We start from the raw sequence: 72,089 nt of genomic DNA, 5'->3' as shown, positions 1-72,089 counted from the left end.
GGCAGTGTCAGAATTGGCGGATGACTCATGTATTCTTTGATTTTGTTGAAAGGTTCTTGCTGAGCTTTCCCGCATTTGAAGCCTTCCTTGTTGAGTCGAAGCTGAGGTGAGAAGGCTTGCGTTTTTCCGCTGAGGTTTGAGATGAATATCCTCAAGAAATTGATCTTGCCTAGCAGTGAGTGCAATTCCTTCTTAGTTGATGGCGCTTTCGTTTCCATTATGGCCTTGGTCTTATTCTGGTTTATTTCGATTCCTTTTGTGTGGACCACAAAGCCTAAGAAGCCTCCCCCTTGCACACAAAAAGCAAATTTGAGAGGGTTCATTTTTAGACCATGTCATCTCATCCTTTCAAAAGACAGTCGAATATGGTCTATATGGCTCTTCCCTGAAACAGACATAACAACAATAACATCAATGTAAATTTTCATAAAAGTCTCTATGAAATCATGGAAGATCGAATTCATTGCTCTTTGGTATGTTGCCCTAGCATTCTTTAGACCAAAAGGCATCACTACCCATTCATAGGTGCCTAAGGCTCTAGGTCATCGAAACGCTGTTTTATGGACATCCTCTTCAGCAATGAATATCTGATTATATCCAGAATATCCATCAAGCATGCTAAGATACTCATGGTCCGCGGCAGAATCGACAAACATCTCCACCACAAGTATTGAATATTCATCCTTTGTGGTTGTCATATTTAAGTCTCTAAAATCTATCCAAACCCTCAAAGTAACATTTTTCTTAATGACAGGTACAATATTTGCCAACCATTCGACGTACCTGGCCGTACGAATGAATTTACAACGAAGAAGCCTTTTGACCTCCTCTTTGACCTTTTAGAGAATTTCAGGTGCAAATCGCCTTATATTCTGCTTGATGGGATTATTCCCATGCTTTATTGGGAACCTCATTTAAACCAGATCTCTGCTCAAACCAGGCATCCCATCGTAATCCATGCGAAACAATCCTTAAACTCCCTCAACAGTTGGATCACTTCGACTTTGAGTTAATGGCTGATATTGGCGCTGATGCAAGTTGGCCTTTTTGTCAACCCCTCTCCTAAGTCGATTTCTTCAAGTGGATCTTGAGCTAGCATCTTGATGTTTGTTGCCAGCGGATGCTTCTCAAATCCCAAAGGCTCGTCATCATAGATGGCGTCGATCCTCTGACCTTGATCTTCATCATGAACCTTATCAGGTGGTTTTGGATCAAAGTCCTTACCAAGACCTCTTTGGTAAAGTTCCTTGTTGGCTTCGAAAACCATGTGTTTGTCTTCAGCCTCTAAGGTTTCCTGTTGTTTGTTTTCAGCTATGTAACCCGAAATTCTTTTTAGTGGTTCAAACTCATTCATCATCACCAAATTCGCTTCTCCAACCTGTTGGGTCAACTCTTGACGTTCCTATGTACCCAAAATCATCTTCTCCCACCACCTCACAATCCCATTGAAAGCCATTGGTGTGGTGTAGATCTAAAAAGCATTATGCATTATCATCTGAAGTGAATGCAAAGCTGACCGGATCACACAGAGCAATATTAGCCAAGTGTTTATCAAACGAGCGTCTGTCGACATGATTGATTGGAGTCTTGAAGTATCCCTGGTCCGCTTCTACGTTCTCCACAATACCGTTTAGCCGCCAGATGGTGATTCTTTGTGCATGGAGGTTGGTATAACTCCTACTCCATGTATCCATTCACGTCCAAGTAGCAAGTTATAGTTGACCTTTGTCTCCACAATCATGAATATCATTGATCTGGTGACAGTTCCCACTGTTTCATCGACCTGGATTACCCTGAGGATAGTAGCCACCTTTCTTTCATAGTTGGGAAGTACCATGTTATAGGGCTTGGCATCTGTGTCATATTTACCTATTCTCCCCAAGATGTGATGCTACATCAGGTTCACCCTTGTGCCGCAATCTACCAAAATCTTATTAATTGGGACGTCTTCGACCTTCCCAGTAATAAAAAGAGGCTTGAGATGACTCTTCATAGCCTCATCTGGTCGCTCGAAGAAAGCATTTTGTTCCTCCATGCAACCATTGTTCATTACGTAATAGAACGCTGGTTTATGAGCGGCCATTTTCATTTCTATAATATTGTCAGTATCCTCGACCTCATTTATCTTATCAAATTCTCTAGGGAGCACTGATACCACATTAACTCTGATATCCAGCGAAGCCTCTGACCTATATTCGAAATCATCTATGAGCATTTCATCTTCCGCTATCGCTCGATCATATTTTTCTTTGGCCATCTTTTCTTGAGTGGCAAGCTTCCTCTCGACAAGTCTTAAATCATCTTTCTCCTTCTTTATGGCTGGTACGTTGGTGCTGGATTCAACATTTTCTTTTGCCCCAATCTCCCTTTGCACCTTTCTCATTCTTTGTTCCCTTCTCCATTGGGACCTTGTCATGGGATTCTTCCCCTTGTAGTTCTCAGAGATGTATGTTTCTTTTTTGGAAGCCTGAAATTCTTTACGGTAGGTCAACGACGAACCTCTGTCTACTTCAAAGTTCTGCCATTTCCGCTGGCCATGCTTTCTATTGTCGGTTGGATTCACCCATTTTCTGTTGGAAGCCTCTGCAGTGGGTTTGAAGGAGATAGGTTTGGCAACAAGACCCTTTGTCTTGTACCATCAAGCTTCACCAGAGTTCTGCTCGGGTCGAGATACCTCCTTGGGTCGAAATCTCTTCTAGGCTTAAAAACCCATTGGTCCTGTGGGATTCCCTGATCCCATCTATCTTTTGCCTTCCTAACTCCCTCAAGATCGTGTGCCTCTTTTTTGTCGATCACGGCACTGCATCGAGGGTATAACATGACTTCTGATTTTTTCCTCTAGCACCTATGGAAGAAGTCTGTTAGAGTCTCCTCTTCTTTTGGGAAGGCCAGTTTGTTGTATTCTTCTTGTCGACGCTCGTCGTTGACTTCCATGGGGGTTTCCTGTGAGATCTCAATAATGTTGACCTCCATGTTGACATCTTCAGTGATGCCCATATTATGGAATTTCATTTGAAGGCCTTTAACAGTCTTATCCATTTGTATGAAACTCTTAACAGTCTCTTTGGTCACCATCATCAAATTGGAATCTTTAGTGACTCCAGGGTCGAAATCGCCAGTGGCTCCGTTGGCGAAGCTTTCAGCAGCCTCCTGAGCAAAAATCTTGAGGAACTCCTAGTCGAGGTACTCAGAGACCCTGACCATGACAACCTTGTTAACAAAGTCCTCAGTAACTCCGACCATGTTGATGGTGTTGTTGAAGTCATCAGTAACTTCAACCATATTTATATCATATGGCTCTGTGTAGTGAGCGTCAACTATTTACAGAGGGTTACAGTCAATCTTCATTTGGCTCTTGGGTTTCTCTCCGAATTTGAGTATTCCCTCCTGAATAGCATTTTGGACAAGATCCATGAGAATAATACAATGAGACGTTTTATGACCCAGAAAATTATGGTACTTACCTAAACCTCTTTTCTTTCCTTTTTCTAAAGGAGGCATTTTAGCACCAGGAGGCACTATCATTTGGCCATCCTTAGCTAACAAATTGAAAATTTCATCACATATTGTAACTTCGAACGTGTATGTTATCTTAGGAAATTTATCATTCTTTTCCGGTTCAATAGGGTTTTTTTCCATTCGAAGGGGCTAAGACCTTACAGGAATAGAGAGAGCCTTGTTTTAGTTTAGCAAGGTCGATCTTTCTTTCGTCGAAGCTCGAAGGTTCATCATATGGTCCTTTGTTATCTTCATTAAATTCGACATAGGCTACTCTCTTATTCCTATTTGCTCTAGCTTTTTCTTCCTTCAAACGCTCTAGTTGTCGAACCCTATCAACTAGTTGGGCCATATCCCTCAAGTATTAGGTGTCCAATTTCTTTCTAATGGAATAATCAAGGCCTCTAGCGACCATTTCGACCAACTCGTGTTCTGGAACTTGCGTAAAACATCTGGGTTTTAATAAACGGAATTTATCCAGATAGTCATCAATTGGCTCAGTAAACTTTCGCTTGATATTGGCCAACTCTTTTAAACTAATCTTCGTCTACCCCAGGTAAAATTTCTCATGGATCATTCTTTCCAACTGATTCCAAGTGTGAATCGAATTCTGTGGCAAGGTTGTAAACCACGTGAAGGCATTATTTGTGAGAGAACTTGGAAAGTACTTTATCCTAAGGTTTTCGTTGTTTGAAATTTCTCTTGCCTCTATTAAATACCTAGCCACATGTTCGACAGTGGATTCAGTAGTATCCCTAGAAAACTTAGTGAATTTAGGGACCTTCCATCTTGGGGGTATGTCCGACTGAAGGATATACTCTGAGAGTGGTGACGTATAGTTTGGCCTTCGAAGGCCAAAGTTTACTCCGCTTCGAGCCATGATTATTTCGACCATGGCTGCCAGATTATTATCTGCTGCCATATCATTGTGTCACATTTGTTGTATGACGTTATCAGCATTTTGAGAACATGCTTCGATGCCTTGGACAATTCTTGCATGCCACTAATGTCCCAATGTTACGAAAAAAACTTTTAAGTTTCTCCCAGCTGCCTTGTGACGTCAGAGTCATCATTGCTCTTTTCCTAACAACGTCTTTTCAGCCCATACCCAAATCTATTTAATCATCATGTTTCCTAGACCCTAGGAGATCATGGGATTATGCATTAATTACCACCTATTCAACTCATAATCCAGGAAAGAAACGTGTCCCACTAACTTGTCAACCAAAAATGTTGATTTGAATCGTTTTTCTTTCCCAAACGCTTATAAAAGACACATCTCATACCAATTCCATTTTTTACGCTTTCTGAAATCTTCAAACACTATAACTTTTTATCTTCTCAAATAACCTTCAAGCAAACCCAAATTTTCTCCTTTCCTTCAAAACTTAACAACAAAGGTAACCTCAAGCAAAACCTCCAAGGACATAAGTGAATTCACCAAGATGTCTGTCAAATTAAAAACCCCCAAGAATATTTCAGAACCACCTCATATCGCTACATTACCTGGTCCAGTAACGGTGGGCAACCAACAGTATATCCCAAAACCAAAAATTGAAGAACAACGCAGAATTTCCGCCTCTCAGGTACTTATTCCCATTTCTGTTTCTGGTAAAAAAACATGCGTTATTTGGACCTCTTCCTGATTTAGATACAAATTTTAGTAAGCTTAAGTAATAATTCCCTACTTATCACAAAATAGACAAAACCAACCACTGCTGAACCAACCACTACTGAAGAACCCAAAATAGACGAAACCATAAATTTAAGATTTATGAACAACGACTTTAGGGTTTTTCGTGCCACTCCCTCATTTAAAGACCCAACCAATTACATAGAATGGCTAAACAAAATAGAGTAAGTCAAAGCTCAAACTTGGAAAGATATAGGGATTTATGACCTGATAATGCTGTCGAAAGTAGGCTTAGAGTATAGTTCATCTGCAATATGATCATTGTGAAGCTGTTATTTTGAACTTGTGACTTGTGAAATCCATCTGCTACATGGGTTAATCTTGAAGAAGATCATGGAATGGATAAGCTTGGATATGGCTATCTTTATTTGATGTCTTTGCTCTTCAAAATAATATAATTGTGCATGTGTGTGTTGCTTGATCCTAAAAGTCCAAGGGAATTTTGGGTTTCTATTGACATTCTTGTTTATTGGATTGCTACCCATTTGGTCAGATCTTTTCAACTCCTAACTTTTAAAATTTGTGCATAGGATTAGTCCCTTCGTCTTTTCCCCATTTCTTTAATTTCAAAATCTTCTTTGATTGAAATTATTTTTTTCTAAGACTTTGACCACTTTGCAAAAAGATAGAAACTTTGGCCTTATGCCATTGCATTTTCCAACTTCTTTTCTTAAATCAAACTTGTAAATAAACTTAACTATAATTGACTTAAACTTTCAAAAAGCAAAAAAAGAACTAGCTCTTCCAAACCATTTTTAGGCCTTTGTGCCTTTCAAACTTAATTTTTATTAAAAGCAATGCATCCATTTTGAAATTTGTATCACGAACTACGAGATTTTGATCCCTCATTTTTATGTTGGTATGTAGACACAAGACTGAAGGTCTTGCAAAACACAAAAATATAATTAATTAATTCTTTTCTCATCCCCCATTCTATTTGTTTGTAAACATTATTTTGTACCAAATACATATGCACACAAAAAGGGCTCCCTAGGAGTACCTAGGACACTTTGGGTGCTAACACCTTCCCTCTATGTAACCAACCCCCTTACATGTAATCTCTGACATTTTATTAGTTTTGATTTGAAAACTTCTTACTTTTGGGTTTTGTTCGTACTTTTCCCCTTTTACCTTGGAAACAATAAAAGCGCGGTGGCGACTCTTATTATTTGATCTCTAGCTTATGCATAGCTTGATGACCATGAATTTACCACTACAACCGTGACATTGCCTCTTGGGAGCTTTTAAAGTTTGATGACACTTACATGGTTAAGGAGCTAGATTTTGGTCTGGAGTTTGTCGAAAAGGCGCGAAAATTAGAGGCAGAGCTCGCAACTCTTCGGTAAAAAAGATCCCTATGTGAGAAACGTCTGGAGCTTTAGAATGCAAAATATGTCCATATGAAAACTCATCTCCCTTTTTAGCTTTAGTCTCTTTTTCATTTATCTCTTTATGAAATTTGGTTTCAATTGTACTGATTATTAAGCTTTTGGGCCTTTGTAATGAACTTAAGCCATGTTGGTAACATTTTTATTACCATGTTGGCTTTGACCAATTTGCATGCAATTATTCGTTTATTATTTTTATCTCTTGGAGCACTGACTTATATCTTTTAAAATATTTTCCATTCACTCTTAAGATTCTTTTATCTTTAGTAAGCTCATCAATCTCATAAGCACCGTTAGAGAATACTTGCAAAATTTGAAAAGGACCTTCCCATTAGGGGACCATTTCCCTAAGACCCTATCCTTTCGATCCATTGGAAGGATCACTTTCCCAACCAAGTCTTCAGGTGAAAATGTCTTAACTTTAACCTTCTTATTGTAAGATTTCTCTACTTTATTCTTCTGCCTTTTCAATAATTCCAAGGCATTGAGTCTCTCCTCATCTAGATCAACTAACTAATTTAGCATCATGTTCCAATATGATTCTGATGGAATTTCATGATGCCTATGAATTCTTATTGATTGTAGGTAAATCTCGATTGGTAAAACTGCATCATGACCAAAGGTCAGTCAAAATGGGGTCGAATTAGTGGCCTCCATGGGGGAGGTTCGACACGTCCACAAAACCTTATCTAAAGCCTTGTGCCAATTTTTGGTCCTTTTCCCTTATGTTTCTTAATCAAACTAATTACCACCTTATTTGCTGCTTCAACCTGGCCATTAGCCCGAGCATAATATGGTGTAGAAGTTAATAATTTAAAACCCATTTCCTTAGCAAATTCTTGAATTTTTTGACCAGTAAATACTGATCCTTGATCTGTTGTGGTGGTCTCTGGGATTCCAATTCTATAAATAATGTGTCTTTAGATAAATTCGATTACATCTTCTTGGTGTACATTTGGCAAGGGTATAACTTCAATCTATTTTGTAAAGTAATCAATGCCAACCAAAATATACCTCTGACTTTTAGACGATGGTGGTTGAATTTCCCCAACCAAATCTAAAGCCCAACCTCTAAAATGCCAAGGTTTTACTATAGAATGCAGTTCGCTTGCAGGGACATGTTGTATGCCTGCATGTAGCTGACACTCTTGGAACCCTTTGGCAAATTCAATGCAGTCTTTTAACATGGTAAGCCAGTACATCCCTTGGCGAAATAATAACCATTTCATCTTATGGCCAACCTGATGTGCCCCACATGCCCCACTATGGACAGTCGAAAGGGCTAGATATGCCTCTGATTCACTAACACATTTGAGTAAAACTCCATCAGGAGTATTTTTTAAAAATTCAATACCCAAAAGAACATAACTTAAAGCTCTGTACATGGTTTTCCGTTCGGTAGAAGCCATCGGATTCTGTAAATACTCCACTGTTGGTTTTCTCCAATCCTCGTCTGTCAGGCTATCTACTGCCAACATTTTGAAGCTCTCTTTGTCGGCATATCCCAACTTTGTTGTTTCCAAGCTTGATGGGGCTAATATGTTCTACACAACTCTTCCTCTAACTTCGATTACTTTTTGCAATTTCTCTTTCGAATTTCTATACGCAGATGCAATTTGAGCCAAGTCGTTAGCCATTTGATTTTCCAATTTAGGTATGTGTGGAATACTAGCCATCTCGAATCTTCTTAATAATCAATTGGTTATTATGAAGTACATGATGAGATTCTCTTTAACACATTTGTACTCTTTTGTGATCTTTTTTATAACTAACTCCGAGTCACCCATTATTTAGACTCGAGTTACCCCCAATTCCAATAATATCTTAAGTCTGGCTATTAAAGCTTCATATTCAACCTCATTGTTCGAGCAAAGGCCTTCCATTTTACACTTGACTTTTGTTGGAATTTTATTAGGAGAAATAATTAGAACTCATATGCCTGTCCCATTTTGTGACTAGACCCATCGAAGTATAACTTCCAGGGCTCTAATTCGAGATAATTCAATGTGTTGTCAGTTATAAAGTGGTCGAATATAAAATCTGCTATCACTTGTCCCTGAACAACTTTTAATGGCATGTAAGTTAGGGAATATTCAGTTAAAGCTAGTGCCCATTTTCCAATCCAACTGTGCAAATTTGGCTTAGACAACATATGTTTAATAACATCAAAATGAGATGAAACATCAACATCAACATGTTTTATATAATGCTTCAACTTCATACATGAAAAATACAAGTATACACACAAATTTTCAACTATGATATACCTAGTTTCTGCATCATTTAAGAAGTCACTGAGTAGTAAATGGCTCTTTCGACACTATTCCTCCTTAGCCAACGTGCTCCCTAAAGTCTTGTCGGATGCAAATATGTACAACCTCATACTCTTATTCCTGCAAGGCAGTGTCAGAATTGGCGGATGACTCATGTATTCTTTGATTTTGTTGAAAGGTTCTTGCTGAGCTTTCCCGCATTTGAAGCCTTCCTTGTTGAGTCGAAGCTGAGGTGAGAAGGCTTGCGTTTTTCCGCTGAGGTTTGAGATGAATATCCTCAAGAAATTGATCTTGCCTAGCAGTGAGTGCAATTCCTTCTTAGTTGATGGCGCTTTCGTTTCCATTATGGCCTTGGTCTTATTCTGGTTTATTTCGATTCCTTTTGTGTGGACCACAAAGCCTAAGAAGCCTCCCCCTTGCACACAAAAAGCAAATTTGAGAGGGTTCATTTTTAGACCATGTCATCTCATCCTTTCAAAAGACAGTCGAATATGGTCTATATGGCTCTTCCCTGAAACAGACATAACAACAATAACATCAATGTAAATTTTCATAAAAGTCTCTATGAAATCATGGAAGATCGAATTCATTGCTCTTTGGTATGTTGCCCTAGCATTCTTTAGACCAAAAGGCATCACTACCCATTCATAGGTGCCTAAGGCTCTAGGTCATCGAAACGCTGTTTTATGGACATCCTCTTCAGCAATGAATATCTGATTATATCCAGAATATCCATCAAGCATGCTAAGATACTCATGGTCCGCGGCAGAATCGACAAACATCTCCACCACAAGTATTGAATATTCATCCTTTGTGGTTGTCATATTTAAGTCTCTAAAATCTATCCAAACCCTCAAAGTAACATTTTTCTTAATGACAGGTACAATATTTGCCAACCATTCGACGTACCTGGCCGTACGAATGAATTTACAACGAAGAAGCCTTTTGACCTCCTCTTTGACCTTTTAGAGAATTTCAGGTGCAAATCGCCTTATATTCTGCTTGATGGGATTATTCCCATGCTTTATTGGGAACCTCATTTAAACCAGATCTCTGCTCAAACCAGGCATCCCATCGTAATCCATGCGAAACAATCCTTAAACTCCCTCAACAGTTGGATCACTTCGACTTTGAGTTAATGGCTGATATTGGCGCTGATGCAAGTTGGCCTTTTTGTCAACCCCTCTCCTAAGTCGATTTCTTCAAGTGGATCTTGAGCTAGCATCTTGATGTTTGTTGCCAGCGGATGCTTCTCAAATCCCAAAGGCTCGTCATCATAGATGGCGTCGATCCTCTGACCTTGATCTTCATCATGAACCTTATCAGGTGGTTCTGGATCAAAGTCCTTACCAAGACCTCTTTGGTAAAGTTCCTTGTTGGCTTCGAAAACCATGTGTTTGTCTTCAGCCTCTAAGGTTTCCTGTTGTTTGTTTTCAGCTATGTAACCCGAAATTCTTTTTAGTGGTTCAAACTCATTCATCATCACCAAATTCGCTTCTCCAACCTGTTGGGTCAACTCTTGACGTTCCTATGTACCCAAAATCATCTTCTCCCACCACCTCACAATCCCATTGAAAGCCATTGGTGTGGTGTAGATCTAAAAAGCATTATGCATTATCATCTGAAGTGAATGCAAAGCTGACCGGATCACACAGAGCAATATTAGCCAAGTGTTTATCAAACGAGCGTCTGTCGACATGATTGATTGGAGTCTTGAAGTATCCCTGGTCCGCTTCTACGTTCTCCACAATACCGTTTAGCCGCCAGATGGTGATTCTTTGTGCATGGAGGTTGGTATAACTCCTACTCCATGTATCCATTCACGTCCAAGTAGCAAGTTATAGTTGACCTTTGTCTCCACAATCATGAATATCATTGATCTGGTGACAGTTCCCACTGTTTCATCGACCTGGATTACCCTGAGGATAGTAGCCACCTTTCTTTCATAGTTGGGAAGTACCATGTTATAGGGCTTGGCATCTGTGTCATATTTACCTATTCTCCCCAAGATGTGATGCTACATCAGGTTCACCCTTGTGCCGCAATCTACCAAAATCTTATTAATTGGGACGTCTTCGACCTTCCCAGTAATAAAAAGAGGCTTGAGATGACTCTTCATAGCCTCATCTGGTCGCTCGAAGAAAGCATTTTGTTCCTCCATGCAACCATTGTTCATTACGTAATAGAACGCTGGTTTATGAGCGGCCATTTTCATTTCTATAATATTGTCAGTATCCTCGACCTCATTTATCTTATCAAATTCTCTAGGGAGCACTGATACCACATTAACTCTGATATCCAGCGAAGCCTCTGACCTATATTCGAAATCATCTATGAGCATTTCATCTTCCGCTATCGCTCGATCATATTTTTCTTTGGCCGTCTTTTCTTGAGTGGCAAGCTTCCTCTCGACAAGTCTTAAATCATCTTTCTCCTTCTTTATGGCCGGTACGTTGGTGCTGGATTCAACATTTTCTTTTGCCCCAATCTCCCTTTGCACCTTTCTCATTCTTTGTTCCCTTCTCCATTGGGACCTTGTCATGGGATTCTTCCCCTTGTAGTTCTCAGAGATGTATGTTTCTTTTTTGGAAGCCTGGAATTCTTTACGGTAGGTCAACGACGAACCTCTGTCTACTTCAAAGTTCTGCCATTTCCGCTGGTCATGCTTTCTATTGTCGGTTGGATTCACCCATTTTCTGTTGGAAGCCTCTGCAGTGGGTTTGAAGGAGATAGGTTTGGCAACAAGACCCTTTGTCTTGTACCATCAAGCTTCACCAGAGTTCTGCTCGGGTCGAGATACCTCCTTGGGTCGAAATCTCTTCTAGGCTTAAAAACCCATTGGTCCTGTGGGATTCCCTGATCCCATCTATCTTTTGCCTTCCTAACTCCCTCAAGATCGTGTGCCTCTTTTTTGTCGATCACGGCACTGCATCGAGGGTATAACATGACTTCTGATTTTTTCCTCTAGCACCTATGGAAGAAGTCTGTTAGAGTCTCCTCTTCTTTTGGGAAGGCCAGTTTGTTGTATTCTTCTTGTCGACGCTCGTCGTTGACTTCCATGGGGGTTTCCTGCGAGATCTCAATAATGTTGACCTCCATGTTGACATCTTCAGTGATGCCCATATTATGGAATTTCATTTGAAGGCCTTTAACAGTCTTATCCATTTGCATGAAACTCTTAACAGTCTCTTTGGTCACCATCATCAAATTGGAATCTTTAGTGACTCCAGGGTCGAAATCGCCAGTGGCTCCGTTGGCGAAGCTTTCAGCAGCCTCCTGAGCAAAAATCTTGAGGAACTCCTAGTCGAGGTACTCAGAGACCCTGACCATGACAACCTTGTTAACAAAGTCCTCAGTAACTCCGACCATGTTGATGGTGTTGTTGAAGTCATCAGTAACTTCAACCATATTTATATCATATGGCTCTGTGTAGTGAGCGTCAACTATTTACAGAGGGTTACAGTCAATCTTCATTTGGCTCTTGGGTTTCTCTCCGAATTTGAGTATTCCCTCCTGAATAGCATTTTGGACAAGATCCATGAGAATAATACAATGAGACGTTTTATGACCCAGAAAATTATGGTACTTACCTAAACCTCTTTTCTTTCCTTTTTCTAAAGGAGGCATTTTAGCACCAGGAGGCACTATCATTTGGCCATCCTTAGCTAACAAATTGAAAATTTCATCACATATTGTAACTTCGAACGTGTATGTTATCTTAGGAAATTTATCATTCTTTTCCGGTTCAATAGGGTTTTTTTCCATTCGAAGGGGCTAAGACCTTACAGGAATAGAGAGAGCCTTGTTTTAGTTCAGCAAGGTCGATCTTTCTTTCGTCGAAGCTCGAAGGTTCATCATATGGTCCTTTGTTATCTTCATTAAATTCGACATAGGCTACTCTCTTATTCCTATTTGCTCTAGCTTTTTCTTCCTTCAAACGCTCTAGTTGTCGAACCCTATCAACTAGTTGGGCCATATCCCTCAAGTATTAGGTGTCCAATTTCTTTCTAATGGAATAATCAAGGCCTCTAGCGACCATTTCGACCAACTCGTGTTCTGGAACTTGCGTAAAACATCTGGGTTTTAATAAACGGAATTTATCCAGATAGTCATCAATTGGCTCAGTAAACTTTCGCTTGATATTGGCCAACTCTTTTAAACTAATCTTCGTCTACCCCAGGTAAAATTTCTCATGGATCATTCTTTCCAACTGATTCCAAGTGTGAATCGAATTCTGTGGCAAGGTTGTAAACCACGTGAAGGCATTATTTGTGAGAGAACTTGGAAAGTACTTTATCCTAAGGTTTTCGTTGTTTGAAATTTCTCTTGCCTCTATTAAATACCTAGCCACATGTTCGACAGTGGATTCAGTAGTATCCCTAGAAAACTTAGTGAATTTAGGGACCTTCCATCTTGGGGGTATGTCCGACTGAAGGATATACTCTGAGAGTGGTGACGTATAGTTTGGCCTTCGAAGGCCAAAGTTTACTCCGCTTCGAGCCATGATTATTTCGACCATGGCTGCCAGATTATTATCTGCTGCCATATCATTGTGTCACATTTGTTGTATGACGTTATCAGCATTTTGAGAACATGCTTCGATGCCTTGGACAATTCTTGCATGCCACTAATGTCCCAATGTTACGAAAAAAACTTTTAAGTTTCTCCCAGCTGCCTTGTGACGTCAGAGTCATCATTACTCTTTTCCTAACAACGTCTTTTCAGCCCATACCCAAATCTATTTAATCATCATGTTTCCTAGACCCTAGGAGATCATGGGATTATGCATTAATTACCACCTATTCAACTCATAATCCAGGAAAGAAACGTGTCCCACTAACTTGTCAACCAAAAATGTTGATTTGAATCGTTTTTCTTTCCCAAACGCTTATAAAAGACACACCTCATACCAATTCCATTTTTTACGCTTTCTGAAATCTTCAAACACTATAACTTTTTATCTTCTCAAATAACCTTCAAGCAAACCCAAATTTTCTCCTTTCCTTCAAAACTTAACAACAAAGGTAACCTCAAGCAAAACCTCCAAGGACATAAGTGAATTCACCAAGATGTCTGTCAAATTAAAAACCCCCAAGAATATTTCAGAACCACCTCATATCGCTACATTACCTGGTCCAGTAACGGTGGGCAACCAACAGTATATCCCAAAACCAAAAATTGAAGAACAACGCAGAATTTCCGCCTCTCAGGTACTTATTCCCATTTCTGTTTCTGGTAAAAAAAACATGCGTTATTTGGACCTCTTCCTGATTTAGATACAAATTTTAGTAAGCTTAAGTAATAATTCCCTACTTATCACAAAATAGACAAAACCAACCACTGCTGAACCAACCACTACTGAAGAACCCAAAATAGACGAAACCATAAATTTAAGATTTATGAACAACGACTTTAGGGTTTTTCGTGCCACTCCCTCATTTAAAGACCCAACCAATTACATAGAATGGCTAAACAAAATAGAGTAAGTCAAAGCTCAAACTTGGAAAGATATAGGGATTTATGACCTGATAATGCTGTCGAAAGTAGGCTTAGAGTATAGTTCATCTATGTTAGTCTCTTCGTTGTACTTTTGGGATAACACACATTACACCTTCCACCTTCCACCTTCCATGTTGTATGATCACACCAACTCTCTTCGACCTAGCCACTATCACAGGGCTAAAACCTACTGGAAACACATACGACCCCGATATTGATTCTGAGGACACTATAGCCTTTTCCACCTCCAGGGCAGCATATTTGACCGATATCGCACACTACCATGACAAGGATATCGACACTATTTCTGATTTGGAACACATTGCCTTCTTAGCTTTATGGTTATCCCACTCCATTTTCTGCTCGAAATCCCTACAGGTCTCCAAGAAGTACCTTACTCTAGAGAACCAACTGCATGCTGGACGTGACGTTTTTTTAGGCGAAATGATCCTAGCAAGTCTTTATGAATCACTGAGTGATGGAGTCACTCAACTAAAGGACTTTGGAGGAAAAGGAAACCTCCTTCTCTCTGGTCCCTTCTGGCTACTACAACTCTAGATCAATGCCACTTTCGAGGCAAGTCTTCACAATAAAGGCGTCATTGTTGATGAAGCTGAAGAAGTGAAGAATAGAGGGGTCGAAGGAATTCGATTGGACCAACTAACCCCCAACGACAAAGGGCAAGATCTTAGACCAACCTTCATGAGATATGTCATAATGTTCGCCAAGCGCCATGTACTCACGTCGAGCATGGCCCCCTTCGAAGTCAGGAAGTGTGGTCCAAAATGGTTCACAGGGCCCTTTCCATCTCCTTCCAAAAAAAGAGAGACATAATCTCTTCTGATTTAGGAGGCATTTTTTACTCCAAAAAACTTAACCCTTCGATTAAACCCTTCAAAGATCCAAGTCACTTTGATAGCAATAGCTCAGAGCGAAAGTGACAACTCCATCCCCGAGGTCGAAGGGCACAAGGTAAAAACACACCTTAATTTGCCTTTATTAGTTGACTTATTGTCTTCTACCACTTATCTTTCAATTTTTGGTTTCAGGATGGTGCAGGTACTACCGTGCAAACAACAACTGCAATTTCTTCCATGCCAATTTCCATAGCAGATGTCCTCAACAACTTTGGCAAACCTACCTATCGACCATCATCATAGAAAATCTTCATGAGTGAAATCAATTAACCCATTCTTGGTGAGCTTGAGACTTTACCACCCAAAACAACTACCTAACATTCACATACCAGCGATTCTGACCACAAAGCTAATTCAGGCGAAGAAGACCAAGCTGGAGTGAACAATGATACTATGGTGGTGGATGAAGAAGTTCAGGCTGGAGATAACCCTAAAGATGGTTCGCCTAACGTCGAAGGCATAATCCATGCCAACCAAGAGGGTAACGATGGTGAAGATGCGACAATGGGGGAGGAAGACGAAGGCAACCAGACCCCACCCAACACTGGACATGATGGAAGTGATGGTGATGATGATGGAGACTCCAAAGAAGAGGACAACAATGGTGAGGGGAACCAGGACACAGTCGAAAGACAGACTCAGAGTCAAACTCTTGCCACTCCAACAGTTTTGGCTATTCCTGAAGGCAAAGTTTCGACAGGAAGCACTAGGGGTTTTTCTTCAGAAGAACTAACAACTCTAAAACGAAACCAACCTCTTGAATACCTAAAAGCTATACTAAGCATAAGGGAAATATCATCTGAGAAAAGCCTTAGCACTACTACGAGATCTGATGACCAACCTTCGAGTACACCTGCGGATGAAGTGCTCTCGAAAATCAAGGAAAAGGTCTTCAAGGGTGATTTGTTCTTGCTCCTACTGGCTGATCCTTCTGTCCCTCTAACATTGAAGGCTCTACTCAACCAAGTGAATCTATTAGAATATTCTCCTGAAGTTTCCAACATCATCCTGGAGTTAGGCATTATGATCGACCAAACTGTCGAAGATCATAAGCTACTACCCCAGATAACCAAGGAGATCGAACAAAGGGATGGTTCTGGAGCAGTTGCTTGGGATGCTTACACTAAGACTACAAACAATGCCATGAAACTGGAACAAATGAAATAGAAGAACCAAGAGGAGGTCGAAGGCCACGATCATGATATTGCTTCATGAAGAAAACAGATAAGGGAACTGCAAGCCAAAATCTCTGAATTCGAAAAGCGTAAAAACGAACTTCTGAAGTTTGATGATGCTTTGATGGATAAAGAGATAGAGTTTGGTATGGAGTTCGTCGAAAAAGCATGCAAAATTGAGTCAGAGCTCATAATTCTCCGGTCGAAATGGTCTTTACGTGAGAAATGCATGGAACTTCTCAAGACAAAATACCTCCACATAAAGGCTAATCTTCCCTTTTAGTTTTAATCTCCTTTTGCATTTGCCTATTGATAATTTTTTCCTGTAATGAATATTATCCCTTCGGGCCTTTGAAGCGAATTTAAACCATTTTGGCACCTTTTACTATATTGGCTTTGTTTAACTTGCATGCAACTACTCGTTTATTATTTTTATTTCTTGGAGTGCTTGCTTATATTTTTTCAAATATTTTACATTTACTCTCAAGATTCTTTTGTCTTATCTAAGTTCCTCAATCTCATAGGCACCATTAGAGAATACTTGCAAGTTTTGAAAAGGGCCTTCCCATTTGGGAGACCACTTCCCAAGGGCCATATCCTTTCGATCCATTAGAAGGACAACTTTTCAGACCAAGTCTTCAGGCGAAAATGTCTTAATTTTAATCTTCTTATTATAAGAGTTCTCTACTCTCTTCTTCTGCCTTTTTAATAATTCCAAGGAATTTAACCTCTCTTCATCTAGATCGAATAACTCATCCAGCATCAAGTTCCAATATGATTCTGATGGAATTTCATGATGCCTCTGAATTCTTGTGTATTGTAGATAAATTTCTACTAGTAAAACTGCATCATGACCAAAGGTTAGTCAAAAAGGGGTCGAATTAGTGGTTTCCTTGGGAGAGGTCCGACATGCCCATAAAATCTGATATAAATTGTTGTGCCAATTTCTAGGTTTCTTCCCCACATGCTTCTTAATCAAGCCAACAATCACCTTATTAGCTACTTCGACTCGACCATTAACCTGAGCATAATATGGCTTAGACGATAACAATTTGAAACCCATTTCCTTAAAACTCTTGCATCTTTTGACCATTAAATACTTATCCTTGATCTGTTGTGACATTCTCTGGGATTCCAAATCTATAAATGATGTGTTTCTGGATAAATTCAATCACATCTTCTTGGCCCTGATCAGTGCATTTTGATGCACGTTCTTCCATGTTTGTACTTAAGCATTTCTTTAGTTTGCTTTGATTATTTTTATGTTTTAATGTGTTTTCATAATTTATGTTATTTTTGCACTTATTTAATTTTCGTATTTAATTTTCAGCATTAACAGCTTTCGCGAGAAAAATCATATCTTGAGCTAGGAGTATCGGATTGAGACGTGCTACCAGTCGATGGAAAGCTAAGAAAATGATCTACAACTTTTATTCGAGAGTTGAATCAGACTGTAGCAGGTCCAGGAAATTCGTTGAAGTTGCAGCATTAGTTTTATTTAAATTTTGGGTCATTAGTTTTGGGCTTGGGTTATGTTTTCGATCCAGTTGGGTTGTAAACCAAATTCCTTGTTTTCCATATACCTAGAAGCCGCATAACATTAGGATGACGACTATTCACGAAAGACTGGAAAGCTTTGGCAAGAATTCTCATGAAGAACTAATCGATCCAAACAATTTGCTGTATTCGGGTTCCGATACCTTGAGATTTTAGTAATTCTTATTCAGGTTTTTTATTCCTTTCATTATTAGTATATGTATTTTGTTTGCTTAATCCGATTTACATATGCTATATTGATTTAATCCGATTGATTGTGTGATCATAACTATAGTCACGATTTCGTTTGCTTAATTCGTTATCGAGTCCGTTTAATTCATGTTTGCTTAATTCATGAAATTTAATCCCGTTTGCTTAATTCGAATAATAGGAACATACAACTTATACTATCAATTGCGCTTATCAGTTGATATTATAATTTAATAGGAATAGTTAATCTGCGGTTGGAATTACGATAGTCGATGATAGGCAAAGACCGAATCAGTAAATTGTTGCTACAACTTATTTCAATAATCACTTATTTTAATCTATTTTTTTAAGTGAATCCTAAACCAACCAAAACCCCATTAATCGTTACTATCATTGGTTAATTCATTCAAGAATCCTTGTGAGAACGATAATCCGAGTCAATTTGTCGTTGTATTACGTTTTTCCAAAATTACTCGTTTTGATCCGCGCGCGACAGCGGATCAGGCCCACATTTGGAAAAGGTATAACTTTGATCCATTTTGTAAAATAATCAATCCCAACCAAGATATAACTCTGATTCTTAGATGATGATGGTCAAATTTTCCCAATCAAATCCAAAGCCCGACCTCTAAAAGTCCAAGAATTGACTATAGAGTGCAATTCGCTCGCAGGGACATGATGTATGCCTGCATGTACTTGACACTCTTGGCATCCTTTGATGAATTTGGTGCAGTGTTTTAGCATGGTGGGCCAATACATCCCTTGGAGAAATAATAACCCTTTCATCTTATGGACAACTTGGTGTGCCCCACATGCTCCACTATGGACAATCGAAAGTGCTAAATATGCATATGACTCACTAAGACATTTAAGCAAAACTCCCTCAAAAGTCTTTTTAAACAATTCCATCCCCAAAAGAAAATAACTTAAAGCTCGATAGCTGATTTTTCGATCGGCATATTCCATTGGATTCTGTAAATATTCCACTGTTGGTTTCCTCCAATCTCCGTTTGTCAGGTTATCTATTGCCAATATTTCAAAGTTTTCTTTATCAGCGTATCCCATCTTTGTCTTTTCCAAGTCTGATGGGGCTAATTTGGTCAACACAACTCTTCCTCTGACTTCGATGACTTATTACAAATTTTCTTTTGAAATTGTATACCCGGATGCAATTTGAGCCAAGTCATTAGCCACTTGATTTTCGAATCGAGGTATGTATCGAATATTAGCCATATCGAATCTTTTTAGCAATCGACCGACTATTATAAAGTACATAATGAGATTCTCTTTAACACACATGTACTCTTTTGTGATCTATTTTATAACTAACTCTGAGTCACCCATTATTTCGACTAGAGTTGCCCCAATTCCAACAATATATCAAGTCCGGATATGAGAGCTTCATATTCACCCTCATTATTCGAGCAGAGGCCCTCCACTTTGTACTTGTTTTTTGGAATTTTATTAGGAGAAATAATTAGAACTCCTATACCTATTCCATCTTTGTGACTAGACCCATCGAAGTACAACTTCTAGGGTTCTAATTCGAGATAGTCCAGTGCATTCTCAGCTATGGAGTGGTCGACTATAAAGTCTTCTACCACTTATCCATTAACAGCTTTTAATGGCATATACGTTAAGGAATATTCAGTTATAGTGCCTTTTTTCCAATACGACTGTGCAAAATTGGTTAAGACAACATATGTTTAATGACATCGAAGTGAGATGAAACATAAACATCAACAGGTTTTAAATAATGCTTCAACTTCTTACAAGAAAAATAGAAGCATAAACATAATTTTTTAACTATGCTATACCTGGTTTCGGCTTCATTTAAGACCCTACTAAGGTAGTAAATGTCTCTTTTGACGCCATTATCATCCTCTTGAGCCAACATGCTCCCTAAAGTGTTATCAGATGCAGATATGTACAATCTCATACTCCTACTCCAATAAGGTGGTGTCAGAATTGGTGGATGACTCAGGTATTCCTTAATTTTGTCGAACGCTTCTTACTGAGCCTTCCCCCATTCGAATACTTCCTTGTTGATTTGAAGCAAAGGTGAAAAGGCTTATGTTTTTCCACTAAGGTTTGAGATGAATCTCCTCAGGAAATTGTTCTTGCCCAACAGTAATTGCAATTCCTTCTTCATTGATGGAGCTTTCGCCTCCATTATGGCCTCAGTCTTATTTTGGTTTATTTCGATTCCCTTTTTATGGACCACAAAGCCTAAGAAGTCCCATGCCTGCACATAAAAAGCGCATTTGAGAGAAATCATTTTTAGACCATGTTTTCTCATCCTTTCGAAAGACAGTCGAAGATGGTCTATATGCCTCTTCCCTAAAACAGACTTAATAATAATATCATCTATGTAAATTTGCATAAAAGTCTCTATGAAATCATGGAAGATCGAATTCATTGAACTTTGGTATGTTGCCCCAACATTCTTCAAACCAAAAGGCATCACCACCCACTCATATGTGCCTAAGGCTCCTGGACATCAAAATGATGTTTTGGGCACATCCTCGTCCATAATGAATATCTGATTATATTCATAATATCCATCGAGCATGCTAAGATACTCATGACATGCGGCATAATCGACTAGCATCTCTGCCACAGGCATTGGATAATCATCCTTTGGGGCTGCAGTATTTAAGTCCCTAAAATCTATGTACACCCTCAAAGTACCATTCTTCTTAATGATAGTCACAATATTGGCTAACCATTCGACATACCTGGCTGTATGGATTAAGTTACAGCGAATAAGCCTTTCGACCTCCTCTTTGATCTTCGAGAGAATTGCAGGTGTAAATCACCTTGGGTTCTGTTTGATAGGCTTTTTTACAGGCTTGATTGGCAGTTTCAATTCGACTAGACCTCTGCTCAAACTAGGCATCTGATCATAATCCCACACGAAATAGTCCTTGAACTCGTTTAGCAATAGGATCATTTCGACTTTGAGTTGAGGGCTGATATTGGCGCTAATGTAAGTTGGCCTTTTTGTCAAACCTTCTCCCAAGTCTATTTCCTCAAGTGGATCTTGAGCCAACATCTTAATATTTGTTGCCAGCGGATCCTTCTCAAATCCCAAAGCCTCTTCATCATAGATGGCATCGAGCCTCTGGCCTTGATCTTCATCCTGAACTTTATCAGGTGGCTTTAGATCGAAGTCCTTTCCAGGACCTATTTGATGGAACTCCTTGTTGGCTTTGACATCCATGTTTTTGACTTCGGCCTCCAAGGCCAATTGTTGTTTGCTTTCGGCTATGTAAGTCGAAATCCTTTTAAGAGCTTCGAACTCAGTCATCAGTATTGAATTCGCTTCCCCAACCTGTGGGGTTGACTCCTTAAGCTCCTAGATATCCAAAGTTGTCTTCACCCAACACATCTCTATCCCAGTGAAAGCCATTGTTGGGGTGTAAATATAGGGAACAATAGGCATCCTCGTTTGGAGTAAATGCAAAATTGGCCAGATCACACAGAGAGATATTGGCTAAATATTTGTCGAACTGGCGTCTATCAAAAAGGTTGATAGAAGTCTTGAAGTAACCTTTTGCTTCTATGTTCTCCACAATACCATTTGGATGCCATATGATGATTCGTTGGTGCATGGAAGATGGCACAACCCCAACCCCATGTATCAATTCTCTTTCAAGTAATAAGTTATAGTTGGCCTTTGTCTCCATAATTATAAACATTGTTGATCTAGTGACATTTCCTACAGTTAACTCAATCTAGATTACACCAAGAGAGGAACCCACCTTTCCTTCATAATTGGAAAGCACCATGTTGTGGGGTTTGGCATCTGTATCGTATTTGCCAATTTTTCTCAGCATATGATGCATCATCAAATTCACTGTTGCGCCGCAATCCACTAAGATTTTATTAATTGGGACATCTTCGATCTTCCCAGTAATAAAGAGAGGTTTAATATGACTCTTCATATCCTTATCGGGTCTCTCAAAGAAGGCATTTTTCTCCTCCACGCAACCATTGTTCATCACATAATAGCATATTGGCCTGTGAGCAGCCATTTCTCTTTCTGTATTATTGTCCGTGTCTTCAACCTCTGTTGTTTGGTCAAACTCCCTGTGCATCATTGATACCAAACAACCTAAGATATCCTATGAAGCTTCTGACCCAGAGTCGAAGTCATCCGTCATCATTTCGTTTTATGCAGCCATTCGATCATACTTCTCTTTGGCCGCCTCTGGTGTAGTATTAAAGTTTCCTTTGTCAAGGCTTAAGTCCTCCTTCTTTCTTGCATATACATTGGTGTTGGATTCATCTTTTTCCTTTTCCCCAGCCTCCCTATGTGCTTTCCTCCTTCTCTGTTCCCTTCTCCACCGGGACCTTGTCATAGGATTTTTTCCTTTGTAGTTTTCAGAGATGTGGGATGTTTTTCTGTCAGCCTGGAACTACTTATTGTATGTTAATGACGGACCTCTATCTACCTTAAAGTTCTGCCATTTTCCCCGACTGTGATTTTTGCCATCGTCTGGCTTCACCCATTTTCCATTTGAAGCCTCAGCATTGGGTTTGAAGGAGATGGGTTTAGCAGCATGACCCTTTCGTTTTGTTTCATCGAGCTTCACCATAGGCCTAATTGGATCATAATACCATCTTGGGTCGAAAGCCCTTATGGGATGTAAAGCATGTTGATCTTTAGGGGCTCTCTTGTTAAACACAACGCTGTATCAGGAGCACATCATAACCTCTTATTGTTTCTTCTGGCACCTCCGGAGGAAATCAGTCAGAGTTTCGTCTTCTTTGGGGAAGGTTACTTTATTGTACTCTTCTTGTCGACACTCGTTGTCAACTTCCATGGAGATTTCTTGGGAGATTTCGACCATATTAACCTCCATGTCGGCATCTTCAGTGATGTCAAAATTCTGGAATTTAAATTGAAGGCCCTCAATGGCATTATCTATTTGCACGAAACCATCAGCAGTTTCTTTGGTTACTATCATCAGGTTGGAATCTTCAGTGATTCCGGTGTCGAAACCATCAGTGTTTCCATTGGTGGCATTTCCAACAGCTTCCTGAACGAAGTTCTTGAAGAATCCCTGATCAAGGTGCTTATAGACCCTAACCATGACAAGTTCGTTGACGAGGTCCTCAGTAACTTCGGTCATGTCAAAATCATTAGTGACTACGACCACGCTTACTTCCTCTGGTTTTGTGTAGTGGGCATCATCCATTTGTAGAGGATTGGAGTTGATCTTCATCTAGCTCCTAGGTTTGTCTCCAAACTTGAGTCTCCCTTCTTGGATAACATTCTGAATAATATCCCTAAAAATAAATCATTGAGATATTTTATGACCCAGAAAATTAGGGTACTTGCAAAACCCTCTTTTCCTTCTTTGTTCTAAAGGAGGCACTTTAGCACCAGGAGACACTATCATTTGACCATCTTTAACTAACAAATCGAAGATTTTGTCACATTTTGTAACATCTAAAGTGTAAGTTTTCTTATGAAATTTATCATTCTTTTCTAGTTCAATAGGGTTTTTTCCATTCGACGGGGCCAAGACCTTACAAGCATAAGGTGGCCCTTGTTTCAACTCAGCAAGGTCGATTTCATTTTCGTCAAAGTCTAAAGGCCCATTATAGGACCCTTCATCATCATTACTGAATTCTACGTAGGCTACTCTTTTATTCTTATTTTCTCTAGCCTTTTCTTCCTTCAAGCGTTCTAATTGTCGAACCCTATCAGCTAGTTGGGCCATATCTCTCAAATATTGGGTGTCTAACTTTTTCCTGATAGAATAGTCAAGGCCCCCAGCAGTTGTTTCGAACAATTCATGCTCTGGTACCTGTGTAAAACACCTAGCTTTGAGTAATCAAAATTTATTTAGATAGTCATCAATTGGCTCAGTGAACTTTCGTTTAATACTGGGCAATTCCTTCAGACTTATCTTTGTTTGCCCCATGTAAAACTGCTCATGAAACATTCTTTCTAATTGATTCAAAGTATGAATTGAATTTTGTGGCAAGGTGGTAAACCACGTGAAGGCATTCTTTGTGAGAGAACTTGGGAAATATTTTATCCTAAGGTTTTCGTTGTTCGAAATGTCTCTTGCCTCTAATAAATATCTAGCCACATGTTCGACAGTGGATTCAGTAGTATCCCCATAAAACTTAGTGAATTTGGGGATTTTTGTTCTAGGGGGTGTTTTTGTCTGTAGGATATAATCCTACAAAGGTGATGTATAATTTGGCTTTCGAAGGCCAAATTTTACCCCATTTCAAACGATAATCCTTTTCACCACGGCTGCCAGATTGTTATCTGCTGCCAAATCATCATGTTGAATCTGATGTGTGACATTATCAGTAATTAGATTTCTATTTACCATTACTATCCTTGGCTCTCTCTCCCTGGGGATTTGTGGTTCAGCCTTAGGGGTTTCTACTCCTACTCCTTGATTTACCATCTCTGGTGGCGGTTGATTTTGTGGAATTTGGTTAACAGTAGGGTCTTCTTCAAAGATTACCCCCTGGGTTTCCCTTATCCAATCCCTCGGAGGGTGTCGATGAGGCTGTGGTACCCCAAAAGGTCAGACATTTGCGCCATCTACGATGTCATTTGCTAATTCGGTTGTGCCGTATTTTGAATCAAAGGATTCAATACGGTGGTCAATGTCTGGGTAAGCATTTGGACCATATCATGGTTACTTTCGTCCATTTGTTGTCTCCACACTACTACAAAATTATTGGTAAGGCTGGGTATTTTTGTTTGGTATCCCAAGCCTAAAGATTGGTTATTTCGACCCAAGTTAACCCCAAATCCCGACCCTTGTAATGGGGAGGTTATGTTAACCACTGGTTCTGAAAATGTCGAAGCAGCGTTATATAAACCTACCATCACTGAAGTTTGCATTCCATATGATTGTTCTCGACCACCAAAGGGTATAGAGAAACCAGGGGGTATTGAAGGCATATTTAGAGCATTCCCAATCGGTTGGGGGTGTTAGGAAGCCCCTAGTCCCAATGTAAGTCAAAATAGGTTAAATATGGGAAATCGAATGTGTGGGCATCGAACTGGCAACAAATGGTACCGGTTCAGACACGTGCATTATGGTCGTGTTCACCCCTATCAAAGAAGAAGGGGATGGTACATTATTGGTTGGTGGATTTTGAGAATTTTGGTTATTTGGCGCATTTAAATTCGCCATTATCCTAGTGGATCTTCTCCTTGGTTTGCGTTCGTCGGTTGTGCCTACTTTACCACTTCTTAATAACATACAACGAATTCTTTCAAAAGGGAGAAGATGACTGAACAACCAGAACTAAAAAATGAAGAAATTTTCACTTTTCAAACTCGTTACCACTGTCCCACTGGGCGTGCCAATTTATTTACCGTGAAAATTGCTAAATAACCGTTGATCTTCCAAATTACTAAATTTGGTTACTTACAGGATCAATCAGATTGATCCTAGAACATGTGCTAATTATTTGTTAAAGTGAATTCTAATGAACATAAACACTTCAACAATGTTTATAATAGTAATTCGTGAAAATACTCGAAAAAGGAGACGAACAACATAGAGTAAAGAGAATGTTGTAAAAACGAAGATAAATGGCAACGAAGATAAATCCATTAAATAAAGAGATATTTCTGGAAATAAAAGATGAATTGAATTACTTCAAAGTAAATGACAATGGTGTAAATAAAACGTACATTTCTCAATTTACTATTTCTCTACACACAGATACTTGGTAAATTTTACAGATTTTGTACACACTTTGAACACACACGATCATAGCACTAAGACCTTTTATTTATACTAATCGAAATAACCGCTTCTAACAGCCTTTCTACAATATCGAGACAAATGGTGCTTTGCATAGATGCAACTATCCATTATGCTCCACGTGTATCTTCAGCAATTTAGATAAGAACAAAAGTTACCACCTTCATTTAAATTTGAATTCTTCGTTGAAAACTTCTTCAAACACTAAAAATATGTCTAAGTCCTTGCAACATCTTAACCCTCTCATCAAGGCATATTTGACTAGAACTCCCAATATCTGATCTAGTCGAAACATATTCACATGGAACTCCATTTCTTAATTCAAATATGGGCGTCGAAATTAGGAGCTAACAGACATATATTACCCGACAAACAGTTTATAACTGAAATTCAACAAACTAAGGGGAACATCATTTTCATCTTCAGTAAACACAATATCATGTTTTTGATCAACCAAAACCCCAGAAATCACATAAGGCAAACCAATATGCAATTCTATGGCATAATGACTTACTTTCTCCATTTCTTGCAAGGTATGATTCTTGCTTTCGACAATCCCAATTGGTTTTAAAGAGATGGGAGTATAAAACTCGTGAGCAATCCCTTTAGTAGTGCAGAAAAAATGTAAGTTAGAATTCTCAAACTCTCTTCCATGTTGGCTTCGAGTGTGGATGATATTTCCAATGTCTTCTTCTTTATCACATTGTAAATGATGGTAAAGAGCATAAAAATTAGTGTAGGTATGAGGCTTCTTACAGATAAACTCAATTCTGATGTAGTCATCATAGTAGACATAAACATATGTCTTTTCTCCAAGATTCTCATCTTGCATGATTCCCATAAGATCCATGTGAAGTAATTCACACTACTACTGATAACACATATAACAACAGCTGGGAGAAATATTCTACTACAGACGGTGAACCATGGTAAGGTAGATTATGGTTGTACCTGCCCTATTTACAACCACGTGATACTAGCCGTGGTAAAATGACAATAATGTGTAACATACCACTACTTAGTAAAAGGTTGAGGTCAGATGTTCGATTTCAAGTGCCTACATTTTTTTCTTCAGATTTCACACATTGCACTACGGTTCTAGAAACCAACTGTAGCGAAAGACTTAGTGTACAACATATCATTACATTCCTTGATTACAACTTGTGGTGATATGTTTACTTGAGTTTATTATAACTTATGTGGAATGGTAATTTCACCAACTGCTCACTAAACATATAACCTTTTGATCTAATTTAGAAAATTATAATATGATATATGAAAATATATTAAAAGAAAAACTTACATTAATAAATGTTATACAAGCTTTCTACAACCCATTATTCGCACTTCACTCTTTAATTGTTAGAACTTGTTTCAGTGCTTCTAGTTCTTCAACTTCCCCTTCCTTCACCTCTAGTTCATTTTGCAAAATATTATTTATTTTGCAAACTAAATTAGAGGTGAAGGAGGGGGTAGTTGAAAAACTAGAATCGTTGTAATAAGTTCTAACGGTTAAAGAGAGAAATACAAATAATGGGGTGAAGAAATCTCGTATAACATTGATTAGTGTAATTTGTTTTCTAATATACTTTAATATCTCATATTATAATTTTCCAATTCAATATGAAAGGTTATATACTCGATAAGGGGTTGGAAAAACACTCAAACCATATCTGATATAATAAACTCATCTTCTATAACATGTTAACTGAATGTAATGAAGATGCAAATTAGAAGGCATATCATTAAATAAACCTTACCGACAACATACAATATAAAATATAAAATATGTTGTACTTGAGACTTCACACAAAAGAGGGGGGAGAATTATGTGGTTTGGAAAATCTTGATTTGGAAAATATTTAGGAAATAAAATCAGAGTTTAAAATCATTTCAAATTATTAACAGTGGAAAAATAATTGTAAAAAATAAATAGGAGAAAAGTAAAAAGTTAAGCGAAAGATATGAACACCACAATGTATAGAAGTTCGTCCAAAGAATAAAATTACCTACTCATCTCCCCAATAAATTGATCTTCATAACATCCAATAAATGTTGAGAGCTTTTAGTAGGAAAGACTCATGAATCCCCTTATACACGGAGATGATGGTTGACCTCCGACCAAATAATACAAGACTTTGAAATATTACAGTTTGAGTCTTATCTTATAAATAGTGAATCCAGGCGGTTAGTCCTTTCTCCACAAATAAGGATCTTGCAATAGTTAGTCTCCAAGTTCCTTAAAGCGTGCAAGCTTTTACATGGGATGAACCCTTAAACCTTAACCATTGGTTTTACACGTGATAACCATTAACTTGTGAGATTTTAAAATCGAGCTAATCTCAAACCTATGAATCTTTTCATAGCGGACTAAGCTTTAACCTATCTTGGTTTTAATACCGGACTAACCAAGAACCTATGAGAATTTATAACGGGAAAGTCCCAAGGAGAATGATATTAAGGGTCAGGTGCGCATGTCCTCCTTGCTTGATTCCTTTCCCTTTTTGGACCTAGGACTCTCATAAACATCTTGCCCTTGAGAGTTGGATTTATATGGCCTCTTGGAGGCATCACCCCTGACATTCATTTTTAGGTGGCCCTCTTGGAGGAGGCTATCTATCTCCTTATTAAGTTGATAGGAGTCCTTAGTGTGGTTCCCCTTGACCTTGTGGATCTTGCACCACCTACTGGTGTTGGGACCATGACATGATACTTGGGTGTTGATTATTGTGGAATGTCGTGCATATGGAGGACTTCACCCCATATCTGCTCATGAAGAACGTTCAAGGGCGTGAAGTTTTATGAGGGTTTTCCTCTTTGTTTCAATAGGTCTTTGATAGGCGAGGTATAATAGTTTTACATGACGAACGCAAACCATTATTGCTACAAACTAATGGATATGTTTCTACACCATGTCCTGATAACTGATGACTGAAAGTCGTGGCAAGCTTACATAATACTTCAAAGATGCATCTCTGAAGGTACCAGATAGAAGCCTACATTTCAAGTAATCAAAAACACCAATAATAGAGGTCTCTACTCCTATTAAACTTGTCTAACAAGGGAAACTCGAAGTACTTTTGAACAATTACCTACAACTCCACCATCTATTCTTAATGAACAACTTTTACATTTATTGCAAAATATATATAGTCCATTTCGAAGACAAAAAATAGAAACTCACTAGATGTATGAGAACACATATTTCTCCATGACCTAGCATCCCAAAAACTGGCTCCCTACTTTGAGGCCTTTTGAAAACAATATCACTTGCAAAAGTAACTCCATCATCACCTCTGATTCATGATCCTTCACCTAGTACTCTTAATGATGGATCTATACCTTCCTCACATTCTAACGGTTCTTGAAAAGGAGGGCTAGAGAAGCATAAGAAACAACTTTTCCCAAGGAACAAGCCTCCTCAAGATTCAACATGGTTACAACCTTCGAAGATGGATGGGGTATTTCTGAATGCTCTCATCATCTAGGGCATCATTTTATAAGACTAATGTCTTGTTCGCAAGAAGAAACAAACCCCTATGTATCTCCACGCACAGAATTCTGAGGAGCAATATAACGAGCAGAAATGGCTTTTGGAAGAAAATAATAAAATTCATTAAGAAGTTCAGGATGGCCTTGCAATAGTGCAGTGTGAACCATCCCAAATAGTCAATATAATGGAGATGGACAATCTTAAGGCCGGTCTTAAAGCTCCAGTTCAATCCTAGTTTAAAATGTGACAACAATGACTAGGAGAAAATTGTTCCGGGTCTCTTAAGTTCCCAACAAGACCGACCTAACTTCGAAGGCCCAATCTAAAGCACCATCGTTGAAGGGGAGTATACAAGTGGAGTCTTGATGGAAGGCCCTAGATCTGATATGAGTTACTCGTCCATTAGACGGTCTCCCGCAAGCAGATATATTTTTAACCGCTCATCATATATTAACTTGTCACACGTCGTAATAAATATTCATCCATTCTCACTCTTACAAGTTACATCTCTGTGATTTCCCTTACATGGATTTTTGAGTGCTAATCGTACACGTTCATCCCACTCTACCATATCTGAGGCTCAAACCACATCATCAAAGAAATTTCTTTCTACATTATCATGGATAGTTCATTCCGCTAACTAACAATATCTTTTATTAATATTATAAACTCCACTTGTAAGATGAATAATAAATTAAACATATTACAAATAATGTATAATTTAATAGTAGTAGGATTGAAATAGTTATTATCATAAGTGAAAGATAAACTCTGATCCTTACAAATATATCTAAAGCTAAATGACACGCGATATATAGATAGATAAAAACCAAAATATTGCCATAACGGCACACTGATTTTCAATTTAGCCTCGTTAATAACTTAATTAACGCGCTCAAACAGTAAATATTTACGCTGACTAAGATTTCAGCATGCATAAATATATATTTATCGCATCCTTTTTGTTCTTTATCAGTACCTTCTTCCTATTCTTCTTCACGTCGTCCAAGAAAACAAGAAGAAAAGTGTTCTCTCTAACTTGGCCATTTCTCAAGCATTTATCATCTTTGAGAATAAACTTTATGTATTGATTTACATAGATTGATTCGGATTTTCACTTTCAATTCTCTATTATTTTTCAGGATCTTGCTGCTTTGTGTTGACCTGAAGTGTTGTAGACACGGTTCTTGAAACGAGTATACAGTTAGTTCTGTTATTCTTTTCTTTCTTGGATTTTGATTATCTTGTGCTGTTAATATGCTCAATTTTTCTAATAAATTTCTCTTAAGGTTTTGGCCAGGGCAATCAGAGATGATAAGCAGAGAGACTTTGGAAGTGTATACGAAATATGCCATAGAGTTTCTGCTAGATGTAAAGGGTAGATTAGGTGAAGATAAGTTTGATGAGTTTGTAAAATTCTTAGTGGGTTATGTTGCAAAAAGGTTTGATCATGCGGTTCGCCTATTTTATTTCTTTTTTATATTGTGAGAGGGATTCAGATTGCTGATTACTGGTTTCTATGCATTTGGTTCATTTGTAGCATTGAGGTTACCGATTTCATAGAAAAAGTGAAGGAAATATTTGAAGGTGATACAGATTTGTTATTGAGATTTAACATTTTCATACCAAGAGAATATGAAATTAAGCTTCCATTGGAGGGTGAACAATCTCAACCAAAGAAGCCTGTCACAATGGAAGATGCCATAAGATTTTTGCGTAAGATAAAGGTATGAGTCTTGTTGATTTGATGGAATTCTTGATAAATATTTGTTTTTAACCTAAGATTAATTTTTTGCAGGCTCAATTAGAAGGAGTTGATAATCATAGTTACAAATCATTTATGAGCATATTAACTATGTATCATAACAAACAGAAGTCTTTCACTATGGTCTGCCAAGAGGTATATTTACTCTATTTAATTATGCATGTGAATTACTATAGTATTCAAAAATCTCTTTATTTAGATGCTTGATTTGTCATAATTGAACTTCCACAGGTTATTACACTATTGCAAGGTCATCCTGGACTTCTTAATGAATTTTATGATTTTCTTCCAAAAGCCGCTTCTGATCATTATATTGGTGCTCGGAATTGTGCGCGTGGAGATATATAGGAGATCTACAATACTAGATATGCGGCAAGTTTTGGTTTGCAGAGTTTGGAGAATTTAATAAAATGTATGGAATGGATTTGGTATGGAGATAATTCGAAGTTATAGCAAAAAATCTAATGGTTTGAGTTTGTAATGTTTGAAAAACAATTCAATAAATTTTGTCGCTGAATATTTTGGATTACAAACAGGGATTTAGTGCATAATGATAACTAATTCTGTATTTAAGGAGAGATTTGATCGAAGGTCCAACCTTCTGGAAGAAAGGTCTTTGTGGCGTGTTTCAATACGTTAGCCACACTCTCTCCTCTTTGAAGTCATCTAGTGGCTTTTTATCGTACCTTTATTTTGGCAACTATTTCTCAATATGTTGCCACACACCAATAGTTTCTTTTTGGATATGTTAATATCAACTTTTCCAAACTTGGAGGAGAGTGTATGCTTCTTTAAACAATTGGTCATCTGTATTCTCGGTCATCATAAGAGAAAAATGACTGAGATGGAGAGGCTCTCGTTCATGTTTACCGGTTGAGTTTTGTGTTTTAAGTTACGAGCTCTTTTTAGTAAGGTGGTGGAAGTAGATTCATATGTGCATTCTAGATCATAGTTTGAAGGTTTCTCTGCATGGTATGGATGCTAACAACGTGTGCCTAGTTTCTAATGTGGTGTTTCTTTCTAAATATTAGAATATCTCTATAATTAGTATAATTATTAGGATATCTCTATAATTGATATATATCATAATTGTATATTATTAGCTTCTAAATATAGACAATGTCATACTTGTATATAATGAGTATTCTTATCAATGAAAAGGCAGAGATTAAATTACTTACATGATATCAGTTTTGTCACGATCCTAACTTAAACCCTTCTCACCGCCGCTAATCATCCGTTTTTACCATGAAAGAAACAAACTCTCATTCCCAAATTTCTGATGACACTTCATCAGCCTCTCAAACCAACCCTCCTCAGGCGGAGAAACCCAAATTCCACTCCGCCTTCGCGATCAACAACGTAAAAAACATAATCCCGATGACGTTGGAAAATGATTCTAATCTCTACCTCTCATGGTCTGCCCTCTTCAAGGTGCGAGCACATGTTCACAATGTACTTGATCACATCATCTCGTCATCGGATGCACAAGCTATACAAGCATCAGCAAATCTTAAGGCTAACGATTCTGAACTTTGGAATCGGCTTGATATGGTGGTACTGCAATGGATGTACGCAACCGTCTCGCAGGATATTCTTCAATCAATCCTCTCCGTCGATGACATTGACGAAGAATGCTGGAAGTACATCGCCGCTATGTTTCATGATTACAAGCATTCACGTGTTGTATAATTAGAAAATCAATTCAGCAACACAAACTGGAAGATTTTCCATTGGCAAAAGCGTACTACAACCGCCTCAAAACTCTATCTGATCAACTCGCCAACGTCGACTCTCTGGTCACTAACACCCGACTGGTGCTTAAAATGATATATGGTCTCACTGATGCATACGTTGGGTTTGTCACCTATATACATCAACACGGCCCTCTCCCCACCTTCACCAAAGATAGTGTGATCACTCTCCATTCATATACAAGAAAGACTCTCATCTAGCCTACCTTTTATTGTATGTAGATGATATCATCCTCACCACCTCCTCTGATGCTTTGCGGTAATCCATCATCTCTCTCCTCAACTCTGAGTTTTCTATGAAAGACTTAGAACATATCAACTACTTCCTGGGTATTGTCGTCACTCGCCATAAGTATGGTCTATTCCTCACGCAGAAGAAATATGTCGAAGACATCCTCTCATGAGCTGGCATGTCTTCATGCAAAACTTGTCCAACTCTAGTTGATACAAAACCCAAGATGAGTGTCGCACATAGTGTTTCGTATGAGGATCCGTCTATCTACCGTAGTCTTGCAGGTGCCCTTCAGTATCTTACCTTCACACAACCTGATATCTCACATGCGGTTCAAAAAGTCTGTCTCTTTATGCAAAGTATGATGGACACCCACATGCATGCTCTCCGCAGGATATTACGCTACATTCAGGGCATAAAACACTACGGTTTACATCTCTCTCCCTAATCTACTACTTCATTACTATCTTACATATATTCAGATTGGGGCAGATGTCCTAACACTAGATGTTCCACTTCCGGCTACTGCGTGTGTCTTGGAGACAATCTACTTTCTTGGTCATCTAAACGACAACCCACACTCTCACGCTCTAGTGCTGAAGCAGAATATCGTGGAGTTGCCAATGTGGTATCTGAATCCTGCTTATTACGAAACCTTCTGCTTGAGTTACAATGGCCTATTCATAAAGCCACCATGGTGTACCCTGACAATGTTAGTGCCATCTACCTCTCAGGTAACCCTGTTCAGCATCAACGAATGAAAGACATTGAGATGGACATTCATTTCGTTCGTGAAAAGGTCGCTCGGGGTCAAGTCAGGATTCTCCATATCCCCTTGAAACATCAAATCCCAGATATTTTTACCAAAGGACTTCCTCTCATACTTTTTCAAGACTTCAAAGACAACCTCAATGTCCGTCCACTTCCCGCTTCAACTACGGGGGAGTATTAGAATATCTTTATAATTAGTATAATTATTAGGATATCTCTATAATTGGTATACATCATAATTGTACATTATTAGCCTCCAAATATAGACACTGCCATACTTGTATATAATAAGTATTCTTATCAATGAAAAGGCATGGATTAAATTACTTACACTAAGGTCAAAGCACCAGGTCTACCAAAACACAAGGGTTTAAGTTGTCCAAGAAGTCATGTCATTATGTATTGTAGGAAGATGGCATCCTACATTGATAATGATGAGCTTCTCATTCATTGCTGCCAAGACAGCTTATCTAGGGCATCCTTGAATTGGTATATGAGCTTAGAACGCAATAAAATTAGATCTTGGAAGGACTTGTCTGAAGACTTTCTCAAGCAATACAAGTATAACCTAGACTTGGCTCCCACCAGGTTACAACTACAAAATCAAGTCTTCAAGCGCAACGAAACATTCAAGAATACGCTAAGAGATGGCTTTTAGAGTTAGACCTGCAATGACGGAGGCTGGATTGGTTAATATCTTCATGAGCACACTCTAAGGTTTGTACTATGAGAAGATGATTCGTAGCTCGTCTTCCAACATTGCCTACATAGTAACCATTGGAGAACATATTGAGAATGAGATGAAAACATGAAAGATTTCTAGTGTTGATAGTCAGACACTGGCCAAGAAATCCCAGGGTTTTGCTAAGAAGAAAGAGGTTGAGGCAAGTGTTGTGATAGAAAATGTCTACCCTCAAGTTCAGGCACCTATGGCTCATGTTCCATACTAGTCATATCCATACATCGCCACTGCTCAATTTCAGTAACCTTCATACCAGCCTCAGTATCAACAGCCTCCACAAGCTCCAGTTTTACAGAATCAACGACCTCCGCAAGATAACCGAAACCAGAGTCAAGGTCAAGGCAGACATTGTCATATGAAGCGTCCTCAGCGTGACCAGATCCCTGTATCATATACCCAGTTGCTACCGTATCTTGTTCAGCAAGAGGAAATTGTGCCAAAAGAAATACCACCAGCTGTTTATCCCTATGGTCCAAAGTATAATCCTAACACTTCTTGTGCGTTTCATGTCGCCTATATAGGGCACTTAGCCAAAGATTGTGGGTTGTTTAAGACCAAAGTACAAGAGTTTATTGATCAGAAGGTCTTGTAATTCTCTAAGGCAGCGCCCAATGTCATAACCAATTCGTTGCCAGATCACTGTGTACAAATAGTGAATGCAATTAGTGGTGAAGATTTCTCAGATTCAGTTGTTTCTTCAGAGGAGTATAAAGACTAGCAACATCATAATTGATTCAATCGTGTCTCATTTGTAATATTTTCTTGTTTGTTATATGTTGTTCATTTGTAAAATTTGTCTGGTTTTCAGATGATAATAATACTGAAATAAACGTGCATGTTTTGCTTAAATTCATTCGTTTTCACTCATATTTTATTTATCAGTATCAAACTATTTGTCAAATAAAATCAAAAGAAAATGATGTAATTAAAAATACGCAAGATCATTGTCTGTATGCTTTTGAATAAGATTGTGTTGATGATGTAAGGCATTGTTTAAATTCCTAAACAACAGAGATATAAGGAAGTTAATCCCTAGTCAACCCCTTAAGGCTCTAAAGTAGGAATTTCTTTCTTTAACACATAAAGCTCTCATGTTTAACCAGGGGCAGGGTATTCTTCAGTTAGCTCAACCTTGCGTTCAAATTTCAAAAAGGAGAATATCCCATCAAGTGACCAATCGTACCATATCCCTCTCAAGAGGATGGAATCACAAATTCAAAATGGTTATCTCTTACCTATAAAAAAGTGTGAGATAGTCATAAACCTTATGACAAATCAAGAAAGCATATGTCACAGGATTTGCTCCAGTTTGAGATCCTCATCTGATGATAATACTCTAACTTATGCCTGGGGAAGTTAGTGCAGATATCCAGTATATTGGGGCCGAGGCAGACTACGCAGGTACAAGCTCTTTCCATGTTTCATACATAATCCAGATACATGACAACAATTGTTCAGCTTGAAGTAGGTTTCGGAGAATCACGTCTAGATGAGCTTATCCTAGCCCAAAATTCCCACCTCTCTCTATATTAGCATCTGGCTTAACCATTGCATGAATCGTCATCATATATTAATCATGTCGCTTCACTCATGCATATCATTCATATAGCATAGCATGAAGTCGTGTGTGAAAATCAGAGGAACCAAAGTCCAATATTTTATTGTCATCTTCAAGTCCCAAACTTGCCTGGTACCTTCTAAAACCAGCCGATTTGACACTTCTTCCAAAATCCAACTTGCTTGGAATCTTTTAAAGCCCAGTTTGATTGGTACCTTTCTTCCAACCTTTGTGGTTGTTGAATCTTTTCCCATCCTTTGTGGTTGATGAACCTTTTTTCAATCTTCAGGGTTGATTTTTTCCAACCTTTAGGGTTGACGATCGTTGTTTCCAATTTTTGTGGTTGCTGAATCTTTTTCCAACCTCCAGGGTTAATGAACCTCTTTTTTACCTTCAGGGTTGGTAACCTCCTTCTTCCAGCCCTTTGGTTGATGATCTTTGTTTCCAATCTTCGTGGTTGTTGAATCTTTTTCCGACCTTCGTGGTGGATGAACCTTTTTCAATCTACATGATTGATAGACTTTTACCAACCTTCAAGGTTGATGACATTTCTTTTTCAAGCCTTAGTGGTTAACTGTATTTATAGTTTTTGAACTGATGATTCATTTTTGAAACCCCTTTGTTTGCAAGGGTATTCCAAAACATTCATGTTAAAGCTTATGGGCTCCCTGTTATTATATCATAAGGTAGCATACATGACTTCATGTTTCATAAAATGATAAAAGATACAATTTAGCATGGATATCATGACCCTCATTTGCCATTAACATCCCTACAATTTAGCATACATGGCATACATGACTTCATGTTTCATATACACTTACCTTATATTCGTACTCAGCAGGAAAATTTTCGGATACTTCAGTATTTAATACACTCACACCTTAAATATCTGAAAAGCTCTCACAATTCAACCATCCAGGTCTATGTAGACTAAATAGGGGTAGTTGTCGTACCCCAAAATTTTCCCTCCCTTTTTCACTTTTCATTTGACCCATGACTTAAGATTCATCTACATTCATATGCATCATGCATTCAGATTAATACAATCTCATAGATTCAAAGCTTGTGGTTAATTAAAACTAGAGTTTTTCCTAAGCGTCGGAGTTTGGCTCATCATGTGAGGGGAGACCCTAATGACATGCTCTTTTAGACTTTGATTCAAGAAAACCACATCATGACACTCCTCAGGGCATTCAAACCCCAATTCCTTGATGATATTGTTATGGGACCTTGGGGATACTCTTTAGGCCTTGCATTGGCTACCTAAACCCTAATGAAAGGCTCATGCATTGAAGATTTGCTTGTGAAGCATCTTGATTGATTCAAAGACCTTGATTGAAGGGTATGCCTTATGGAAACCCTAATCAGGGGAGATGTGATCCTAATTCCATTTGTGTGACCTCCTAACCTTAATTTCATCTAATTCTCCTTCATGCCATTGGTGTATGTTTCTCTTGCTTGGTCAGGGTTCATTCAATAACCTTTTGTGCATGACCATTCATGTTGGTCTCTTGGTTTTGATCCCATTGATTTCATGTTCCCACATGTGAATTTTTTGTTTGTCTATGTCTATTGGTTTGAGGTCTTGGTCCCACCATCTTTATCAGCTTCCATCCTTGGTCTTTCACCTAGGTCATCCTCATACCTAGTGCCTAGGCCCATTTCATATGGTCATCCTCATGACTAGCCCAAGTTCATATGTTTGGGTTTATTTCATCTTGTCAATGCAAATTCATGCCATTGTCATTGCTTAGTGATTGGTCATAGCACATTTTGTGCCATTCCTCCATGTTTCGTTCAAACGTTCTTGTGTGATTATTTCATGTCTCATTTGTGGGGTCTTTGGTTTACTTTTGTCCAAAGTCATGGTCATAGTTAATTCAGGTATCAGGTTCATGTATAAGATCATTCAAAAACAATCAATTTCATTCAAAATATCAACCTCCATTCATTACAAATCATTACAAGTGCCCCTTACATGAAAATTTACAAAAAAGATGACATGTTGACCAAATGTTGACTTGCGTCAACTTTGACCAAAGTCAACACACCTATTTGTTTCATCCCAAACCCTAGTCCCTCTTTCCTTTCTTCCATAATCCATCCTAGGTTCACTTATGAGTCATATTGAAACCATAACCCTATTGTAAACTTCTTGACCATGTTCATTGTAAGCCTTTTTAAGCCATGTTAAGCCAATACAATCATATTTTCACGTCACATAACCAAATCCATAAACCATACACTTCCAAAACATGAAAAATCCAAATTGCTTTCATTTCAACAATAAACCGTTACACAGTCTTGTTCTACCTGTCCATAAAATCACAATATACAAGTGTTTCATAATGCATTGCCAATTGACCATCCCATACATAAACCACAACACTTGGGCTCTTGGGCTCCAACCGTACATTAGTTATTAAACATTTAATTTACAATTTCAAGCAAATTTACAGTTACAACAAATTCATATACACAATTACAATCCACACTCCACAAATCAGTCCAATGCACTTTCCAAATACTCCTTTAGCTCATAACCTAGAAACTCAATCGTAACATGTCCAGGAAATTCACAAAATACATAGTAGAACGCGATAGATCCATCTGCAGAAGTTTCCAAACATAGTCCAACCTGCATGGATTTGCTTTTAACAGAAAAAACTCAATTATTTGAGTCCAACCTGCAAATTGCATAGCATAATGAAAAGTCTCATGTACCAATTAAGTTAACAGAACCATGACATCAAAAAAACCTGCAACCAATCCAACCTGCATACTTCTTCAGCATAACACACAAACAGAATTCCAATAAACACCCTGCAAAAAAATCATTAAATCAATTAACTCCATTCAACTTCATAATCGATTTCAATCATTGATTTCACTAACTTCACTCTTCAACAAATTAACTCTAAAATTCAATTAGCAGTTAACAACATAGGATGGATCCAAGTGAACTAACATAACATTCAATCGAACTCTACAATTGTTAAACTAACCATAAACTAACACATTCGAATCAACTCTAACAGATTTTTTGGACTGCTAACTAACATCCTAATTGCAAGGAAATTTCGCTTGCATTTGAGATGCAATTGAATTGCATTTCTAATAGAACTGGAGAGAAGAGAATCTATAAATTGCAATCATCAATCTTCAAGCAAAGACCAATCACAAATTGCTCTCTCCAACCTCACTGTGTTTTCAGATCTCTCTAACATTCACTCACCAAATTCTCAGATTCACTCTCTTCAATTCTAAGATTCTTTGCTCAGACTCTCACAGTTTCCCTTCAATTCAAGTCGTAGCAGTTGCGCGAAGAAGAAGAAAAATGAAATTGAAGAGGAGCAAAGAAAGAATTCAATACCTATAATTGCCAGAAAGCCACCACGCCGGAGAAAGAAAGAATGCTAAGATTATTTTAATTGATTTTGTTTTTTTAACTTCTGATTTTTATATGTTGTATAATTTGATATTATTAATATTAGGTTAATTAGGATAGCTTAATTTTTTTTTATCATGTGATATAATTAGATGTAATTAGGATTAATTAGATTTAATTAATTCTAATTAAATTTTTTATGTTAGAAATTAATTTCATATTGATCAGTTTTTGGATATTGACCTTATTACCCCTAGGGTTTAGAAATATCTTACTATGCATGCTCCCTTAATTTAGGACTTGTATAGAATCATTTGATATAGTTTGACTGGTTAATACATTAGGTTATGTATGTAATTCAACTGTTGATTTTCAATCCCACTGATTAGTGTTGATCAAATGTCATTTTTTTCAACCACATCCTTTGTATTGTGCTATAATCCCCCAGTCTATTCAAGTGATCCAAAGACCATTGATCACTTGATACAGAAAGCCTGTTGTGCTTAAGCTGTATTGGATATGCCGAGTCCCAGGAGCTCATGACCTTAAGGTTCAAATCCAAGATCAAGAATTCAAAGTCAATATCAATCAAGCATAACTAGCAAAGTGGATTACTTCTCAAGCACTGCAACGGTATCAACGCTCGATGATCGTGATTCAGAGTGATTGGCACGAGCCTTAAGAAGTAGATAAGGAATAAGATTGGAGAATTCCATTAATTCATTCTGAATATCTTTGGTACGAGACACTTGACCCAGTTGCTCATCGTATTCATCTCTATTCATAGAATTTAGCATAATTTAGATTATGTGATTGTCAAGTCTTCTTCTACGATAAATACCACTACATCAATAAGATCAACACACAGGATCTCCTGTCAGTAACTTGTTAATTTTGATTCGAGTTGCACGCTATGAGCCTTAAGAAAGAAAGAATGAATGAGAGTGGAGAATTCCATTAACTCATTCTGGATATCCTTGGGTACGGGGACGCTTGATTTAGTTGCTCAAGGTATTCACCTTTATTCATAGACTTTAGTGCAATTTGAATCATACAATTGACAAGTCTTCTTCTTCAAGCATCAAATCGTTCAATACTTCAACAGTGAAACACCATTGCACAACAATCATTTCTCCCTAAGTGGATCATTAATCGCACTCTCTTTGACATTCATATATCCTTTGGATCAATTCACTTGTGATAAAATCTTGAAATCTTAATCAATCCATTCAATCATTGTTTGCCTTATCAATCCTCTTCTACTTTGACAAACCTTTATTCATTGTGAGCCTTATCAGACCTCTTATGCTTAGGCCCACTCTACTCAATCATTGTTTGCCTTGTTAGTCCTCTTGTGCTTTGGAAAACCCTTATTTATTGTTTGCCTTGTAATTCCTCTCGTGTGTGGGCCAATCATTTCGTAATCATTGATCGTCTTATAAGATCTCTTGTGCTTAGACAAATCTCTTGCCTTGTAAATCCTCTCGTGTGTAGGCCAATCATTTCTTATCCATTTCTCTCCCTTAGAAGAATATTTTGCCTTGTAAGTCCTCTCATGTGTAGGCCAATCATATATGATTTATCCTTGTGGTTGATTACCATCATTAGTTAATGCCACTTCCTTGCTTTTTAAAGCAATTTTCCTTGCCTTTGGGCAATCCTATCACCCATCCTCCCTTGTTTTCAGCCGTAATAGGATGAACTACGATTGCTCTAATTTTCTCATTGCACGATGAGAACACGTAGGTACGAGGGTTCGAATCCTTCGCGAGCATACTTATTTATTCTTTTTGCCTTAGGGTGTTCCTCCATGCACCTCCATGATGCATCCTTATTCTACCTCCATTCATTCCATGTGATATACCTATTATCTTTAAGCCAAATAAACTATCTCTTTGAGCTCCATCTTGTGTCACCTTGTGAACCAAGAGTTGTTTAGCTCATAAGCGAACACTTAATTCCCTTTGTTTTCGGCTATACCATATAGTGGCAGACGCTTCAGACAAGTCCACATATCGGTCAACACCACTTTTACTCTTGAGTTCATATTTCATCCCGTTTTGGAGTTCAAATCATAATCTTTTGGTTCAGACCATACCTTTATCACAATTCTTTTCACCTCCCACCATTAGTTCTATGAACTATGGAGCTTTGAATTCCTCATTGCACAATGAGGATACGTAGGCATAAAGGTCCTAATCCTCACCGAGCACTTTATTTATTTCCTTTCCTTTTCCCTCATTCTTCTGTGAGTAATCTTTTGATATAAGATCTATTCGAGCAAGAACAATCAAAACGGTTCAAATGGAGTACCATGGATGTAAGGGGTGTTAATACCTTCCCCTTACATAACTGACTTCCTTACCCAACATGTCTCTTTCCCTCAGGTTTTATCGATGTTTTCACTTTCCTTCGGGAATAAATAAAATTTTATGGCGACTCTGTTGTATGTTCGAGCGTGCGATACGTTCGGGTATATTTCCGCTAGCTTCACCAATATTTCATGGCACACCCACAATGAAAGGTTTTCATTTAAGAACTCTAGATCAATTAGGTGATTTTCCCGGTTCAACCCAACTTCAATGCCACCAACTAAAAAAGAACAACCATAAGTATAAGCACACAATTGAGACTTTATATAACATTTTACTTCGTTGTTGGCAGTGTCATAACTGATAGCCTGTCAATGTTCCTTTACTTACGTTGGGGATTTTCATTTCTATTTGACGACACTTATATCAATTGGATTCATCAGAGAAAAAAACTGATAAAATCAAAGCCCCTAGTGAGCAAGGCTGTCCATAAACCCCATCTTTGGAAAAAATGTTTTCTCTCAAGTTTGTCATCATAGTTCCCCCGATAAGTATATGTATTAAAAAGAGGCCCATGGTTGTTAACTTGAAAAGTCACACATTTTATAACGCATAAAGTTTGAGTCGCTTGAACAACTTTAAATTCATTCTCACAAAGGAGTGAATGTGTGAAGAATAGGATGGCGAAATTGTAAGGTTGGATATAAAAGAGAATAACACACGAATCCTTGAAACTTCACAAATGTGAAGGGTAAAAAGAGATCACATTTACTTTTTGGCCTTCATATATCGATTACAAACGTCCACATAATCAACTATTCAGAATCTCAAAACGAGATTCATCACCACTAATGTTCGTGATAAAACCTTGATTCACAATGACACTCGAGTATCCTAAAAAGGACTCCTCAACCATTATATCTAAGGCTACGTAAAAGGTTTATGCTGTGAAATATTTTAGTTACAAGACAAGTATTTGATGCGCATGTTCTCGAAGACAATCATTTCCACTTAATGAGCTCCCTGGTCATCTCCTTTAGTATGAACCAGCCCAAGTAGTCAATATAATGAAGATGTACAATTTTAAGGCCGGTCTTGAAACTCCAGCTCAATCATAGTTTAAAATGTGACAGCATTGACTAGGAGAAAACTGTTCAAGGTCTTTTTAGCGTCCAACAAGACCAATCTAACTTTGGAGGCCCAATCAAAAGCACCATCGTTGAAGGGCAACAACAAACAAGTGGAGTCCTGATGGAAGACCTTAAATCTAATATGAGTTACTCGTCAATCAGATGGTCTCCTACAACACACGTCAGATAAACAAATATATTTTTAACCGCTCACCATATATTAAATTAACACACGCCATAATTAATATTCATCCATTCTCACTCTTACAAATCCCATCTCTGTGATTTTTCTTACTTAGACTTTTGAATGATAATCTTGTAGGTTTATCCACTCTATCATATCAGAGGCTCAATCCACAATCTCAAAAAAAAAAATCTTTCTACATTATCACCGATCACCGATCGTTATTCCGCTACGTAACAATATCTTTTATTAATATTATAAACTCCCCTTGTAAGATGAAAAATAAATTAAACAGATGATAAATAATGTAAAAATTAATAGTAGTAGGATTGTCTTTTCTTGATATATGTAAAGTAAGTTATACATAGTGGTGTAGAGGCCATAAAAAAAAGGCGAAGGAGAGAGCATATCAAACTAAAACGCCCTTTCTTTAGTCTGATGAATAGTTATTATCATAGGTGACAGATAAAAACCAAAATATTGCCAAAACGACACACTGATTTTCCATTTAGCCTCGTTAATAATTTAATTAACGCGCTCAAACAGTAAATATTTACGCTGACTAAGATTTCAGCATGCTTAAATATATATATTTATCGCATCCTTTTTGTTCTTTATCAGTACCTTCTTTCTATTCTTCTTCACGTCGTCATCCAAGAAAATCAAGAAGAAAAGTGTTCTCTCTAACTTGGTCATTTCTCCAGCATTTACGAAGATTGATTCGGATTTTCACTTTCAATTCTCTCTTATTTTTCAGGATCTTGCTGCTTTGTGCTGACCTGAAGTATTGTTGACGTGGTTCTTGAAACGAGTATACAGTTAGTTCTGATATTCTTTTCTTTCTTGGATTTTGATTATCTTGTGCTGTTAATATGCTCAATTTTTCTAATAAATTTCTCCTAAGGTTTTGGCCAGGGCAATCAGAGACGATAAACAGAGACATTATGGAAGAGTGTACCAAAAAGGCCATAGAGTTTCTCGATGATGTAATGGGTAGATTAGGTGAAGATAAGTATGATGAGTTTGAAATGTTCTTAATGGATTATGATGCAAAAAGGTTTGATCATGCCTATTTTATTTCTTTTTTATATTGTGAGAGGGATTCAGATTGCTGATTACTGGTTTCTATGCATTTGGTTCATTTGTAGGATTGAGATTACGGATTTCATAGAAAACGTGAAGGAAATATTTGAAGGTGATACATATTTGTTATTGAAATTTAACATTTTCATACCAACTGAATATGAAATTAAGCTTCCATTGGAGGGTGAACGATCTCAACCAAAGAAGCATGTCACAATGGAAGATGCCACAAGATTTTTGAATAAGATAAAGGTATGAGTCTTGTTGATTTTATGGAACTCGTGATAAATATTTGTTTTTAACGTAAAATTAATTTTTTGCAGGCTCAATTAGAACGAGTTGATAATCCTACTTACAAATCATTTATGAGCATATTAACTATGTATCATAACAAACAGAAGTCTTTCACTATGGTCTGCCAAGAGGTATATTTGTTCTATTTAATTATGCATGTTAACTACTATAGTATTCAAAAATCTCTTTATTTAGATGCTTGATTTGTCATAATTGAACTTCCACAGGTTATTACACTATTGCAAGGCCATCCCGAACTTCTTAATGAATTTTATGAGTTTCTTCCAAAAGCCGTTTCTGATCATTATATTGGTGCTCGGAATTGTGCGCGTGGAGATAAATAGGAGATCTACAATACTAGATATGCGGCAAGTTTTTGTTTGCGGAGTTTGGAGAATTTAGTAAAATATAAGGAATGGATTTGGTAGGGAGATAATTCAAACTTATAGAAAAAATCTAGTGGTTTGAGTTTGTAAAGTTTGAAAAACAATTCAATAAATTTCTTCCCTGAATATTTTTGATGCATTTAGTCGAATAAATTTTTTGATGATGGTGATGATAGAGGTTTGGTTAGGGTGAGTTTCTTGAAGAGGATGAAAATGAGTTACCGGCATTTGAGAACCATTTTAATGGCGAAAAAATTGTATTTTTGATGGAAAGGATGAAGCACCACAACGTGCATGATGAGGCAATAGTAATATTTGTTGATCTATGTGAAACCCAGGAATTACACAAAGATTTGAAATGTAGCTAGAAATGGCATTACTCTGACAGAAGAAGAAAGGATCAGTGTCCCCTGACAGATACAATATGAAGCATTCCAATTCGATGAATGCAGACAACAACACATAGAGGATATCACAAGATCTATCATGAAAAAAATAGTCAATGGGAATATTGAAACAACCTAGAGCCCCACCATAACAACCAACCTAGGAGACTCAAATGATAATAAATTAATCTCCAAGGAGACACCGTATGTACATATAAAGCAGCATTTAAGTTGTTTTAAGTAAAGTCTTTTACCAATATATGTAAAGGCTTAGTCTACCATGTAATATTTTCAATTTTAGAAAATAAATGAATTTTTCCATGAATTCTTATTTATTATGCAAAGAGAGGTATGAATAAAACAAAAGGGCGATGTCATAGACATGATGAGTGTACGAATAAAAGCAATCAACCCTAAGGCGAAAGCTGTTGGAAAAAACCAGAAATGGAGTGGTGAAAAACAGTGTGTTTGGGAAAGATGAAGATGATAATGTGAATAGAGAGAGATAGAGAAATAGAGAAAGATTGAGAGAATTGAATCATATGGCATTAACCTTTCAACTATGACATACAATGTCTATTTATAAGGTACAAATTGGAACCACAAACAGGCCCAAGAATAACAGAAAAACAGAATTGCAAAAACAGCTTATTTCCAAAACAACTTATCCAATAAGCTGTTTTCACTGCAGTGCTTTTTAAAGCTTCTATCAAGCATTTGAATTATTAAGGACTTCCAATAAAAACCCCACAAATAAGATCACTCAAAAAAGAAAATTGGCAGCCCGAGCTCACCTGCCTCTTGGTAAGGCGGACTCCTCATAAACGTTGAATAAATTGCAAAAGACGGCCTAACAACAACTAAAAAATTATAAGAAAGCTACTTTGGAAGCCACAATGTTCAACCACGATAAGCAAGCCAGGAAATAATGTCTGCTATCTAGGTAAATTTAAAAATAGTCTGATTATAGAGAAAATGCAACGAATCTTCAACCAACCAGAAGTATCCTTATCAAGAAATAACACATCCATATCTATTATCTCCTTCTAAAGGTTAACTTGCTTCGTCGATATTCGTACCTCAGGGTAGAAAAATTCCACTTGCTTTAGGGAATTCTTAAAAACCATTTGAATAATAACTAAAGTCCACGACCTTTGCGTACTCTTTAGTCAAATGTGTTGAGAATGTATCAAGTGTGAGCAATTGTCCCATATTGATTGAAAATATGGAGACTTGAGCATTTATAAGTGAGAGAACTCACCCACCTATCACCTTAAGGTTTTGAGTCAATATGTGATGTGTCTCTAAAAAAGGTGTTGCTCCAAACAAAAGAAGTACCACAATCTTCAATGCTCCCTAGTGAAAAACTCCCCCAACAAATGGTATCATGAGCCTTTCGTTCGAGAAATGGTGTGAGTAGTGTGGGTAATAGTCTCACATTGGTTGGAAATATGGAGACTTGAGCATTTATAGGTTAGAGAATCCACTCACCTATTACCTTAAGGTTTTGAGTGAATGTTGTTTCTCCAAGAAGAAGAAGTTCCACAATCTTCAATGCTCCATAGTAAAAAACTTCCCCAACAAAATGAAAATTCTTAGACTTCATCTAGTGAAGATCATATTGAGCTTTCTTCAAACCTTCTTGGGCTTCATATCTAAGGACTTATCCATATCTCCTAACATTTCGTGAGAAGAATCTAAATCTTTGTTCATGTTGGTAAGAGAAATGTATGTGTCGAACAATGCCTTGTAGATCGACGTCGCTAGGGTATTATCTCTTGTTTCCCTATTGTGAATGCCTTCAATGTCTCATCTAACAAGCGAGGATACCCAATGATCCTACCTTGTCCCATATTTCCCTATAAAGCTTAGTCGGTTACATATGATCACTCCAAAGTAAGTTCCTCTAAAAAACAAGGGCATCAAGACGTTTGTGAAGCCTTTCTTTCCCCTTTTAAACTCATTTGGGAACCAATATGTCACAGTTACCTACAACTCCATTGTCTCTTCTTTTTGAACAACTCTGGCCTTTATCGCAAAGTACGTAGAGTCCTCTTAGAAGAAAAAAAATTGAAACTCCCTAGATTTATGAGAAAACAAATTTGTCGATGACCTAACCTCTCAAAAACTGGATCCCGACTTCGACACCTTTTGAAAGTATGATCAGATGCAAAAGAAACTCCATCAACACATCTCATTCACAAACTTTCACCTATTACTCTTAACGATGGCCCCTAAAACCGTTCTAGATAAGGAAGGGCTAGAAAAGTAGAAGCAATCATGGATATTTCAACAAGGAAAAGCACTTCTAGTTTCCGCTTCAAGAGTCCCGACATCAGTTCATTAAAGGTCCTCTGTTCAAGGATATTTATGAACGCTATCATCATCTAGGGAATCATTTTAGAGCAACATGTCATGTGTGCATGAAGAAAGACAAGTCAAAACATTGAGAATATCTAATTTGGAATAATAAAGGCGAGTGAGAGGAAGTCCTTGAAGGTGAGAAAAATACAAGAATATGGGTTAAATTGTGTTGGCTTTTCTCATACTTTTTAAACTCCTGCTTCTAATTGATCTTGATCAGAGTATGAACCTTCAGTTCCGAGTCTCACTAATATGGAAAACACCTTTCATGACGGTTGGAAAAGGGATACAACATTGTTCGACCAACCGTTGTGAGATAAGGTGTGATTTTATGTATGATTTATTCCACCATTGTTGTGCAATAGTGATGATAAGTCAAGTAGCGCACAACCTATCACAACAATTACTTTAAACAACCGTTGTTGTATATCTCAATCTATCAGAAAAGTTACTTTAAACAATCAATATTGTATGTCTTTTAATAAAATAAAATAAATGCAGCACTAGAATAACAAAAACAAGAACAACAAGAACTACAACAAAAACAACAAGAACAAGAGCAACAGCAAAAACAACAACAATAAAAGAAGAAGAAGAAGAAGAAGAAGAAGAAGAACAACAACAATAATAATAACAACAAAAACAATAACAACAACAACAACAATAACAATAATAATAATAATAATAATAATAATAATAATAATAATAATAATAATAAGAAGAAGAACAATAACAACAAAAACAAAAATACCAACGAGAAGAACACCACGAACAATAACAACAACTAACATTGCTAACTTGAATCATTGTTTTCCTTGTCTCATTCAGGTTGGAGAAGAGGTGATAGAATTTTGAATTTTTTTAATGAAATAAATGATGTTTTCGAGTTTTGTTTAAGATAGAAATGATGTTTTCGAGCTTGGTTTAGTGGAGAAATAGAGTGTTTTAAATGGAAGATGATGTTTGGAGGTAGAAGATTAAGTTTGTCTAAGTTGGAAGTTCATCTAAGTTTTAGGTTTCACGCGGATCACTAATGGTAGTGTCTTGAGCATTGATACTCATTAAATGGACACAAAATTTTATTTAAGGACGGTGAAAAAACTCAATAAACACGCATATATTTCCCCAAGACCCTGAGTGACTTTTAACCAAGGTTGGAATTTCCAACCGTGGTAAAAATTGACTTAAAAATAAATAAAAACAAAACTGTAGGTGCTAGGATTCGAACTCATGACCATGCACCACTTTTCACCATGGTTGGAAGTTCCAACTGTGGTAAAAAATGGCTTATAAATAAATAAATAAACAAAACTATAGGTGCTACAATTCAAACTCATGACCATAAGCCACTTTTCACCATGTTTGGAAGTCCCAACGGTGGTAAGAAGTGGCTTAAAAATAAATAAATAAAATATTTAGGTGCTAGGATTCGAACTCATGACCATGCACCCCTTTTCACCACGGTTGGAAGTTCAAATAGTGGTGAAAAGTGTCTTAAAAATGAAAATAAAAGGTTAACGCCTAAGTGAATAGATTCTACCATGGTGGATACTTTTACTGGGGTGAAATGGCGTTATGAAACTTTTCATGGGGTACTTTTTATAGTAGTGTTTGAATCAGAGTCACTCAAAGTCTGAACTTTTGTATTTCTTTATCAGATTCTAAAACAAAATATGACTCATATATAAAGAAATGATAGCAGTGGAATAAAGTTTAGAAGTAAGTAAAGTAAAAGCACACGAGACACAATAAGTTGTCATGGTTCTTCTCACAACCTGAGAGTAGTCTAGTCCCCTTGCACTTCCAAGGGATTCCCACTATAATCAAACTGATTACAACTAATCAAGCAAACAAGCAAGAGACTTCTTTGCTTACACACACAAGTATAAGACTTCCTTGCTCAGACACACATGTTTGAGACTTCCTTGCTCAAACACAATAGCTTAAGACTTACTTACGCAAACACACAAGTCCGAGACTTCCTTTCTCTAGCACACAAGCTAAAGACTTCAAATGCTCAAGCACTAAAGTAAGAGACTTATGACTCTATAAGAACTGTTAAGAGATTTGTGTAACAATTACACTTGATCTCCAATCAGAGGTGTAGACAGAATACAAATTAGAAAGACTCTAAGACTTAAGAAATTTTAAAATATACACAATGTTAAGATGTTCTAAGTCTAACAATATTAACAAATTAACTTCTTTGTTATAGTCAATGAATAGGGTCTGTAGAAGAGTGATGAATTGAAGCTTGATAGTCATCTTCTTCAGCCATTCTGCTCCTTAAATATAGAAGAGAGAGAAAAACATTGGAGCCTTTCACCAAAAGGTTGGTTAACCTTTGTACTTGATTATACACATCAAAAAAACACCTTCCTGTAAGAGAAATTATCCATTGAGGCTCAACCATCAAAGAAAATATTTTCCTTATGCCTTCACGTGATCACAAAGATTTTCCTGGGTTGAATTGATTATGCTTCAGAGGCTGACTTCCTTTAGACTTCACTCTTTAGAGGATGACCACATCAGATTCCTCTTCTTGGCTTCTGAAGCTTCCGAGTCTGGGCCACCAGAGGTTAACTTTCTTCAGAGTCTGGATCTTCATCACAGGAAGAGTCTTCAAAAGTGATCTTCAGAGTCGGAGTTTGATCTTCAAATTCAAATTCCTCAAGCATTTCTTCATCTCTTCTTAATGATATAATCCTGCATACTTGAACAGATGTTAGAATATCCAATTCTTCTTTAAATACTTTGTTATCATAAAAATCAGAGGCATAGTCTTCATAAGTGATCTTCATAGTTGGTGTCTGGTCTTTAGATTCAGATTCTTCAAGTAATTCATCATCTGTTCTTAATGATATAATCCTGCATACTTGAATAGATGTTAGAATATCAATTGTTCTTTAAATACTTTATTATCATCAAAACCCAAGGGATATGGTATTAACAAATTTTGTTCCAACAATTATCTCTTCTATGGTGGCCGCCTCTACTAGAAGCTGAGTTTCTAATTACTTTATCTTCTTCTACCTCGATGTGACGGTTGAAGAACCTACACCGTAAGTAAAACCCATACCTCCCCAAAATCCCACCATATTATTCTTAAAATAGGTCTCCTTTTGAGATAGATCATCGAAATGGTAAACATAAGTTCTTGGGCCAACCAAAAAAATGTTTTGACACCAGAATTAAAGGAACTTTTTCGGAGCACCTTGAAGGAGCATTGGGTTAGGTATCACAAATACTCATGTGGGCGACGTCCATGAAAGGCGTGACCAAGTACTATTAGTCCTTTAAATTCTTCATACTATCGACATACACCTGAAATATCTTCCTACCATTCCCAATGGAGAGTAAACCATGCCTCACTTCTAGTCACGTGAGTTATGTTGAATACTGAAAAAGATGGAAGAATAATGTCAAGGTGCACACACTCCTTTTTTATTTGCACTAAAAAAAGAAAGACCTTGACATAGGCCTAGCACGCCAGATGCACTTCTAAATGGGGAATTTCCATATTATTAATAACGTGCACCCCGAAGTTGTTAAAGAAATCGGAAACCTATCATTGAGAATAAACATACATGAAGACGAAGGACACATCCCTCATAAGAACTGCATAATCTTTTACCACTTTCGGATGGAGAGTACCCCATCCTCATAAGAAGAGTTTACTTTTGTGAAGGCAATATCCAGAACCCCTTTACCGGTGAAAAAATATCCAACATCTCATGACCCACCCACAATGAAAGGTCTTCATTTTAGAACTTTAGGTAAATTAGGTGATTATCCCGGTCCATCCCAACTTCACTCCAAAAACTAATAAAGTATAAATATAAGTATAAGCACACGATTAAGACTCTAGCCAACATTTTACTTCGTTGTTGGTAGTGTCACAACTAAAAGCATGTTGATGCGCCTTTATTTAAATTAAGTGTTATCATTTTTGTTTGAAGTCACCTACATCAATTGGATTCGTTAGAGGAAAAGTTAGAAAATCAAAGCCCCCTGGTTGTCTTCCTGAGATAAAGGTTGGCATTAAACCCTCATCTTTGTAAATAGTCTTTTCTATCGAGTCTCCAATCAAAGTTACCTAAAACACTTAATGAACCATAAGTAAACGTATTGAAAATAGGAACATTGTTGTTATCTTGGAAATTCACAAATTTTAGAATCTGTAATGTTTAAGTCACTTGAATAACGTTAAATTTTCTAGAACAAAGGAGTGACACATGGAAGAGCAAGATCAATAAAATGCAAGGTTGGATCTAGAAGATGATATTACATCAATCCTTAAAACTTAACAAAGGTGACGGGTAAAAGGAGATCATGTTTACCCTTTGAACTCCACATATCAATAACAAATGTTCACACGATCCGTTATTCCGGATCTAGGAATGAAATCCATTACCACTAACGTACATGATCAAACCTTGATAACAATGACACTCGAGTATCCTAAAAACGATGCTTTTACCTCTAGAGCTAAGTCTGCATGGAAGGTTTATGCAACGAAAATTTTCAGTTACAAGGCAACTATTTAATGTGCATATTCTCGGAGACACATACTCCCACCCAACGAGCTCCCCGACTATTTCCGTTAGAGAGTGGACTAACCCAAGTAGTCAAGATAATGAAGATGGTCAGTCTTAAGGCTTGTCTTGAAGCTCCAACTCAATCCTAGCCTAACATGTGACAACAAGGACTTGGAAAAAATTGTTTAGGGTCGGCTAAATTCCCATCAAGACCGACTAACTTTGGTTGCCCAACCAAAAACACCCTCGTCGAATGATAGCAGACATCTTGAGTCATGTTGGAAGGCCCTCGAACTAAGCTGAGTTACTGGTCCATCAGACGGTCTCCCACATCCCACGATCAAGCATAAATATTTTTAACCACTCACCATATATTTACCTATCACGAACCATAACAAATATTTATTCATACTCACTCTTACAAGTTACATCTGTGTAGTTTTTGTGACTTAGGCATTAGGGTGATAACCTTATAGATGCACCCTCACTCTACCATGCTAGAGACTGAAACCACGACACTATAAAAGTTTCTTTCTACTTAATATTATAATTTTGTCTTGTAAGATGAAAAATAACCTTAATATATTATGAATAAATAAAAATGAATTCATTGGGTCCATATACCTTTAGGGTAAGTAAATTTAAAATTTTAATTTATTTTAAAAGAATAATATTAATATATGAGAGAGAGAGAGAGAGAGAGAGAGAGAGAGAGATTCTGTGTAATCACAAAATTAGAAATATAACCGATGGCTTCATAACTTGTCCAATTAAGAGTTGTGAGCGGGAGTGTGAAATACAAAGAAAGATTCGGTCACTCATCTTTTTAGGATGACGAATCAAGGTGACAAGAACGACAACTCTTATTCCCAAATTAGGCCTATAATAAGTAAGTGTTGATGTTGTAATTTCATGTAATTGATCGGGAATTTTTTTCCCGTTACATTTGATATCAGAGCTTAATTATGAGTGATGACTCAATTGTTTGTCATTAATATGTGATTATGAATTAAAGCTTGTGTTGGTGTTCTTTTTTCCTTGAGTGAACTTTCCTAAGGTCTCACGTAGATCAGTTACTTCTTTAATAAGGGAGTCACGCTGCTTACATTCTTCTTTCGAATTTCTAAGCTTAGTTATTTCTATTTTCAAAGAATTGTTGATTTCCTTAAGATATCTTGGGGATTCCTTAAGACCTAGGGTACACTTTCTTAGTTTATTATTCTCATCCACTAATTTACCACTTATTCTAAACAATTGTGCATAAGATGGTTTTATAACTGGAATAACATCTCCCTCATAGGATGCCTTTAAGAAAGTTTCATCTTCTTCATTGGAAAATGATTCTTTCATATTTCTCCCCAAGGTTGACATCTCTTCTCTTCTTCACCGTTTGAGTCATTCGACGATCGTTCAACTACTTAATATCTTCTTTTGATGGAGTGCACAAGAGTTGTATGATTATGATGACTCTTCAGTTTGGATTCCTTCATATTTAATTAATTGAACTAGATCATTCAACTTTTCTACAATTTCCTTCTTTCTTAATTTTTTCCTATAATTCATGAAGGCTCCTATCTTTTCATCTAATTCTTAGATATTTGTTAGTAATATAGTTTCTAACATAATTTTCAATATTTCTAAATTTGGAAAAACATCCATGATTGGCATCTCTATCTTCTTTTCCTCGTGTGTTTATCTCCTCTTGTTTGATACTTGGAGAAACTCCATAAATCATTTCAAGTGTCTCCTCATTTTCTTGGCATTTTTACAATGATGAACATTGAAATTTTGGTAAGCAGATCTCGGATGTCGTACACGATGTCATGACACCAGGGACAACGCATTATCCCACCACAAACAATAATCGGATTTAAATAACAGAAAGACAGGAAATAACATAATAAGTTGTTAACCCAGTTCGGTGCAACGTCAACCTACATCTGGGGGCTACCAAGACAGGAAGGAAATCCACTATCACAGAATTATTTTGAAGTCCTGAGCAACCTCCAGTTTTATAGACTTCTCACCTAACATCTACCAATGAATGTTTCTATCTAAGACACTCCTAGATATGAAACCCCTTTCACTTCCCTTCACCTTTACCACAACTTACAACTGATAAACACAATCCACTATTGCTTAAAATCTTTTGAGGAATTGTTAGTTACAACTCAATACACCAGGTCCAATTCAAGTATCGAGGAGATACTCGAATGGCTCACACAAAGCACACACACAAAACCCTAATTTGGAAAATATATTGCATTGCTTCGTTGCCTTCTTAGGTTTAGAACCTCTCTATAAATAGCAATTGAAGGACATCGGTTTCGGTCTTGATTTCCAGTAGATTCAAGATCTCTGCACAATCTTCTGAAGATATGATCTCAATCAAATCAGATGTTTCATAAAATGTCTTGACATCGTTACTTCGTAAAAAAGTCAAGATACAATAGTCTTTTGCTTTATGGAAAACGCTCAATATAATACATGAACTAAATCTTCAGATAAGACATTAAAGAAACCAAATCTCACAAGATACTTTAAATTGGGTCACACTGCAATACGCTTAACATGTCAGGACATCTTGTTCAACATCTATCAATAATAATTGTTTTCCCAAAATTCAGCAACTATTACATATTAGACCTAACAAACATAAAAAAAACATTTATCATCTAGAGACATTATTATAAAGTTCTTTGTTTTAACATAAATGTCTATCTTTCTACTTTCCTCTTCGGTCCAAAGGGAATAAGATTTATGTACTACTTCATTATCTACTTGATGAGTGGGGATAAACGGACAATTAACTATTGTTCCCCACAATTATTGATTTATGCTTTGAAGGAAAATTTTAAACCTAACTTGCCAAAGATTAAATTTACTATCATTGCAAAGTGGTGGTGTGGTTAGAGAAAATCTCTTATCGAAATTCGTCTTCCTTCTAAGATGATTAGTTCTTAAATAGGAGTTAGACTCTAATACAACTTGTTGGACAAGTGACTCCACACACAAGAGGGGGTGAATTGTGTGGTTTAAAAAAAGGTGATTTCACTACGCCAAATAAGGGAAAAGAGGGCGCTTTTTTTGGCCTATAACAGCGCTTTAAAGCGCCCTCTAATCTGGCGCTGGCATAGGTAAAGACAACACTTTTTTTCCTGGTGAAAGCGCTCTCTAAAGTGGCTCTTTAAGCCCTTTAAGGGCCACTTTAGAGGGCGCTTTTTAAAGAAAGCGCCCTCTAAAGTGGAAACTTTTAAGGGTTTAGAGGGCGCTTTTACTGGAAAGCGCCCTCTAAAGTGGAAACTTTTAAGGGTTTAGAGGGCGCTTTTACTGGAAAGCGCCCTCTAAAGTGGAAATTTAAAGGATTTAGAGGGCGCTTATTTTGGAAAGCGCCCTCTAAAGTGGGTGGTTATTTAAATTTTTTTTGTAAAAAGCGCTATATTTTTTTATTTATTTTAGACAACCTGTATATTGAAGCAGTACACCTAAAACTGTATAATTTGAAGTCCTTTTTCACACATTGCATTCAACAAACCTTATATACAACAATCCATACATATACAACAATCCACTTATATATAATCGTTTAACTTCTAAAGATTCTAAATATACAACCAATTCATAACTTAAAAAGAAATAAAACTAAGTAGCAAAAGCATCTCTGAGATGTATGTTTTTTTTAGTTCTTTATTGTTAACTATGAATAAAACTAAGTAGCAAAAGCATCTCTGAGAATATGCATGTCAATAGCAGTACTCAAAAGATCTTTAAAAACCCTAAGGGTATATGTTCAAAGACTCCAAAAAATCACTTTGAAGTATGAGTTCTCTACCAAATCCAAAAATGGAGTTGATAGCCAGTGCAGCAGCTAAAACGATGTCAAACGGGGTGGCTTCTGCGTAGTCTCGCCTTGATACATCAATCTGCGCTTCTTTGAAGCACCTTGATACTGGTAGATGATGCTGTAGAGGCACTGCCTAAGATTTATGATGTCAAACATCTCTATAAATGTTAAATCCGCTGTCTTGGATTTAGCACCAGCATAGCGCTGGTACTCCTCAAACACAGAAGACAGACACCAGTTCTGCATCTTTCTGAAGCAACCAACTACACAACCTGTTCTATGCTGCATTACAAAAGAAAAATCATCATTAGAACAAACAATTAGGAATTCAAAACAGAAATTCAGAATTGAGAAGATAAACTTGCAAGTGATCAATCTTATACCTTTCCTCGTTTGCAATGAATCAAAACAGGGTGATTTCTCACATCTGAAACCAGAAAAAATTAAGGAATTAGATATCTAACAAACAAGAGAAACACCAACAAAGATATACAAAAAATCTGCATTTCAAAGTTGAATAAGCTTGCTTCAAATACCAAGTAAAATTTTCAAAGCCTCCATAATAGAATCACTGAGAATAGGTAAAGAAACTTCCTGCAGAAAAATACAAAGATTTACTAACTCTAAAATAAAAAAAAAAAGATAAAACCAAAAATGAATCACCAATCCACATAAGTCAAATTTCATGATTATTAGCAGCTAACACCAACCCATATTTATGATAAACCCCAAACCCCCTTTTTCTCCTAATTATACAATTAAACCTAAAACCCTAATCTAATAATCTGCAAAAATAACACAATCACAGAAAAAATTCAAACTTTGAGTAATACACATACATTTCATGATTTCAATGAAATTTCATTAACAAAATTCAGAATGATTCAAACAATCACAGACTTTTTAACAACAATCAAAACCCAATTCAAAACATCATACATTGAAATAACATGATTAAACACATTTGAACACATATATGATGAATACGAATATAAAAAATTACCGTTTTCCCCTCAATTCCAAATTGAAATAGACGAATATTCTGTGATTTAAGAAACTCCAAATTCTCCTCCGGATAGGGTTCAGGACACAAGTATCTGCATCAATTTGAAAAAAGTTTCACCCTAACCATATATATATATATATATATATATATATATATATATATATATATATATATATATATATATATATATATATATATATATATATATATATATATATATATATATATATATATATATATATATATAACATCAATAAATCAATAAATAAAGAGTCATTTTAATCATAGTTAACAATAAAGAATTAAAAAAATGGAACAGTTGGTGAAATTTAACCCATAATGCCTAGTCTCCATTGCTAGCATTGCAACACAATAATTATTGTTGAGAATACTCAATAAATGTATGAACCAAGAAAAATGAAACCAAAAATGAACAATAGCGAACGTCAGAAGAGAAACAAAGTAATATGAAGATTAGAAAAATACCTACGGTGTCAAAATCGAACAGCTAACAACGAATTAATAGAAGGAGGAAACGTCGTAGATCTATAAGAGGTGGAAGGAAAACGCCTTAGAAGTAGCGAAAATCGTAGCAGTGAGAACCCTAACGTGAAAAAGAATGAAAATAACAGAGAGTGAAATAACAAAACGCGCAGTATGTTATAATTTTAATGTTTACTAAAGGGGACCTTAGAGGGCGCTTGTGGAAAAAAAACGTCCTCTAAACGGGGCCTAAGAGGGCGCTTATGAAAGCGCTCTCTAAGGCTTTCCAAAAGCGCTTTATAAACTGGAAATGCACATGGACTTATAGAGCGCTTTTTTAAAAGCGCCCTCTAAGGGTAACCTTAGAGGGCGCTTTATAAAAAGCGCCCTGTATTGTTGTCCCTCTATATCCTCCTTATTTTTTCGCTTCACCTTAGAGGGCGCTTTATTACAAAAGCGCCCTCTAAAGTGCGTTGTCTATTCCAGTTGTTCGCTCCTTATTTTTTCGCTTCACTTTAGAGTGCGCTTTTGTAATAAAGCGCCCTCTAAGGTGCGCTGTCTATTCCAGTTTTTGGCGTAGTGTTTTGAGAAACCTTGAGATGTAAAATCAGAGTTTAAAAATATTTTAAATAATTAGCAGTGAAAAAAATAATTTGCAGAAGATAAATAACAAAAAAATGAAGAGTTAAGGGAAAGAGATGAACACAACAATGTATAAAAGTTCGGTCAAATAAGAAAATTACCTACTCCTCTCTCCAAAAACTTGTCTTGAGAGTATCTAATAAACGTTGAAAGTTTTTGGTAGGAAAGACTCATGAATCCCCTTATACAAAGAAAGATGGTTGAACTTCAATCAAATAATACAAGACTTTAGAATATAGCAGTTTGAGTCTTCTCTTCCAAGCAACATATTGAAACGATTAGTCTTCTCTTCGCATGGTAGATTGAAGAAGTTATTCTTCTCTCCACAAATAATAAATTTGAAGCAGTTAGTCTTCAAGTTCTTAAACCTTGTAAGCCTTTATCACAAGCTGAGCTCACGAACCTTAAACTTTGGTTTTATATGGATTGACCAATAACTTGTGAGATTTTAATATCGGGCTAATCTCGAACCTTATCCACACTTTTACCACAGGATAAGCTTTAACCTAATCTTAGTTTACAATGGGATGACAAAGAACCTAAAGAGATTTTAATACAGGCTAATCTCGAACCATAAACTATGGTTTGATCACACAATCCCCAAACCAAAGCTTTTACAAGTTTACCTTCGAACCGAAACAATAACTCTTAACTGGATAATATTCAACTAAGGTGTATAAAAAATATTACATTGGTGAATTTACAATTCTACCCATCCATAATTACAAAATATCCTCACTCACAAAATTACTTTTCTCACAAAGGCACTATGCCAAAAAATTTAGTGAGAGGAAGCGAAATAAATATTTAGAGAGAGAGAGAGAGATAGAGAGAGGGAGAGAGAGAGAGAGATGTCAAAATACGTTTCTGGATGAAATGAAATGAGGGAAGAGACCTCTATTTGTAGGCTAGAGGTTGACTCAATTTTTTTTTTTGAATAAATGCATTTTATGATCATCTAATCAATTAGAACATGTTTACAATGTATTAAGAAGGTTCCATATAATCGATTGTAAGTATACAAAAGAAAGGAAAAGATATACATTCATTGCATATTATTAAGGAATTGTCCTAATCATTTGGGACTCAATTTTACATTGAGCTAATCGATTAGATAAGTTAACATTTTGCCTATAGCTATTTTGGCAGAATTCCCAGTTCATTTGGCAAAAGTTCAAGATGTTTTTGAAGATATTTTCTTTGGTAAAAATATTTTGAGAGTATATTTAACTGTGAGTGTGTGTGCGCACTTTAGCCATGTGCTTTTATGATAAAGTCGTCATGCTTTACAATTGGTTCACTCATAACTAAATTAGGAGGGTCCTTAGTTCTTCAAGACTTTGTCAATTGCTTTCTTTTTTGTAGACACTTGTTTGAGTAGCTTGAGATAAGGATTTTGTTACATTCCATTTGATTGTCATTATTAGATAGTCAAGTCCATCAGAGTCTAATATTTAAGTTTTCATCTTTATCCGCTTAGTCGTTTAGGTTTGACTTGTCATAAGACATTAGTTGTCATCATCAAAAGTTGATGTCCTTATTAAAAATATATCACCTTCAAAACAAGGTTCCACACTTATCACTGAACAAGATCACGCAAATGAAAATGTGTCACGTACATTATCGTCTTCCTCATCAACACATTTATCCTCATGAACACGATTTGAAGTTTCTTCTTCAACAAACCATCTTCCTTACCGTATAACTCCTCCTCATTACCATCCCATTCGAAAGCCTGAAAAACAAAACTCAGTATCTCTAAAGACACCTTCTTTGCAACTCAACACTAGGGTCAAAAGTTATCCACACAAAATCCTATCTTTCTCTTCAAATCAAGAATTTGAGTTGGCTTATTCACCACCCATGAAGTTTCTTTAACTACCCAAAGAGAAAACTCATACTGACCAAAAAAAAGCAACACCACTTCATCTATTAAGGGACTGAGCTTAGTTACAACCCTAACCCTACCCAAACCAAAGTGAAAGGCAACTCTAGTATTAAAATCTACTTCAAGCACTCTCCTAAATGAACTTGGATACATCTGCATAAAACCACAACTCCTCTTTGAAGAGGGAGAAGACAGGAGACCAAGTATTAAGAAAACGAAAAATTTGATTCCAGAAGGCAACTTCATATTTCTTAAACATATCTAGAGGTTCTTCATTAGGAGAGCTAAGGAGAATGTAACCTCCACCAAACTAATCCAAACTCAGATAATTGACGGCAAAGAATCGAAACATTGGCATTGTTAGGAAAATTAGAAAAATAAAAGGAATGAAGCTCCCTATACAGATCCATACCGAGAAGAACAGAAGAACCAATGCAATACAATGAATAAATGACGTTGTGTCAACCTGTCTGTTGTATTCACACATACATGATTTTGAAAAAATATAGCATGGTATTACGATGTTATAACATACATTGTCTGATAAATAAAAATTCATTTAATTGCCATGGTTGCAGCAATAAAGTGCTCAGTCAATTTCTCTTCAATTTCATATATAAAGTACTTTGTTTTTATTCCAAAATATTCAAAGACAAATTTATTGAATTGTTTTTCAAACCTTACAAATTTAAAACATTAGATTTTTGCAATAAAGCTTGAATTATCTCTATATCAAATCCATTCCATATATTTTATTTAATTCTCCAAACTACATTAACAAAAATTTGCCGCATATTTATTGAAGATCTCCTACATATCTCCACGCACAGAATTCCGAGCAGCAACATAATGAGCAGAAATAGATTTTGGAAGAAAATAATAAAATTCATCAAGAAGATCAGGATGGCCTTGCAATAGTGTAGTAACCTGTGGAAGTTCAATCATGAAAAATCAAGCATAAAAAAAATAGACTGATGTGGAATTAAAAAAAAAATCAAAGAAATATGATTAACATGCATAATAAAATTGAACAAATATACCTCTTGGCAGACCATAGTGAAAGACTTATGTTTCTTATAATACATAATTAATATCTTCATAAATGATTTGTAAGTATGATTATCAACTCCTTCAAATTGAGCCTGCAAAAAAATAATCTTGCGTTAAAAACAAATATTTATCGAGAGTTCCATAAAATCAACAAAACTCATACCTTTATCTTATTCAAAAATCTTATGGCATCTTCCATTTTGACATGCTTTTTTCTCTGAGATTGTTCATCTTCAAATGGAAGTTTGATTTCATATCCAATTGGCAAGAACGTGTTTAATCTCAATATCATATCTCTCTCACCTTCGAATATTTCCTTCATTTTATCCCTAAGATCAGAATCCTCAATCCTACAAATGTACCAAACAGATAGAAAAATTATTTACAACTAAAGTTAAAATTAGGATCAAATCAACAATCTAAATCCCTCTCACAGTATATACAAAGAAATAAAATAAGGGAAGCACATGATCAAACCTTTGTGCCCTATAATCCTTGAAGGCTTTCACAAACTCATCAAACTTATTTTGAATTAATCCACCCTTTATTTCTTTTACAAATTCTATGGCGTTTTTAGTACACTGATCCATAGTACGTCGGTTTATCATCTGGGATCTCCCTAGGTCAGACCTTCAGTGAAAAAAACACAGGATCAGGAATATTTGCTGAAAAAATTGCCGATATCAAACACGCGATAATTAAAACCCTAGAAAAATTAGAAAAGCAAAACAAACTATCTAAATTTCCTCAATTTGACATAACCTAAAACTCAAATTTCACCATAGCAAAAAAAAAAAATCCATAAAACTACTTAGTTGGAGATCTAATTGTTTAATCTGCAAACCTCGAATTATTCATTCCAAAAACCAGATTAAGAACATTCAGATCCTGAAAAATAATAGAGAATTGACAGTGAAAATCGTAATATGTTCCGAGTAACGCAAAAAAAATGAAGTGTATCTTCAACCAGAAGAAGTGCCTTAAGAAGTCAACAAAAAGAAGAAAAGAGAGAAGATATTGACAAAGAAAAAAAAGAGATGCGATACATATATATATCGGTGGCAAATCTTGTTCTTTCTTACGGATATTCTGGATATTGAAATTTAGGGCTAAATATCAATTGTTTTGGCGCGATGATTAAATTATTAACAGATGCTAAATTGAAAATCATAAAGTGCCGTTTCGGTCATATTTGCGTAATCTATTTATTGCTTCTAGATATCTTTATGGGGATTAGGGTTAATCTTTCATCAATGATTATTAACTCTTTCTGCTCAATAAGGGGATATATTGGCACATATATGACTTGATAGGATTAAAATGATATTAATTTATTGACTAAATAAGATGATTTTAATTTATAAATAAAAATATATAACAAAATATCAAAAATAAAAATATATAAACAATATATCTAATGACTACAGATATTAAAGGTATTGCACTGTGAGTGTAAATTATTTTTACAGTGTAAATTATATTTACATTATCATCTAATAAAATTATAATATTCTGATATATCATATCAATATTTTAAAATTAGACTTGTAATTTGACGGGATACATTGATTGGTTGATATTTTAAAAATATTTTATATTATTAATGTAATTAAAACTCTTTAATTAACAATTTTTTAATGCAGTCTTAATAAATAAAATAATAGTTTAGTTATCATAAACTATCGGTATAGCTTAGAGGGGACTGCGTGTAGTTTAGAGTTAAATGGTGAACTAAGATTAAAATAATGTGTGTAAATTCCCAATCCAAATTTTCTTACCATTTACATTTATAATTGATTGGAGTTTCATTTAAAAAATCAAAAAAATTTAAATCAGTCGACACAATTCTAATATCATTTTTTTGTGTGTGTTTTTTTCCTCACTTTTATTAATTGCTTTTGTTTGCTTGTCTTTGTGGGTACAGGTTATGAGTTCTTTTTCTTTTTTTTTCCATTTGTAGTCTATTCTGCGCTTTTTGTATATTTTTGCACTTTTATTTTGGTATTTTTGGTAATCACCTTTTTTTGTCTATGGCGTTGGTGCTTCATACTTTAGTCACAATCTATTGATACTATGTGTTAAAGTTTATTTTGACACTAAATCGTATCTCATTATTTTTTTAAATCTAAATGTTCATGTTTATTCTTTTAACGTTGAATTTATTTTAGTTAATTAATATAATTTATTTTCTTTTTTATTATTAAATACAATATTTTTTGAAATAAAATATTTTTTTGAAAACTCTCTCTTTCTCTTGATTTTTTTTCGCTTTTAACATTTAGAATTTATAAACAAAGAGAAGTATTCTTCTCTCTATATATAATATTGAAAATCATTATTTTACAAAAGATAATATTTAACTATTATTTTTGTATTGAATCAATGGTAATATTCAAGCATTCTGTTATTAATGTGTTGCAAAAACATTTTAATAAATTATAAATATGAATTTGCAATACATCAAACAATTATTTTAAATATAAATTATTATATTCTTTTTAAAATTAATAGGTTTTTAGTATTTCTTTTGTATTTTCTAAAAACAAATTAATGTCTTTTTAGTTAAAAACAACTTTTAGTATATTATATAGCTTAAAAAAATGTAAATATGTTTTAAAAAATAAATATACTACTTTGATTTCAGTCATTGGATATTTCATTTAAATTTAAATGAGTTTCATATATTTTAAAATTTCCAAAACTCTTTATTATTATTATTATTATTATTATTATTATTATTATTATTATTATTATTATTATTATTATTATTATTATTATTAGGGTAATGCTAACTTGAGTTCTAGAGGCACAAGTTAAAAAACCTATTTATAATAAATTTGTATTAAAAGAAGCATTAAAAAATTAATTATATATTTTTATTTAAATCAATGCAGAATTTCTAAAATAATATTTCTTTATTTAGTTTTTAACTTGTGTCCCTAGAACATAAGATAACATTACCCTTATTATTATTATTATTATTATTATTGTTATTATTATTATTATTATTATTAAAGTCAATAATACAATGTTAAGTATTTTAATAAAAAAATTGAAAAATAATTGACTAATGTAAGCAATTTATAAAGATATTTATATTACACATAAATAATATAAATATTAAATATTATTTCTTATTCAATCAAAAATAAAATAAAACAATATCACTTGTTATTATTATTACTATTATAATAATAATAATAATAATAATAATAATAATAATAATAATAATTGTAATAACAATAAAATAAATTATTACTATTATTATTATTATTACTATTATTATTATGGAAATTGATTGTTGATGATTATTTTCTTGGAATTAAAAAAAAAGGCTGAATACTTTCCTTTTTAAAAATAATATTCTTTTAATATTAAGTAAAGAAAATTCAAGTAAAAAACATTATTTTATAATCAAGTAAAAAAAGTTACTTCATAATGTAAATTTAAATCATTCTTTGTTTTAAAACATTAACTTATAATTATAAAACTAGTAAAATTGTAATATAAATTTGAAGTTCTAAATATTGAAGAAAAAAGAAAGAAAGAAATAGACTGAGAGAGAGTGTTTTAAAAAGTTTGTATTTGATATGAAAACAGAAAATAAAATATAGGTTTAATTACAGTTTCAGTCCCTCTATTTTAACTGATTTATGATATCGGTCCTCTTATTTTAAATTTAAAATATAGGATTTTATGATCAAAACTATTTGAATTTAAAATATGGGAACTAATTTTGTGAATTAGGTGAAATTGGAGGACCAAAATAAAACTTTTTAAAAGACAAAAGGCATACTTGATCCAACGTCAATTATTTTCCAAATCAAGCTCACTTCATAGCAACGGGAGTTCTTGATCCAGTGTCAATTGTTTTCCAAATCAAGCTCACTTCATAGCAATGGGAGTTCTTGTTCCAACGTCAATTATCTCTTATCCATTTCATTATCCACATCATTCTCTTCTCCATTCTATTCATCTTCTCAATATCATTCTATCTCTACCTTCATTCTTCATACACACTTTTTCACAATAAATGTCAAACACTTGATCCAACGTCAAATGCATTTTTCAAAATAATTTCTCAATAAACCAGAATGCAAAAATGGGATGTAAGTGCTTGTACACAACATTCAAGTACTTGGGTTGTCGGTTGTACCTAGCTTGAGGACCCGATACTTGACCCCCCCCCTACTTAAAAAATCTAATGATTAAAATAGGTTCAATGTAGGTGCTATGAGGGAGAAAAAATGTGGTTAGGATACCATTGTCCTCTTAACCCCAAGTATTTTGATTGTTGGTCGTACTTAGTCAAGGGTCAGATACTTGTTTCCCTCTAAGTATCAATGATTAGACTTGCCAAGCTCTTTCACAATTCAAAACTTTTTTGGATGAAAATAATGGTTAGGATATTGTTGTCCTCTTAACTCCTAAGTATTTGGATTGTTGAATGTATCTAGCCAAGGGTCTGATATTTTTCTCCACACTAAAATCAACCCTAACCAATCAAATCAACTTTCTGCCTTAGGGCATCTTTCAAACCTTTTCAAAAAGGGCGTATTACTTCCGTTCTACCGTGAACGACGCTTAAGCCTCCATGCGTGAGTAAGTAATGTTTAACTGCTAGAATATGATCCAAGCACATCCATTCTACCGCAAATAAACAAACACTTAATGCTCCCTTGCTCGAGCATACAAGTAAGTGAACAGTAGCACGAGAATGTCAACATTATTCATAAAAACAACAAAACTAATACTCCGTTTGTGAGTGGAACTACGGGGCTCTGACTTCCTCATTGCACGTATGAGGATACGTATGCACAAGGGCCAAAATCCTTGGCGAGCACACTAATTTATCGTTATTTTCCCTTTCCTTAAGAATAAATAAAATATGGTGGTGGCTCTGTATTTTTCGCGGCGCGACAATTTACACCATTAATATTATGAACATATATTTCACCTCTTTTTTGTTTGTTTATGTGGCTTGTTGTACCTATGGTACAAATACCTAAAACTAGAAGCGCATTAATTGTTGTTGTATGGAAGGATTGACATAGATGCCTACTTCGTTGTCTTTATTGTTTTTTAGTTAAATTAGTATTTCTGTCTTGTGCTCTGATAGTTAAACATCGGGGTGAATTTTCAGTTGGTTGATATTTTCTTGAGAATTAGTTGGATTTATTTCCTTATGTTGTAACTAAGTTGTTTTTAAAAGTATAAGATATTTATGGTGAGTTGATGATTTACGCTGCTTAATTTTTTAAATGGAGAATGGTGTTTTATGAGAGAGGTGTGACACCCTATTCTGATTTTAAAATAAATAATTTTGCATGATCTTTTTAAATATGTGTTTTGGGGTAGGGTGTTACATAGTTGGTATTAGAGCAGGTAGGTCCATTCGGCCTAGGTTATGTGAATTTGTTTAATTCCATGGCATACAACATGTGTGTAAACACTGTAGGTGCTCATTTTTATTTCCTAAATGCTTTCCAGCAAGAGCGGGATTCAGAGAAGTGGGGGATGAGGCTATGTGTTGATTATCAGCATCATGTATGTGGTGCGCACTCATGTTATAGGTTAAGAAGAAAAATGGTAGCATGAGGCTATGTGTTGATTATCGACAACTGAATAAGGTTACTATTAAGAATAAGTAACTACTTCATAGAATTGACGACCTTATGGATCAGTTGGTTGGTGCTTGTGTGACCATCAAGATTGATTTGAGATCATGCTATCATCAGATTCAAGTGAAGGATGAAGATATTTCAAAGATTGTGTTTAGAACTTAATACGGTCACTATGAGTACTATGTGATGTCGTTCGGAGTGTCTAATGCCCCATATGTGTTCATGGAGTATATAATATTGATATTTCATCCTTACATGGATCAGTTTGTTGTGTTTTTTATAGATAATATTTTATTGTACTCTAAATCCGACAAAGAACATGCAGGACATCTGCGAGTTCTGTTACCGACTTTGCAAGAGAAGAAGTTATATGCTAAGATGTCCATGTTTGAATTAAGGTTGTGATAAGTGAGTTTCCTTGGTCATGTAATCTCCAGTAGTGGCATAGTAGTTGATTCGTCTAAGATAGACGTAGTGCTGCATTGGGAGGATCCTAAATTAGTTACAAAGATTAGAAGTTTTTGGGTTTGGCTGGTTTTTACAAGATATTTATAGAAGGCTTTTCGAAGTTAGCCTTTCCACTGACTTAGTTGACCTAAAAATGATGAGCTTATGTGTGGGATTTCAGTGTGAAGAAAGTTTCCAAGAACTGAAGAAGAGGTTGACGACATCGCCAATTTTGATCTTACCAGATGCAAAATAATCTTTTATTGTGTATTATGATGCATCTAAGATGGGATTAGGTGGTGTGTTTATGCATAATGGTCAGTTGTTGCATATGCCTTGAGACACTTGAAGATTCATGAGAGGAATTATCCTACCCATGATTTAGAGTTGGCAACATTGGATTTTGTGCTTAAAGTTTTGAGGCATTATCTGTGAGTGCAACTTCCCGTTAAATTTTATTTGTATGATGTCAAAACTAGGATACTTTAGCGTTTATGTATATTGTACGGTATCGTCTAAGTCTTAATGTGCATCTTAGCATAAGCAAGCATAAAGGTTTTTTTTTTGGAAATGATTTAGAAAATGTTAGAAATGATTCTACATGGAGAAAAATATCTTTTTATGCAAGACACATGCTTATGTGTCGACATATATGTTGTATGAGTCGACACATGTTGTTAAGTTTTTAAGTCTATAGCTTTTGTTTATGCATGTGTCGACACATGCAGCATATAGGTTGACACATAAAAGAAAAATTTCTTCTATGAGTTGACACATTCAAGGTATGAGTCGACACATGTTGATGAGTTTTAAAGCCTGTAGCGTTTGTTTGATGTGCCAAATATGGAAGGGTTTCAAGTCGACACATAGAATAAAATTTTCTTCTATGAGTCGACACATGACCTATACAGGTCGACACATACAATGCATTTTTCCAAAAATTCATGATTTTTTTAAATCTCTTGCATTTCTTTTTACCTCCAAATTACGCACATATATACTGTATACATTTATCATTTGAAAGAAGAAACTTGGAATATACAAAGAGTTCTCTTCATCTTCAAACTATGTTATATGTATACACACAAACAAAGTCCACATATTATTTTTTGTTTGGGTGTCATCTAGAATCAGAGTTGGTAACGTCCAATTTAGGTTGTTGAATTGTAAATTGGGTTGAAAGTCTCTAGGGGTTTCAAATAAGAAAACAAAGTTGGGGTTTTCCTTCAAGATCAATTGGTGATTTCAAGGTTTGGGACAATATTACACAAGTTATATTCCGCCGAGTGAAAGCTTCCAAGAATTAGGACAAGATCATCAATTGGTTTTCATATACACATATCCAAGCTTCTCGATAGCGGTTCGGTTTAGACAATTCAATCTAGTTCACTTCCGCTAATTGTTAAATTTTTCGAAACAATTTTTATAATTTTTTTTAACTTGGGATCTATTCACCCCCCCCTCTAGATAAGTCGCCTTCGTCTAAAAAGTGTTATTAAGAGATCGTCTAATTATGTGCTTCAATATTTGCTTATTAGAAAATGGCTACTGAACCTAAAGGGGCGTACAATAGAGCACACATCTTTACCGGTGAAAACTATTGCTATTGGAAGGCTTTTATGCATATCCATATTAACTCGGTTGATAAGGGTGTATGGGACGTCATCACCAATGGTCCTAATCAAATTACAATAACCAATGGTGAAGGTGCAGTCGTACCAAAATCGGAAGCACAATTTAATGATAATGATTTGAAATTGTTGTCACATGTTGGAAGGAAAAAATATTCTCATATATGCACTTGGTATTGATGAATATTATTGTGTTTCCCATTATGACACAACCAAGTCTATGTGGGGCTCATTAGAAGTTATCCATGAGGGAACTAATGAAGTCAAAAAATCTAGGATCAATACCTTAACTCAAGAGTTTGAACTAGTTCGCATGAAAAATGATGAAACCATTTCTGACATGCAACAGAGGTTCACACATCTTATAAATCGTTTGAATGCTCTCGGTAAGCCTATTTCCAATTATATTTATACTAATAAAGTTTTGAGGTGTCTTAATAGGGAATGACAACCTAAGGTCACCGCAATTAAAGAAGATAATGATCTTAAAATACTTGATCTCACAACTTTATTTGGCAAGCTAGAAAAACATGAGCAAGAACTCACTTGCTTGGATATACATGATAAAAAGCATGAGAAGAAGATAAAGAAAGAGTAAGGCAAGGACAAGGAAGTAGAAAAGATGTCTATTTATCTAAAGGCTTCATGTTCAAAGTCCTTAACAAATCAGAAAAGTTATTGTGAAACAAGTGATGACGAGAATTCTGATGATGGAGAAATGGGGTTGTTCATCAAAAGGTACCATAGGTACATTAGGAAAAATGGAGTCAAGCACTCCGACAAGAACCTAATCAACTTTAAAAGGCTATTGAACTCCTTAAAGGAATAAACAATAAGAAGGGTAAACATACAATTTCATGCTACAATTGTGGAAAAGTCAGTGATTATAAGCCAGATTGTCCATTGATCAAGAAAGACAAAGAGAAAGGTCATCGAAAGATATCTAGAAAGTCTAGAAGAGCCTATACTGATTGGGAGAGTGAAAGTGATTCTTCAAGTGATGAAAGCTCACATTCAAGTGACAAACCAGCCAAGCTTTGATTCATGGCCAACAAAATGAAGAAGAAGAATGTAAGTCATTATACACTTGAATCTATTAATGAATTGTCTTATTCTCAATTACAAAAGTCTTCTTAAAATCTACATAGAGAAGCCGTAGATGCTTTTAAAAAGTTACCTTCAAACAAAAGAATCTTTTCGCATTTAGAAAGCAAAGTTTTAGAAACCGAAAAGAATATGGAAGCTCTTAAGAAATCTATGGTAGATATTCAAAAATATAAGAATGAGGATGAAGAACCTTCATTGTTCGATTGTGAAACTTGTCACATTTGGAAAAAAGAGGTAAATACTCTTAAAGCTAAATTAGACAAGGCATTATAACCAAAGGTTACATTTGTTATTGATCCATCAAAGTTTCAACGTTGTTTCAACTTTGAGACCTCTTGAGCTTCTCCACATGGATCTCTTTGGTCCTTCAAGCAACAAAAGCATATATGGTAAATACTACGGTTCTGTGATAGTAGATGATTACTCAAGATTTTGTTGGGTCATCTTTTTGCATAGTAAGTATGAGACTTTTTCTTCTTTCACACAATTTGCAAGGTTATCCCAAAATAAGATGAATTTAAAAATGGTTTCTATCTGAAGCAATCATGGAGATGAATTTGAAAACCCTTTCTTTAAGAATTATTCTAATAAACATGGCATTGAGTATAACTTTTCCACTCCAAGAACTCCACAACAAAACAGTGTTGTGGAGCGCAAAAATCGTGTTTTAGAGGAGTTGGCTATAACTATGCTCAATAAGGGTAATCTACCTAAGTATTTATGGGCCGATTCCATTAGCACGGGATGTTATGTCTTAAATAGGATACTAATACGTCATATTTTAGACAAAACTCCTTATGAACTACTAAAGGGTAAAAATCCAAATTTATCACATCTTCGTGTTTTCGGATGCAAATGCTTTATTTTAAATAATGGAAAGGATAATATTGGAAAGTTTTATGTGAAAGTCAATGAAGGTATCTTCCTTGGATACTCTCAATCTAGCAAAGGCTATAGGGTTTATAACAAAATATTACTTATTGTCGAAGAGTCAGTACATGTCACTTTTGATGAATCTTATCTTAGAAATTTCGGGAGAGGTGTTTATTTTCATGATGTAGGTGTGTCTTCACAAGACATACTTAAAGAAACTGAAGAAGAAATTGATCAACCTAAAGTGGTGGAACTTGAGAAAGAAGAACATAACGATTATGAAAAGGAAAAAGGTTGAAAGTCCAACTACAATGGATGATCTACCTTTGGCTTAGAGGACCTCCAAGGATCATCCAATTTATAACATACTTGGAGGCATCACCAAAGATGTGACAACATGCTCAAAGATAAGTAATTTTTGTTGTCAGTTTGCATTTGTTTCACAAGTTGAACCTAAAAGCGTAAAAGAGGTTTTACTTGATGAGCATTAGCTTATGGCCATGCAAGATGAGTTAAACCAATTTAAAAGAAATGATGAATGGGGCGTTGTCCCTCATTCGCGATATCATCTGCTTATTAGCACTAAGTGGGTTTTTAGAAATAAACTCTACAAAAACAGAGTGATAACTAGGAACAAAGCTCCACTAGTGGTTCAAGGTTATAACCAAGAGGAGGGCATTAATTATGAGGAAACTTATGCTCTGGTTTCTCCCCTTGAGGCTATACACCTTTAACTAGCTTATGCTTGCTCCAAAGATTTCAAGTTACTTCAAATGGACATGAAAAGTGCTTTCCTTAATGGATATATTAATGAGGAAGGTGTGTTTCACAACCTCCCGGTTTTGAAAATCATGAGTATCCTAATCATGGTTATAAACTAAAACGAGCTTTGTATGGTCTCAAATAAGCCCCTAGGGCTTGGTATGAGCGACTTCGTAAGTTCTTAATCGATCAAGGATATTCTAAAGGGAAGGTAGATACTACACTTTTCATTAAACGTCAAGGAAAACATACCCTTCTAGTTCAACTTTATGTTAAAGATATCATATTTGGTTCAACTAACATGCATTTAGTCAAGGAGTTTTCTAAGCTAATGCATGCTGATTTTGAGATGAGTCTCATGGGGAGTTAAACTACTTTCTTGGTCTTCAAATCAAGAAACTCA

The 72,089-nt window shown here is 36.0% G+C and overlaps 5 protein-coding genes and 1 long non-coding RNA gene across 6 annotated transcripts; 3 read left to right on the top strand and 3 right to left on the bottom strand.

The window, feature by feature from the left end:
* Positions 1-30,374: 30,374 nt before the first annotated feature.
* On the top strand, positions 30,375-31,634 carry LOC127121398 (paired amphipathic helix protein Sin3-like 4). Its single transcript, XM_051051889.1, has 6 exons — positions 30,375-30,464; positions 30,582-30,642; positions 30,729-30,881; positions 30,980-31,166; positions 31,238-31,339; positions 31,436-31,634. The coding sequence occupies exons 3-6, from the start codon at positions 30,751-30,753 to the stop codon at positions 31,550-31,552; spliced, it is 537 nt and encodes a 178-aa protein (XP_050907846.1). The 5' UTR covers positions 30,375-30,464; positions 30,582-30,642; positions 30,729-30,750; the 3' UTR covers positions 31,553-31,634.
* Positions 31,635-32,452: 818 nt separating this feature from the next.
* Positions 32,453-32,896, top strand: LOC127123196 (uncharacterized). The gene has a single exon (XM_051053443.1). The coding sequence runs from the start codon at positions 32,453-32,455 to the stop codon at positions 32,894-32,896; it is 444 nt and encodes a 147-aa protein (XP_050909400.1).
* A 5,624-nt stretch (positions 32,897-38,520) lies between these two features.
* Positions 38,521-39,739, bottom strand: LOC127121397 (uncharacterized). The gene is made up of 2 exons (XR_007803440.1): positions 39,638-39,739; positions 38,521-39,087 (listed from the first exon to the last, which is right to left on the bottom strand). It is a non-coding gene; the product is annotated as an uncharacterized LOC127121397 (long non-coding RNA).
* Positions 39,740-43,907: 4,168 nt separating this feature from the next.
* On the top strand, positions 43,908-45,080 carry LOC127121396 (paired amphipathic helix protein Sin3-like 4). Its single transcript, XM_051051888.1, has 6 exons — positions 43,908-43,952; positions 44,036-44,096; positions 44,183-44,335; positions 44,427-44,613; positions 44,685-44,786; positions 44,883-45,080. The coding sequence occupies exons 3-6, from the start codon at positions 44,223-44,225 to the stop codon at positions 44,997-44,999; spliced, it is 519 nt and encodes a 172-aa protein (XP_050907845.1). The 5' UTR covers positions 43,908-43,952; positions 44,036-44,096; positions 44,183-44,222; the 3' UTR covers positions 45,000-45,080.
* An 11,073-nt stretch (positions 45,081-56,153) lies between these two features.
* Positions 56,154-60,438, bottom strand: LOC127123195 (tyrosine-protein phosphatase DSP3-like). Its single transcript, XM_051053442.1, has 6 exons — positions 60,187-60,438; positions 59,924-60,039; positions 57,177-57,270; positions 56,710-56,767; positions 56,557-56,600; positions 56,154-56,455 (listed from the first exon to the last, which is right to left on the bottom strand). Exons 1-6 carry the CDS (start codon positions 60,436-60,438, stop codon positions 56,198-56,200), a joined length of 822 nt encoding a protein of 273 aa, XP_050909399.1. The 3' UTR covers positions 56,154-56,197.
* Positions 60,439-60,902: 464 nt separating this feature from the next.
* Positions 60,903-62,243, bottom strand: LOC127121395 (paired amphipathic helix protein Sin3-like 3). Its single transcript, XM_051051887.1, has 5 exons — positions 62,087-62,243; positions 61,720-61,872; positions 61,406-61,592; positions 61,233-61,334; positions 60,903-61,119 (listed from the first exon to the last, which is right to left on the bottom strand). Exons 1-5 carry the CDS (start codon positions 62,098-62,100, stop codon positions 61,003-61,005), a joined length of 573 nt encoding a protein of 190 aa, XP_050907844.1. The 5' UTR covers positions 62,101-62,243; the 3' UTR covers positions 60,903-61,002.
* Positions 62,244-72,089: the final 9,846 nt, after the last annotated feature.

The sequence above is a fragment of the Lathyrus oleraceus genome, chromosome 2 (genome assembly GCF_024323335.1).
Source record: "Lathyrus oleraceus cultivar Zhongwan6 chromosome 2, CAAS_Psat_ZW6_1.0, whole genome shotgun sequence".
Taxonomy (NCBI): Eukaryota; Viridiplantae; Streptophyta; class Magnoliopsida; order Fabales; family Fabaceae; genus Lathyrus; species Lathyrus oleraceus.
The sequence above is the reverse complement of the archived record's forward strand: the minus strand, read 5'-3'. Positions and strand labels throughout refer to the sequence as shown.

Excerpts from the sequence above, each read along its gene's own strand:
- LOC127121398 (XM_051051889.1), top strand. The coding sequence starts at position 30,751 with ATGATAAGCAGAGAGACTTTGGAAGTGTATACGAAATATGCCATAGAG. Across the intron at positions 30,882-30,979 it reads GTGGGTTATGTTGCAAAAAG|CATTGAGGTTACCGATTTCA; the intron begins GTTTGATCATGC and ends GTTCATTTGTAG. Across the intron at positions 31,167-31,237 it reads GATTTTTGCGTAAGATAAAG|GCTCAATTAGAAGGAGTTGA; the intron begins GTATGAGTCTTG and ends AATTTTTTGCAG.
- LOC127123196 (XM_051053443.1), top strand. The coding sequence starts at position 32,453 with ATGAAAGAAACAAACTCTCATTCCCAAATTTCTGATGACACTTCATCA.
- LOC127121396 (XM_051051888.1), top strand. The coding sequence starts at position 44,223 with ATGGAAGAGTGTACCAAAAAGGCCATAGAGTTTCTCGATGATGTAATG. Across the intron at positions 44,614-44,684 it reads GATTTTTGAATAAGATAAAG|GCTCAATTAGAACGAGTTGA; the intron begins GTATGAGTCTTG and ends AATTTTTTGCAG. Across the intron at positions 44,787-44,882 it reads TCACTATGGTCTGCCAAGAG|GTTATTACACTATTGCAAGG; the intron begins GTATATTTGTTC and ends GAACTTCCACAG.
- LOC127123195 (XM_051053442.1), bottom strand. The coding sequence starts at position 60,438 with ATGAAGTTGCCTTCTGGAATCAAATTTTTCGTTTTCTTAATACTTGGT. Across the intron at positions 57,271-59,923 it reads TTGATGAGGAAGACGATAAT|ATACTTGTGTCCTGAACCCT; the intron begins GTACGTGACACA and ends AAATTGATGCAG. Across the intron at positions 56,601-56,709 it reads GGCTTTGAAAATTTTACTTG|ATGTGAGAAATCACCCTGTT; the intron begins GTATTTGAAGCA and ends TTCTGGTTTCAG.
- LOC127121395 (XM_051051887.1), bottom strand. Across the intron at positions 61,335-61,405 it reads GATTTTTGAATAAGATAAAG|GCTCAATTTGAAGGAGTTGA; the intron begins GTATGAGTTTTG and ends ATTTTTTTGCAG. Across the intron at positions 61,120-61,232 it reads TCACTATGGTCTGCCAAGAG|GTTACTACACTATTGCAAGG; the intron begins GTATATTTGTTC and ends GAACTTCCACAG.